Here is a 69,802-nt window from a genome sequence, read left to right as displayed (position 1 = left end):
CGCCCAGGGCGGTCCCTGGCGCTGGCCTCCAGCTGCTCTGGAAGGCTGACGGGGAACCTTCCAGAAGCCTCAAGATCCTTCAGACGCTGGGCAGCGCTTTACCTTCCATGCCCGCCGTCCAGTTCTTGGGCTCCACCCTCCATGGCCCCCTGTGCCCTGCCGAGGAGCAGGGCCAGGTGGGCTGCGGCCCAGGTGCAGGCGTCTCTCTGAGGCAGTTCTCCAGGCCCTGGAGCGGGGAGCTTCCCTCGGGGCTTCCTGTGAAAACCCAACGCTCGCGGTCTTGGCTGGTCAGAGCTCGGTCCTGTGAACCCCAGGAGCCTCGCCTGTGCCCTGTGTCCGGTGCAGCCGGAGCTACTGGAGGAGGCGCAGGGCCCAAGGCCGGTCACGCCGGCTCAGGGCACCCGGGGGTGGGGGCGGACCTGGCCCCAAACCCATCACTCCTGCCTCCCGGCCGCCCTGGGAGAGGCCTCCCCAGCTCGGCCACCTACACAGAAACTGGTCAGCGGGCTGTGGTGGGGGAGATGGGCCCTGAGGCTGGAACATCGTCAGGCTGCCTTCGCTACTCAAAGAGGGAAAGGCCAAGGATGGAGCAGGTCAAGAAGGGCAACGCGGGTTTCCCTGGTGGCACAGTGGTTGGGTGGCCGATGCAGGGGACACGGGTTCGTGCCCCGGTCCGGGAAGATCCCACAGGCCACGGAGCGGCTGGGCCCGTGAGCCATGGCTGCTGAGCCTGTGCTCCACAACGGGAGAGGCCACAACAGTGTGAGGCCCGCGTACCGCAAAAAAAAAAAAAAAAGGGCAACGCTAATGCCTTTCAACTTGGGAATAAACCAAATTGCCAAAATCGTATTTCTAGTGACAGAGCTGTGGATACAATAGGAACCAGATGAACTGAAATTCTTTTTCTTTTTTTTTTTTTGGCTGTGCCATGCGGCATGTGGGATCTTAGTTCCCTGACCACTGACTGAACCCGCGCCCCCGGCAATGGAAGCACGGAGTCCTAACCACTGGACCACCAGGGAAGTCCCCGGACGGAAATTCTAGAAAAGGCCCTTCCTGGGTCAGCTGTCACCTCAGCCATGCTCTTCCCTGAAGGCATTTGCTGATGCTGGGCCAGGCAGAGCAGGAGAAAAGAGACACTGCCAGAGCTTCAGGCCACTGTGAGGCTGGAATTGCAAAGTCACGAGAGGAACCCCACACACAGCTTTCCCCACGGACGCTGCTGAGTTCTGGGGCAACACGGGGAGCTGGGGAGCTGGGCTGGAAGCTTCTACAAGGCAGCGTGAGATCGCCCGCCGTTTGGGTGACTCAGAAAACCAGGTCTGTTGACAGAGGATGCTCGAGAAGGAATGTCCTGGTACCGACCGCAGCCCACCACGCAGCTGCGGGGAAGAGAGGAGGGGGCAGCACAGCGCTGAGGATGCTAAGACCAAACGTGGGAAGACGCCAAAGGGAAGCATGAAGACAGAAAGCACAGTGGAGAAGCTGCACGCAGGATGCCGAGCCACACGCAACGTCCCTGGAAGTCACAGCAGCGGGTGGCTCAGCAACACAAGGCAGCAGAGGGAGGCAGACGCCACCCTTCCTCCGCAACCTTCCGTAGCTTTTAAGCAAGACTGAACGATCTATTACCTACTAAGAACTAAAAATTAAAAAGAAAATTCGGCTGCATGTTGGGAGGTAAAAGCCCCCCCACCCCCACCCAAGGGGCTAACCCGTGGCAGGTGCAGGGACCCAGGCCCAGGGACACCGGAGGCCCCAGGCCGGCCCGATGGCCCCAGCTGGCCTGGCGCAGAGCCCTGGGTGCAGCTCCAGGCCTTTCCACTGACAGTGGGAGAGGCCAAATCACAGAGGAGAGCCCCGGGGACCGGGTGTCCATGGACAAAGCAGGCGGAGAGCACTGGGATTATTCAGGTGGAGAAAAAGGTCCAGTCCTGCAAGGTCCCAAAGAGGGGACAGCTCACATGGCGGCCTCCACGAGGAGGTACCCCGACGCGCAGGCACCAAACACACCCTCTAAGGTGGTTTCACACAAACCTCAAGACGTTTTTCCTTAAGTTGGAGAGTCAGTGAATATGACAGACACTGACTTCTTCGTGGCTGGGATAAGGAAGAATTTGATGTTAAAGGAGATCTTTTTACTTTTTAAGACATCTTAGATGTCGTCCTGCCCCTTCTGAGCCAAGTCACTAAAAGAGACCCCCGCCCCCCAAAACAGGTCCTGCGTCTGCTCCCGCCGTGGCATCCCCGCTCTGCTGTCGGCACCGGGCACGACAGCCTGACTTGCTTGGGCCGGACACATGGCGGTGGGCAGGGCGGGCGCCTCCCGTCCTTCCCCAGAATCCACTCCCAGCCTCAGGCCGGCCAGCTCACCTTTTCCAGGCCGATGCCCCTGGCTGCCCGCAGGGCTCTGGAAATCCAGGTCCCCGTCAATGCTGCTGGACGAAGAGAAGCTGGTGGAGGTGCCTTGGGAGCCTGCAGGGAGGGCAGGGGTCTCTCATGCAGCCCTGCAGGCCCAGAGCCAGAAGAGGCCCCAAGACCACCTCTGCGGGAAACAGCACAGCTGGCGTCATGGGAAAACCACAGGAGAAGAGGTCCCCTGGGCCCTGGGCTGTGGACGGGCGCCCAGACCGGCCCCAACGCCTCTCCCATTGGGATCTCCCCTTAGGTGAGGGCACTCGTGGCGCTGATTAAAATCCCGTAGCACGTTAACCCACATAAACCCAACCACTGGTCTTGTGGGCCTAGAGGGTAAGTGAACCTCTCAGTGGAGACAGTGGGCAGAAGAGTTTAACTGGCTTCCACCAAATGCAGAGGCTGTTTGGGGGTAGGCGTGAGAGGGGGCTGGGGGAGAAGGGCTGCACCCCTGAGGCCTGGGATGAGGAGGGTGGACCCGACGGTGTCCTTGGCATCGCCTGTTCTGTGCACAGGGACAAACGCCACCCCGAGCCCATGACGCAGTCTACCTCTGCTGTGTGATCCGAGGCGCTGCAGCTCGGGCCTCTGAGACCCAGGGTCTCCTGGCTGGGGGCTCCGGGACCAAGAGCTGGCCGGCGGCTGGGAAGGTAACGACCCACTCAGGGGGATGCCCCTCAGACAGGCCTCCAGGGCTTCCAGGGGTGAGCTCGAGGCGCTGCCGGCTGGGATAGGGGAGATGCCCCATCACCATCTCTGGCCCATCCCCCCGGCCCAGCCCCGGCTGGCTGCCTGGCCTGCCTTCCACAGGGGTGGCGAGTCCTGTACCAGGCGTGGGAGCCTGCCGGGCAGGACACCCTTCTGTGCGGGCTCTGATCTGCTTTCTGCTCCCCAATCTGGGGAAGCAACGCCAGCTGTACTCAGGCCCAGGGGCAGAGGTGGGAGAGCCACACGTAGGGGCCAGCTTCCCAGCTATCGGGAATTCTCTGCAAGACCACGGTCCTTACAGTGGAAGGCTTCCTGGCAAGGGCCTGGGTTAAGGAGGACGGGAATTAAGGGAAGGGATTAACTGCCTGAGAAGGATGGCCAGGTGGATGCCTCTCCACCCAGGAGACAGGCAGGTGCCCCGTCCCCTGTGGGCGCTGAGAACCCCACCCGGGAAGACTCGAGCAGACAAGCCCAGGCCTCACCTCGAGCTGCAGAGCCCCAGCTGGGCACTTGGACCCAGGCGGTGCCTCCATTGTCCCCAGGGCTGCCCGCGGCAGAAGGGCCGTGGGTCCGCTTGCTGAGCTGACAGGATGTGGGCTCTGGGGGCCCCTGGGCCCAGCCGTCCTCCACCTTCACTGCAGAGAGCACGCTGCCGGCTCCAGGACCAGGCCCGGGTGGAGGGGTCTGGAAGGGGCGGGGCCCTGTGGGAAGCCCCGCATGAGGCCTTCTCATAGGGTTAGGATGGGGCATCGAAGGCCCCCGGCCTCCACAGCCGCCTCAGCTCCAAGGTCATCGCTGCTCAATCATCAGCAGATGGACCCAGTCCCACCCCCGCCTCCAGAGATTTCTGCTGAGGGATGATGCCAAGCAGCCCACCCCCGGCAGCACCGAGCCAGGGTCCTGCCTTCAAGGGCAGCACGCCCATCTCAGATCCATCTCAAGGGCAGCACGCCCATCTCAAAGTTCTGGGACGCTGATGACCAGTGGTGAGCCCATGCGAATGTGACAAGAACCCCCTCGTCAAAATGATACCCGGCACGTCTACTGCCTGGAGCTACGTCTCCTATTTTCCGTCTCTCTCCCTCCCAACCATCCCCTGCTTCCTCTGGAACCCTCAGCTCCTACTGTAAGAGCCAATCTGGAATGTCACTGCACTGCTGCACCTCCTACTCGCCTACGCCCTTTTACAGCACGATCCCCGACGTCTGGCTACTCCAACCGACACACTGATGTGGACGCCCGAGTGTCTGGCTGTGGAGGGTCACCTACTGCCCTGCTTGGAGTGGAGAAAGGCAGTGGTTGACGTCCAGGGGCCTCCCTGCCCAGCCAGTGGCCTTTACCTCCAGAATTCCTTTTCCAGGCCCCTGGGTCCTCCTGCAGCCATGGGTCCCTTGCTCCTGAGGGGCTGGGTTGCTTCTCCCGGGCCTCTGGGATCTCCTTCAGACAGTTCAGCAGACTCTGGAGGGGACAAGCCCCTGAGGCTGTCTCTGTCTTCACTACAGAAAAAAGGAACACACGTTGCCCCTGAATCGGCGACTTCAGGCTCGGAGACAAACAGCCAAAAGGGGAATTCAGTTCAAAGGTCCAAGGCCAGAAATCTGGAGATGCAGGTCTTCTTACAACTCACTCAACCTTGCACAGGCCACCGTCTTCTTAGTGCTTGGTTTAAAAATGCCTGTCTACACACCTCCCAGAACTGGATGGATGAAAGGAGGATGTGAAAATGCACCCTACGGGTAGAGCATATGGTGCCACTCTGGGTACAAACGAAGGAAGTGGGCGGACTGGGTTGCTACTAGATGGTTCTCTGGGCCCTGAACAGAACTTAATTTGAGGAGGCCCAAGCTTTTTACACACACACACACACACACACACACACACACACACACACACACACACAGAGTGTACCTACGCCTCACAACAGCCCTCTAAGGTGGGAACAATTATCCCCTTTTACAGACTGGAAACCAAGGCTCAAAGCCTGGAGGAGCGTCTCACAGTCTGCCCGGCTAACAGGTGTCAGGGTCCAGGGCTGGGGCTCCTGCCCCCACCACGTCACCCTGCTCCCCCAAGCCCACCGCAAGCATCCCACTTCGTGTCAACATGAAGTGACATCACTCATCATCTCCTCCTCAGGTGTCCCATATCAGGACGAGTAAAGAACCCAAAGAACCCAGGGCAAAGTCTGAGTTTTCTTACACCAGCTGACCAATGCTGCTCCCCTAAGACAGCCATCTGGCTCCAGAAATGTGACACTGATGATACTGGAACGGCCAAGTTGGCGATGATCCTCAGGGAGGATGTTATATTTATAGACAAAGATCCATCAAAGGGCAATTCCACGGGCTCAGAAACCTTGGCATGAGGAGACAGGTCCGCAGGGACTCACCTGCCCAGGGCGGGCTCCCGGGCCGCAGCTCTGCTCCGGTCAGCTGGGACGCACCCAGGCTGCGGGCTGGCGGCAGTAAGCGCAGGGGCCGCTCGGGGTGCTGGGGCCCGGGCTCGAGGATTTCCTTCAGGCAGTTGATGAGGCCTTGCAGGGGGCTGTTCCCAGGAGAGGTTCCTGCAGCTCCTGCAAGGCCCGCACGCTCAGGGCAGCCCTGAATGCGGCAGCTGTGGGACCTTCAGGGTCAGATTTCCCACCCGTGAGAATGCGGGCGACGTCTGAGCGCCACGCCGGGCGGTCAGGAGGCTGAGCTGGGAGCCACACGACGCCTCCCTTTTCCCACCCCCTCAGCTCCGGCGCAGGCCCCGCCCTCGGGAAAGGCAGCCCCTCACCTGCCCCCGTGGCCCCTCTCTCCTGATTCCTGTGGCTCTTCCGCCTGCCGGGGCTACAGGTAGGAGGGCTAGGCTCCTGGCTGGGGGCTCCTGGGCTTTCCTCCTCCACAGGCCTTGGCACGTCAGTAGTTTCTGTTGCAGGAGAGACAGGAAGGCCTCTCTAGCCCCAGCTCCCGACCCTGAGAAGTCACCCAGGATCTGGTCCCCCGAGAGGACAGGCCTCTCCAGGCTCTAATCCCTGAGGGGCAGCCAAGTCCTGGGAACTTGGATTTGCGGCAGAGCCAGCTCCCGCAGGCTTGTTCCAGGAGTCCATCCTGGGGAAGGCAGGGTCTCTCCCTGTCTCCTTCTGGTGTAAATGTAAGCACAGGACTGTCCACTCCGGGACCCTCCCCCACCCCCAGCCTCTGACTCTGGCTCAGCAGGGCATAGGCCCATAGCCTCAACACGCAGGCCCAAGCCTTGTACATGTTTCTCAAAGCTGGGCATGTGGCAAAGGTGCCAGGTGACACCTGAAACTACAGGCTAAATGGGGTATGTTTTTCAGGAGTGCCAATTTTATGCCAGATTAATTTGAAATGTTTCAGATAAAAACAGATATTCAGACAAATGTATAATTTGCAAAAATTTTTAAATAAAATGAGGCCCAGAGAAATTCCAGTGGCCACCTTGCCCTCCCCGTCTATTAACGCTGCCCTGGCGAGAAGCTCTGAGAGTCAGGTCCGGTGCCGCAGGCACGCTGCACACAGCACCCCGCGAGTGGGGCCGAGCACCCCGCATCTTCGCTGGTCCATGGGTGGAGGCCAGCACTAGGCCTGCTCCCTGGGGCCCCCGTGCTGGGTCATACTCACTGATGGGGAGGGGGCTCCCCTGCCCCCTGGCTCTGGGCGGGCTGCGGGATGAGCTGCCGCTGGGCATGGCGGCCAGGCCAGGCCGGCCGACAGGTGTGTCCGGAAGGCAGCCGAGCAAGCCTCGGAGAGGGCAAGTATCCCCCATCACAGCTGCTGCTGGGGGCGGGACACTGGAATTAAGCCCTGCAGGAGGCAAAATGCCCCCACCATTGTCCCATCCTGGCCCTTCCCTGCCGTGTTCCACTAACAGCGGCCAGGACGTCAGTAGCCTCTGCCCTGTCACCTCCGGGCTCTGACACGTAGATTCACAGTCTAGGTCTCGTTCTGACAAGATCCTTCTCACCCGACCATCAGCTGAGCGGACTCAAAGGAACCCTACGGGCTGGGGCTGCTGGGGACAGACCCCTGAGGAGGTAAGAGTGCCAGCGAGCAGAGCTTGGGGAAGGAGGGAGAGTCTGGTGAGGCGGGAAGAGTGCAGGCTCGGGGGGCCTGGCCGCTCATCTACAGAACAGGGCTGGCCTCGCCCACCACGCAGGGCACGCCACGACGGGGGCCCCAAGGGCGTGGATGAGGCCAGGCAGAGCCAGTAGAGAAGAGTCAGAAGCTGCTGTCTCACCACGATCCACGCACTCAGAGGACAGGCACGCCGCCCGGGTTCATGCAATGGGGCGACTCCACCCAGGGCCTGGCAGGGGCCCGGCAGGCGCACAGCGCTGCCCACAGCTTGAACTTGTCTGTGGGATGCAGAGGGCCCGCCCGCTGTCGACTCACCCTCCGGGCTCGCCCCCTCCCCGTCCAGGCTGGCTCCCCCGCTCTCAGGGCTGACTTCCCCGAACAGGAACTCTGGGATCTCCTTCACCAGCTGCACCAGGGCGCTGAGGTGCAGGCTGTGCTGGGGGGCTCCTCCTGCCAAGAGGCCACAGGGGACCCCCCGCATTAGCTCGGCACTCATGCTGCTGCTTGTGGCGTCACGCTGGTCTCATGTAATCCTCCCACCACGTGAGGGGCAGCAAAGGAGAGACCCATGTCCGCAGACAAAGAGGACCTGGGCTCAGGGCACAGCCAGGAGCAGGACGCTGGGGACCACGGGTAACTGAGCTCCTGTTGCTCGTTCCCTGTTACTCCTCTGAGGGGACCACCAAGGAGGGCTGCCTCCCTGTGCCCTGCCACTATCCGGGCCCCTGCCTTTCCGGGCACCCTCTGGACTACATCCACCGCCCAAAGCCTCTGGACCTTCAGGGGCTGCAGGCTGGCTCTGCACGGGTGGTGGTGGAAAGGGGGCCTAAGGGGGGAAAGCTCTCCAAGGGTGACCCCAGCTTTCTTCTGAGCACTTCATGCGATGGGCAACAGTGTACCAGGCTCCCGGCCCAGAGGGATGAGGGGTGAAAGGTCACGGAGGGGTCGGTGTGGCGAGGCAGGGAGGGTTGCGGTCACAGCGTCCCGGAAGGAACGGAGCCAGGGGCTGAGGACACGTGGGGAGGACACGAGTGAGTCCACCTGGGCCTAGCCTACCCAGGAGGACCAGGACCCCAAAAGGGCCTGTCCTCGTCCGCCAAGATTACTCACCCAGGGGCCCTCCTCCCCGCGGAGGGTCCTGCCCATCAGCAGCACAGCCCCCGCCCCCCACGGCTCCTCCAGGCTCCGAGGGACACAGGAAGGCAGAGAGGGGCAGCAGCTCCACTGTCCCTGGGAAAGAAAAGAGGGACAGTCCCCCGAGAGTGGAAGCCGGCCTCCGCCCTCCCACACGCGATCGTGCCAGCAGCCCAGGCACCTGCAATCCATGCACCTGTGCACGTGTGTGTCCGTATGGCCACCCAAACCCCAGGGACAGTCAGAACCTCGGGGACCAGTGCTGCTTTGCCAGTCTGTTAGGGCCCCCACTGAATCACACCCAGCACCCTAGTACAGTCCACAGAAACGGCAGCATAAAAGACCCGCGAGGCCCCCAGCTCAGCGCAAGGCTCTCGACGCCACCTCATTGTGTAAACAAAGCCCAAGGCCCAGTGGGTCCCAGGGTCCAGAGCGACTCAGGACCCGGCCTCCCGTCCACCCGCCAGCCAGCTCCTGCCTGCCCCTCACCCAGGGAGGCCAGCGTCTCGTAGTTCTCCCGCATCACGTCCAGGTAGAGCGCCCTCTGCCCCTCCCCCAGCAGCCGCCACTCGTCCTCGGAGAACCGCACGGCCAGGTCCTGGAAGGCCATGGACACCTGTGGGCACAATCTCAGGGGAGTTGGCTGGTTCCCTCCCGGCAAGGCCCGCCTCGTCATCCTCAGCTTGCCTGTGTCTCCAGGTGGACACCAGAGCGGAGGGAGTAGTGACAGAGAGCGTGGGGCGGGCGCCTGACACATGGGAACGGGCAAAGGGGCAACGGGAGTCTGCTCAAGAGACAGTGACGGGGGTCAACTGTGTCCCCCAAAAGTTACGCCAAAGTCTTCACCCCAGTACCTGAGAACGTGGCCTTATTTGAAAATAGGGTTGCTGCAGATGTAATTAGTTAAGATGAGGTCATAATGGAATAAGGCAGGTCCTTAATCCAATATGACTGGTGTCCTTAAAAGAAGAGGAACAGAGACAGACCCACAGGCAGGAAAAGTCCATGTGACAATGGAGACGGAGGTTGGAGTGATGCAGCCACAAGCCAAGGAATGCCCGGGGCCACCAGAAGCTGGAAGAGGTGAGGCAGGATCCTCCTCCAGAGCCTTTGGAGCAGGCTTCGTAAGATTAAAGAAACATTTTGTCCTAATTTCTTTAAAAATAGTCATTAAGTGGGCTTTAAAATGGCCGTCAGTCCCTAGAAGATGACGAGCATCTCGAAGGCATGTATTTTAAATTACAGCAAAAATTAACTTCATGCGAATTAAGCACAAAGCTTATATTTATATTAAGCAGAATATAAATTACGGGAAGGGTCCTTCTGGCTTAGGAACAAATGCTAAACTATTTATCTGTAAGAAAAAAATTATTACATAAAATGAAGACACTCCTAATAAAGCAAAGATAATCTACTGCCTTGTTTCATCAACTCAAAGTGAGTGATTTTAAAAACCATCGCTGTGGGACTTCCCTGGTGGTGCAGTGGTTAAGAATCCACCTGCCAACGCAGGGGACACGAGTTCGAGCCCTGGTCCAGGTGGAGCAACTAAGCCTGTGCGCCACAACTACTGAGCTTGCGCTCTAGAGCCCGCGAGCCACAACTACTGAAGCCCACGCACCACAGCTACTGAAGCTCACGCGCCTAGAGCCCGTGCTCCACAACAAGAGAAGCCACCGCAATGAGAAGGCTGTACACTGCAGAGAAGAGTAGCCCCCGCTCGCCGCAACGAGGGAAAGCCTGTGCAGCAACGAAGACACAACACAGCCATAAATAAATAAATGTAAAAACCATCGCCGCTACCAACCATGGCCTTGTCACCAATGGCATCTGCTCCCCGCTCTGTCTCCCGCTGACCGCTGGCACCACGAGGACACACCCGGCTGGAGGCAGCCTCTCCACGGGCTACCTGCCTTTGGTCCAGAGTCCGAAGGCCCACAAGTGGTCAGACACCGCAGTCTCTTCCTCCTCGGCCCCCTGTGCATTCTGACCACCGGACAGCCGCTCAGCAGGCCAGCGGGCTCTCCTGAACTAACCTCTGACCCCTGGCTGGGTACGGGCACCTCCTCTCGGGAACACGCTCAGACGCTCTCCGAAACATCTCTCAAAGAGCCACCCTCATCTCTTCCTGGCCTTCTGGACAGAGAGATCGTAGCCAAAGTTCAGGTCCGTATGGAAGAGCAGGCCTGACACTGCTGCCCCGAGAAAGGCTTGCCTGCGAGGCTGGCCTGAGGCTGGTGCTGGGGAACTTGGATTTGGGGAGGTTCCCACGGTTTCCTGACTGATAAGGATGGTTTGCTGGGCCCAGACTGTTTGTACACACAGTGTGGTTGATGCTGAACACTGCTTTCCTTCTGGGACTCCGGGATTTCAGTACATGCCAGGAGGAGGGTGTCTACATGGCCTGCATCCAGTGAAAACCCTGAGTCTCTAGTGAGCTTCCCCGGGAGAGAACATTTCACACCGGTTGTCACAACTCACGGCTGGAAGAATTAAGCACGACCTGTGTGACGCCACCAGGAGAGGACGCGTCTCCTGCTCCGTCGGGACTCTGCCACCGTGCCTTTCCCCTCGGCTGATCGCGACTGTGTCCTCTGGCTGTAACGAATCACAGCCGTGAATACAACTGTACGACGGGTCCCAGGAGGCCTCCTAGCAAATCACTGACCCTGGGGTGGTCTCAGGGACCCCGACACAGGGCCCCATTACACTTCCCAACAGGACACGAGCACTGTGCGGGCCCAGAGGGTGTCCCACCTGGCACATCTGGCAGGGAGGCCTCACGACCCAGCCTGGCCCTAGCTTTGCAGCCTCGTCCCCCGCTGCTTCCACTCACGCCTCCCTCCTGGCATCCACAGCCCACCTGCCTCGCTCTGTCCTCTGTTCCTCTCTCCTCTTCTTCCGTCTCTCCCTCCCAGAGTCTGAATCCCAGCCAGGCTCGGGAACCCTGGAGCTGGTGGAGCAGGGAGACGCTTTGGTTAGGGAGTCCCTGTCTGCTCTGCGGACCGTGATGGAATAAAATTTGTTTTTACGGCAGAACAAGGAAACTGAAGCATAGCGTACTCCCGGCCTGTGCTGGGCCCCTAACGTGCAATGGGCATCTACATCATACATTAAGCAGACTTCCACAAAGGCAGGAATGTCTGCTCAACCATAAAGATCAATGCGTCTTTTCCTTCTTCATTCTTTTCCTAATTCTGTATGGGGTCATGGTGACCTGCTGTACGTGTAGATCTGGACTGTGTATCTTTGGTGAACTTTATGTAAAATGTCAGTGTGTCATTTTGACAAACGATCCTTTGTCTCTAGAATGTACATAACTGTGCCTTCGACCTCTAACGAGTGGAACAGTCCTCAGAGTTTTCTGAAAGACTGTCTCTCGGGTTATAATCCTCAGGTTGGCGTGAATAAAATTCTCTATTTCTCCTTTAGATCGACGACTGGTTAGCTTTTTGTCAAAGTTCGGGAGGCTCAGACTTGTCCCAACAGGCCCAGGGGCTGAATGGGGACAAACACTGCCAGCAGGCTGCATGCACACGTTTATAGATGCTGTTGTGATGAACACATGTGTGTCCTTTAAAGGTAATGCTGAATTTATTTTAAAATACATGGAAAGGCTAAATTCTAATGTACTAAGTTTTCAACGTTAAGAAAGAGGGTCACAGAATCAAAAAGGTTGGCACCCCCTATCAGTAGTCCCACTCTCTCACCACCACAACCAAGGAAAAGTGGGGAGGGGGCAGGAGAGGGTCAAGGAGTTACAATTACTTCACTCTCTTTTCCCTTAGATACTCAAATACGCGTTAAGTTCCCACTATGACCAATGCGCTAGAGAAAAGTAAGTGTCCCCAGAGCCTGGAAACAAGTCAAACCAAGCCCTGGAGGAAAGATCGGCCACCTGGAGGGGCCCTAGCAATGGCAGGGAGTTTGGAAGCCCTAGGTCCTGGCCTTTGGACCTGTCAGGGAGGCCGGAGGGCAGGCGGAGGGGCTGGAACCAGGTCACTGCTGCCCGAGGGGAGAAGGCACCAACACTGCGGCACTGTCACCATGGACCACGCCTAGAGAAGGGCACTGGGGGCTCCAGAATCTGTCTGGGCTTCCTGGCCTTGCCCAGGTGACAAGAGTCTCTGTCCTGCACCGCAGGGCTCTTCCTAAGGGAGACGGGTGCTTCAGGCCATGCTGGCTCCACGATGCCAGCTTATCCAGCAAACCTCTGTGCTCGGACTCTGTTAACCCTGGGCTTCCCATGCAGATTTCACGTTAGGTGGTCAAACACGTAATCGGCCACCAAATAGTTCCAGTTTGATTGTCAGCTCTATTTTTCACCGTAAGTTAAGGAACTGGCATATTCTGATTTATCTCTCTGTCCTTTGTGAGTCTGGTTAGTGTACGTTGATCCCCCTGAGAATTATAAGGGGGGGGGATGCACCGACCGACACCAGGCTCTGCACCTGCAAAACAAAAATGCCACCCAAAACACACGCCCATTTTATAGGAGGCCAGTAAGGAGAGCCAAGGTGGGCTTCGAGGCCACGTCTTCTCCACCTTCTGGCAGCTCCACACAGGGCTGGCTCTGCAGGTCCCTTAGCTCAAGGGAAGAACACGCAGATCCCAGCTACCGAGCTGCAGAGGGCCCGCCTGTCTAATGAGGCCCCGCCCCCGGCCCTCTCTAGGGAACACCAGCCACGCTGAGAACTGACATGGCCTCGACACCTCCCTCTCTGGAGATGAGAGCTGGGGTCGTGGTACCTTCTCTGCCTGTACACTTTCCCCAACACGCCACATTTTATATGTGGACCAGGTGCGTGAGACCCCAGCCAGCCTCTCAGCTCCATCCATCCCTGTCCCTCCCTCTAACCCACTCGGATGCTAAGTGAGATGTCACACACAGGGGGCCTAAACATCAGCAGAGGGGTGATTCCTACACACTTCCGAGCACTTCAGATCTCTTGTTTGATTGACAGGATGGCCCTACGCAGGCAGCTGCTCAAGTACTTTATCCTGGGCTTGGGGCGAAGGTTCCAAAGCAAGGAGGGGTGATGCGGCAGGAGCGGGCAGACAGCCAGGGGCCAAGTCTACGACCCTAGACTCTGCTTGACTGTGACTATAACCTATCAGATCAGTAAACCTTAACAAACCAAGCATCAAACAACCACTTTTATTTTTTTTTGGCCACGCCTTGCGGCACGCGAGATCTTAGTTTCCAGACCAGGGATCAAACCCACGTCCCCTGCATTGGAAGCACAGAGTCTTAACCACTGGACTGCCAGGGAAGTCCCAAACATCCACTTTTTAGAAAATCATTATTACCCAGTACAGTTTGTGGCGACAGATTGTGGGAGTATCTGTAACAAACAAATTCTCATTCTCAGTAACCTCTTAATAAGAGCTGAACTTTTAACAAGATTTTCAAGGTGGTGATGGAGGGGAGGGGTAGGGTCTTGGGTGGCTAATCCTATAGCCACTGATAATGGCAGAGTCCAAATGGCATGGCCCTTGCTGGAGCAGGAAGTGGGGAGAGTAAGGGTCCAGCAGAGCCAAGTGGCAGGTCTGTTGCAGAGCTAGTTCAAGTCAGCAGACAGCTTCTCTGTTTGTCAAACTGGGTGAAAAATACTCTGTCCTTATCTTCTCCCATCAGAAGCTATTTACTACCTAACATCTGAAAAAACAGAAAGGCTTTTAGGTTCAAAGGATTTACTTCAGAATTTCCTTTTAATTAAGACTGATTTTCTCACCTCATCTTAGATCTACTAAATCATGATTATGTTTAGTGCTTTCAGAGCCCAGAAATTGACATTTTCAAGCTTCCCAGATGATTCTGACACATTCTAAGTTTAGAATCACAGGGCCAGGGGAGAGCTGCCCTCCAGTCACGGCCAGAGACTGGGCAGAACCTGCCCCGCCTGCCAGAATGAAAACTACTCGGGTGAACGGGACCCTCTCCTCCCACCAGGGGCCAGCTGTCCACCATAGCATGTCTGTGAACTAGAAATCACCGACAACTGAACCTTTAAGGATCAGTGAACATTTAGTGCCAACTTCCACTCACAACAGGGGGGTTCTTCAATTTCTCCTTGAACACCTATAGCAACGGAGGGCTCACCACAGTCCCATCGTTGGCCTGATCTGTCAGTTAAGAAGTTCTGGAACACGAACGGGCAGAGTGTGGGGCTTTGGGCTTGACCTCAGGAGCCAGGCTGCTGGAATTCCAACCCCTGCTTTGCTTCATATTAGCTAAGGGCTCGGCAAACTCATCTATAAAATGGGGATCAAAACAACCTCTCTCGGGACTTCCCTGGTGATGCAGTGGATAGGACTCCATGCTCCCAATGCAGGGGGACCGGGTTCAATCCCTGGTTGGGGAACTAGATCCCACGTGCATGCCACAACTGGGAGTTCGCATGCCACAACGAAGGAGCCCATGTGCTGCAACTAAGGAGCCCGCGAGCTGCAACTAAGGAGCCCGCGAGCTGCAACTAAGGAGCCTGCCTGCTGCAACTAAGACCTGGTGCAACTAAATAAATAAATAAATATTTTTAAAAACCCCAAACCTCTCTCATAGGGATGTTGTGACAATTAAATGAATTAACATAGGAAAAGTGCCTGGAACAAATGCTGGGGCGCGATAAATGCTATTCTTACAGCCGAATCTGTCTGCCTAACGTCCACCTGTAGGTCACAGCCGGCCACCTCCAGCTGCAGAGTGGGCTCTTACACACACCATTCCTGACCTTGAGTGCCTCTTTATCTCCTGGCTAAATATACCAGCTCTTTTAGACATCTGGAAGAGATGGTTTCCAGGCCATTCATCACCTCAGCCAAAAGATAAAACTCTTGCATGACAAAGTTCTTATAAAACGGGAATGGGAATTGACTGCGGCCAGGGGAGGTGGTTCCATCAGTAGTCTCCCCCTACCCAGAAAAAGCAGAGGAAGAGTGAGGAGTGTGTGTGTGTGTGCGCGCACGCATGCGTCAGCACAAACCCGGTCTCCCAGCATGTTTCAGGCTCAGACTGTGGGCTTCCAGATCGGATCCCGAACCCTGCTGCCCCCACCTGCGGGCTGTGCTCCCACGCCCCTGACCAACTGGCAGTCCTGCTGGACAGGAAGACAGGAGGCCGTCCCTGTTCCTCTCCCTCTGACTGTGACCTACCACTCCTCAAGGCCACTGCTGGGCACCTTCTCCATGAAGCTACACAATGGGAGGACACACTCCAGAACATGAGATCTAAAAGATCCAACCCCTCATTGTACAGAAGAGGAAACTATGGTACGAGGAGGCCTGAGCATGGGGCCAGCGGGCATATCTGAGCTGGGGTGTCCATGGGCTCCCTAACTACACAACCAGATCTGCAGAGGGGACTGCCCCTGTTCCCACAGCATCCAAACTGCTTGGCTTCTCCCTTTCTCCCAGGAGCCTGTGGGGCATTAATGTCGCCAAGGTCCTGGCACAGTGCTGCTCTGCCTGGCCACAGACGGCCCCAGCCACTCTCCCAACACCACCATCCCTTCCCCTGCCCTCAAACCACGGAGCCCACAGTTGTCTGAGGCTGGCCCAAGCTCATGAGCCACCACAATTACAGAGCTGGCCCCAGGGACCCACCCAGCAGAACGAGGAGCAACTCCCCTTTGGTACCATCAGGTTTCCTAGCACCTTCACACAACTTGCCCCAACTGGTCCCAGGCTATGACAGATGGGGCTCTCCCTACACCTCTCGGACCTACACATCTCACCTAATGGATAAAACCCGGTACCTCGTTCTATGCCCTCCCCCCGCCCAGAGTCCAGGATCCTACCAAGAACGAAAGTGAACAGATTTACTCATTCTCCTTAGGCCTTCGTGCCCATCGTTCCCAGTATAATTTATCATTAAAAGCCAAGAAGAGAGGGTGATGCTTAACCCAAAAGAACGAGTTTCCAAAGGTGGAGAGAGACTCCAAGTATGCGTACACTGCGGGGCGGGGAGAAGGGAGGGGGCGCCGGGGACCTAGACTTCTCCGCACCAAATCCTGCGCACCAGCACTCTCCCCCGCGCCCGGCCAAAGCTGGCGGGTCTCAGGCTCGCCCCCGCCCTCCAGGCACGCACAGCGCCGCGTGGAGCAGACCCGCCGAGGCGTCCGTCTGTTCTTGCCGGCTGGCGGCGGGGTCCCGGCTCGCGGCGCCGTCCGCGCTAGCCTTACCTGGCGCGCCATCCCGAACTCAGCCTCCGTTCCTGACTTCCGGCACGGCCGGGGGCACCCGCTCCCCGCCCACAGGCTGCGTCGCGACCCTCGGCGGCGGCGGCGGCTGCGGCTGCGACCTAGGTCGGCGCAGGAGGAAACCAGGCCGGGCGCGCAGGCCGTTGAGGAGGGGCGGGCGTGGGGCGTCGCATCCCAGGAGAGGGGGACCAGCCTCCGCGGCCCTCCGGGCGCAGGCGCGAACTACACTTCCCAGAAGGCGCCGCGGCGCCGCCCGGAGGAGGGCGAGGTGAAGGCGGGGCGAGGTGAAGGCGGGGCGAGGTGAAGGCGGGGCGAGTCTGTTGGGCGCCCTCTGCCCACTGGTTCAGCCGAGACCCCGAGAAGCTGCCAGGGGGGCTTGGCGCCGGCATCTGCCGGGTGGTCAGCTTGCGGTGTGCTTGCACACGTAAACCCATCTATCCACACATCCATCCATCCATTATTTACAGAGCGCACCCTATGTGCCAGGTGGGATGCTCGGATTAAACGGGAACCGCCTCTCCCAGAGGACGCATCCCGTAAACCGACCTTGACTAGGGCCGCCGGGGAGGCGTGGGGGAAGCGGGTCCCGAGAGGTGCGGAGGGGGCTGCAGGCCAGACCGCTCGGCTGGGATACTGTGTGGGTCAGAGTGGCTGCCTGAGCCCAGCACATGCTCAGATCTGTCACCCCGCTCCCGCGCTCGCCATAGCATTGACCCGTGTGCCGCTATATCTGTGTGACTATTTGCTGGTCTGTCTTGTTGATTGTGGTAACCCCATAAGTTCCTGACACGTAGTAGGCCCTCAAGTAAATGTGATGAATGAACGAAGCGTGAGCCCACCATTCTCCAGGTCAGAAAGGGAGCAGCGGGGCTGGGGGAGGGTGGCGGACTCCGGGGAGAGGACCCCGGCTGAGCCCAACGAGCCTCATTCCTGGTCTGGAAGACCCCGGTTAGGACAGCTCGGAGAAGGTGGGCTTCTGGGGCAAACCTGCTCTGGTTGACAGAGGCTTACAGGAGCAGAGGAAGGCCGGGTCCAACGAGGAGGAGGGGCCTGCCGCCCAGAGACCCCTTCCCCAATCCCCCACCCTGACAGTTCTCTTCCTCTGGACTCTTTGGGGAAAGGGAATGTCTGGCCCAGCAATCCCAGAGTTGTTCCCTGTAGCCCCTCTAGTCTTCCATGGGCCTCCGCTGGCCTTGTTGCTGATCACCTCCCAGAACTTTGGGATACAGTGTTGACAATCTTGGCCTGGCCTCCAGGGAGAGGCCGCGGGAGACCACTCTCAGTCCCTGCCCAGCCCCATACCTGGGCAAAGCCCCCTCCTCCACACCCAAGGAATCACTGACACAGGACCCGTGTCTGTGTAGCCCACTGTCCTGAGGATCTGAAGATATCGCAAGGTTTCACGCCATGGAAAAGGACAGTTTAAAATTCAACATCTGATCTCAGGAGTCCTAAAGGCCACAGAGCCCCTTGCTAAGTGCCTTACCTGTGCTTTGGGCCTATGTCCTGTCATCTTGCTGAGGTCAGCTTCCTCCTTATAGGTGTCCCTTCTTCCAGCTCGTGCCAACGTGCCACCCTCAGTCTCAATCCCTAAACTTTAAAATCCCTTAAGGGATTAGCACACTCCTTTTGTCTAGCTATCCTTATCGTTCATTTGACCATTTATTTATTATTTATTTATGGCTGCGTTGGGTCTTCGTTGCTGGGCGGGGGCTTTCTCTAGTTGCGGGAGGGCTTGAACCAGTGTCCCCTGCATTGGCAGGCGGATTCCTAACCATTGCGCCACCAGGGAAGCCCCTGACCATTTCTTAATTTGACTCCTTTGCTCACCACAAACAGTTCTTGCTGAGCTCTGTCTTTCCCGTGTCTGGCATTGATTAGGACTCAAATATGTCTTAAGTAAGTGGATGATTCCATAACATCCACTGCTCTGATGTCTGTAAGCGTCGTGAGGATAGAGTGAGGGGGCAGGTCACAGAGCCCATGCCACTATAGAGAAGATGGATTAGGGACAGTGGTGTGTTCAAGCTGGCTTACACCAGAGAGTCACTTGTTAGCATGTCTTCCCAACTCCATGATCAGTGATCTTATGTTTGTGGCTTGACATTGGATACGGTGAGATTATTTACACCATGAAATTGGAAAACACTACAAATCAGTGCTTTGTAGCAACAACCCCAAGAGCTGGTTGTTAAACACTAACCAGCAAGCACTGATTTAGGGCAATGAAAACATGTAGAAACAAGCCTATGTAGAACAAGACCTGTGGTAAGTGAAATTAAAAAGTCAGGGTTGGAGGAACTTATCACTCTGGGGCTGTAGTGCTCAGTGACAGGGTTTTAAGTTACCCTGGACTTTTTCCCAGATTTGAGAAGGCTCGGTGTACTGCGGCCCAGGATTAGGGAAAGGAGCAGAGCCTTCAACACCAGCTCCAACTAGCAAAAGTGAAGGACAGCAGGGGGCACCTGGATTTGAACCAGGGACCTCTTGATCTGCAGTCAAATGCTCTACCCCTGAGCTACACCCCCTGACATACGTACAGGCCTTAGTACTACCTTATACCTGTGCAGCCATGCCCAACATTCCTATAAATTTTTGCCACAGATATTCATCACGCTGGGCCTGCTGAAAGCTGCCAAGCTGGCCTCACTTTAATTTTATTTCCTTGATGCAAAATAAGAAACAGTTTGCCCCTCCCTGTAGCCACCTCCCTGCTGTTTCTGGAAAAGCACTGACACAGATATTTATAGCAGGAAGAGACTTCAGGGTCGCTAGTCTGTGCCCTTCGCAATGGGATCTGAAAACAGAGATTCAGGATTACTGGTCCCCCCAAGCACACACAGATCCTTACAGATAGGCTCAGGTGGCGCAGAAGAGGCCGAGGTAGATCTGTGGCAGGTGTTCCTGAATCCATCCTGCTGACTTTGGGTTCAGGACCCTGTAATTAAACCAATGACTCTCTCATCTTCCTCTTGTCCCTATCTTCCATCCATCGGAAAATGTAAAGACTACATAACGGGAGCCTCTGAAGAAATTACTCGGGACCATCAAGGGGGCTAGAATGTGGGCTTAGCGGAGCAGAGTGCCATGCAGCTCAAGAACAACAGGGAAAAGCTAATGGGAACACTAGGATTTGATCTGGTGCGTGGACTGCGCCCTTTGGGCCAGTCCTCAGATTTCCTGTGCTTAGGAATCATCATGTCAAACATGCAGATGCGATCTGGGGTTAGGAACAAGCTCCTCATAGAGGGTCGGGAGACCCCACTTTGAGGAACACCTGCCACAGATCTACCTCGGCCTCTTCTGCGCCACCTGCAGGAAGACTTAGGTACTGAAACACCCAAGAAGGGGATGGGTTAGGAACTGTATCACTTGCCGCAGGGTCAGCCAGAGCTGGTGGGAAGAGGCAGGATGAAAACCAAGGACCACGATCAGACTGCTCATCCTCTGAAATCTGTTCTAGCCCCGTGGTTCTTAATTTTAGGGTGCATCAGAATCATCTGGAGGGCTTGTTAAAACAAAGATGACTGGGCTCCCCCTGAAAGTTTCTGATTAGCAAGTTCTCAGGTAATGCTGATGCTGCTGGTCTGGGGCCATGCTTTGAGAACCACTGCTCTAGATCCACACATCTGTGACCAGGCCCTTTCACACTCGCAGTCACACCCAGGGCACCTGTTCACCATTGCTTCTTCTGTGTGTTTACCGAGCACTGGTGCCTCTACTCCACCAAAGACGTGTGTCCTGAGACCCTCTCCCTTTCCTCCCAGTGCCTGCCGGGAGCCCCGAGGGTGGTCTTCTTTGTCCTGGGTTAGCCCTCTTCCCAGTTTACCATTTAGGAAGCGAAATCTTAAGAAGCTTCTGCCCCCCTCCCCAATATGGGGAAAACTCGTTCAAGCAAGTCAAGGAGCAGACCCACCTCTTCCATCCAGAGCAACACAATTCGAGCTGAAGATCCCAGTTTGTCTCAGAAAAATCCAGCCCCAGGGGGTTGTGTTATTACTCCCGTATCACAGATGAGGAAACAGAGGACGAGAGGGTATCTTCGGCCCCACAAAGGAGAGTATCCAGGTTGGAACATGGAAGCCTGGAGTTCTCTAGAGATGCAGCCACGTCCTTGACTTTGGAGGTTTCTTGGAGCTTTTATTCAACTTTCATCTCTTAGGGTCCTACTGTGTGCTGGGCACTGTGGTGCCCTCAGCAGAAGCTGAGATTTCAGTGCTCTTTGAGGAGAAGAAATGGGCACCCATGTGTGCAACAAATGTTTCTGAGCACTTGGCCATGAGCTGGAAACTGTGCTGGGCTCCGGGGATACTGGGTGAACGGTATCAGCTCCGGGAAAAGTGGACAGTTCCATTCTTACTGATAAAATCCACGCAGCAGTTGTCTCTGATTTTAGAGAAGAACGTTTCTCCAAGAGGCATTTTACAACTTGACATTTTACAACTGCAGTGCATCGGTGTTACCTGAGGTTTTTATTTTCTCCCTCTGAGCTCATGTTCACTTTCTCAGACGTCTTTGTGAGGAACAGTAGGGAATAAATAAGGTGGATGTGAATTTGAACCAGTGTCCTCTTGATCTGTAGCCAGAAAGTTGTGCCTCTGAGCTACAAGCACTTGCGTGTCAACAACCCCTAGTGGGTACCTTTTACTCTTGACGCCACTTTCAGACTCCAGGAACTCACTGCTGCTTCTGTGTGTCTAAGGAGCGGGCAAGCCTTTTGTATGGGTTGAATTGTGCCCCCCCAAAGGTATGTGGAAGTGCTAACCCCGGTACTTGGGAAAGTGACCCATTTAGAAATAGGGCCTTTGCAGATATTATTAGTAATTAGTTAAAATGAGGTTATAGTGGATTAAGGTGGGTCCTAATCCAATGACTCGTGTCCTTATAAAAGGAGAAGAGAAAGACACACAAACAGGAAGAGGGCCGTGTGAGGACAGAGGCAGAGGTTGGAGTAACGCAGCTACAGGACAAGGAACACAGGATTGCCGACTACCTCCAGGAGCTATCATTTTAGCATCCTGGCCACAGAAATGAGAGAAATGGGAGTGAATACACGATTCTGCATTTCCACACGGACAAATCTTGGCTGCTAAGAGCGCTTGCATGAGTTTTTGAAATGAGAGAGGAGATTAAAACATTTCTTCAAAATGCTGAGAAGACCCATTTCTGTGGCCTTGAGGCACAAGTGGAATATCTCAGGTGCACAAATATTTTGACTACCCAGAATCTATCACTCCAGAGCTTTAATACCATGCTTTTTTGTTGTCTGGTTAAGAAGACCTGTTTGTGGAACAATAATTCAATAGTTGTGTTTAGCTGATACCCTGTGCATGGTGATCTTGTTCATTCACAATAGAGATAGGAACTCATGGTGTGTTACTAGGCATATGTGAAAACCACATCCAAATGCTACAGAAGAATCCAAGGAAATACCTCCCAAAGCCAGAGTGGACTAGAAACACGTTCACTGCTCTCTCCCACGTCGGTGTCCTCAACTCCCAGGTTTAAGGACCATGTGCTTGTCAACCTCATATCTGAGTGAGTGCGGAAAGCAGTCTTTAGTGAGAAATTTGAGTAACCATAGTTATCTGCCAGGATCACCAAACACTTGCCACTATACCTTATGACCTTTAAGTTATCATGACTTAACAGAAATAAGGAATATGAAATGAAATCACCAGATTTGGAAATCTGACCTATGGTTCAAGCTAGCTGTCACTTAAGCCAGATAAAGATAATTTGGTGAAAGACTGCAAATGGTATCACGCCTCTCTCCATGGAAACAACTGTTACTCATCTTATTATATTTTACTTTTTCTTTTGATGAAAACAAATCAATCTATCTTTTTTTAAGAAACAGTATGTGTCTTTTGTGTTAAGAAATCCTTCCCTTCCATGAGAATATAAAGATAGTCTCCTTTTTTTTTTTTAATGAAAGAAGTGGAAAATTTTATTTGAGCCAAATTTGAGGAATATAACCCGGGAACAGCATCTCAGAAAGTTCCAAGAACTGTTCCTGAAAGTCTCCTATTTTTTTTTTTTTTTTGCAGTACGCGGGCTTCTCACTGCCGTGGCCTCTCCCGTCGCGGAGCACAGGCTCTGGACGCACAGGCTCAGTGGCCATGGCTCACGGGCCCATGTGGGATCCTCCTGGACCGGGGCACGAACCCGTGTCCCCTGCATCGGCAGGCGGACTCTCAACCACTGCGCCACCAGGGAAGCCCAAGTCTCCTATTTTTAATTCAAATAATTAAAAAAAATTTTTTTTTCACATTTAGGTCTTTAATTCATCTGGAATCTACCTTTCTGTGTGGTGAGGGTTTTTAAGTAGTAGTAGTAGTTGTTGTTTTTAATATGGAAAACCAGTTATTTCAGTACCATTTGTTGAACAATTTGGCCCTTTCCCTGCTAGTTTGTAACACTTTCATCATGTGTTGGAGAACCATCTATCTATCATCCAACCAGGAAACCTTTGCGAGAGAAAAGGGATGCTATTCATATTCATGCTGGGACCACACGCATCAACTGGGACTGTCCCAAGCAAATTAGGACATAGAGTCACCATATTGGTCAGGGTTGTCCATAGAAACAGAACCACTAGGATGCATATAGTTATATATAGAAATAGAAAGTGATTTGTTATGAGGAATTGGCTCAGTGATTATGGAGTCTGAGAGGTTTCACCATCTGTCTTCTGCAAGCTGGAGGTCCAGGAAAGCAGGTGGTGTAGCTCCATCCAAGCTTGGAGGCCTGAGAACCAAGATAGCCAATAGTGTAAGGTCTGGTCTGAGTCCAGAGGCTGCAGAATCAGGAGCGCTGAGGTCTGAAGGCAGGAGAAAGTGACGTCCCAGCTCAAGCAGAGAGCAGATTCACCCTTCCCCCACCTTTGTGTTCTGTCCAGCCCCTCGGTGGATTGCATGCTGCCTGCCCTATAGGTGAGGGTGAACTTCTTCGTCTGTGTGTTGATCCGTTTCTTTGTTTAACGTTTATTCATCCATTTATACAACAAATAGTTTTGAGAGCTCAGTAAGCGCCAGACACACAGAAGAAAACAGATGAAGGGTCCGCCTTCCCGGAGCTTCCATCACGGTGAGGGTGACAGATAATTAATAAAAATCTATATTACTGTAACGCAGGTCATAATAGGGACTGTGAGAAAAACAAAAACAGAGCAAAGGGCTGAGAAATGATGGGGTGCAACTTAAACAAAGTGGCCAGAGGAAGCCTTGCCGCTGAGCAGACGCTGGACGGAGCAGTGAGTGATGGGAAGGGGCCCCGGCCTGTGTCCAGGGAAAGGTGCCAGGCTTCAAGGTGGAGCGTGTTTGATGCTTTGGCGGAACGGCAAAGACCAGTATGGCTGGGGGCAAGCGCTGGGAACAAGAAAGGAAGGGGCTGGGGGGAGAAGCAGCCAGGGCCAGCTCCTGTGGGTTCCAAGGAGGATGGACTTGGGATTTCATTCCGAGCAGAGCAGGGATCTGCTGAACCAAGCGGGACACAGAATCTGACTCACGTTTGAAAAGATCACGTTGGTGCCCAGTGGAAGTAGATGGACGGGGAGAAGGGAGACCTGTCAGGAGAGTGTGACAGTGGGTTTGGTGGGGGACAGACAATAGGGCCTTGACCGCAAGTCCTGATGGTGTGCGGCCAGGTGGGCTCAGGTGCTGATACATCCCACCGAAGAGCCGCCATGACTTGCCGTGGGCTTTGGATGCAAAAGGGATGAATTGACAGTGGCTGGCAGGTGTCTGGCAGAGTCGCTGGGAGAATCGTGCCTTTACTTAGCTGGGCAACACAGTTGAGGGGTGGGGAGCAGGTTAAGGGTGAGAACTAATAATTTCCTCTTGCCCATGTTCGGTTTGAGAAGCGTACAGGATCTCTAAATGAAGATATCAAGTAGCAGACCCTAGCTCAGGAGAGAAGGTACCACAGGGGAGTCATCCTTCAACTTTGCATTCTCCTGTTTCTCCCCAGGTTCATCTCCCTTTTTTCTCCTTCTGTGAGGCTCTGCTCCAATAAATGTTCTTGGTTCTGCACATCTGAAATGTCTTTATTTTGTCCTCTTGCTTGAATGTTAGTTTACCTGGGTTCAGAATTCTAGATTGGAAGTTATTTTTCTTCATACCTAAAAAATATTTATTTTATAATGTTATAAAATGTCAGTAAAGGGGGCTTCCCTGGTGGCGCAGTGGTTGAGAGTCCGCCTGCCGATGCAGGGGACAGGGTTCGTGCCCCGGTCCGGGAAGATACCATATGCCGCGGAGTGGCTGGGCCTGTGAGCCATGGCAGCTGAGCCTGCGCGTCTGGAGCCTGTGCTCTGCAGCGGGAGAGGCCACAGCAGTGAGAGGCCCGCGTACAGCCAAAAAAAAAAAAAAATGTCAGTAAAGACAACTTTATTATTCAATTGCACTTCTCACCAAAACATCAAATTTTTAAAAAATTTTGAAATACATGGTTCATGTGTATAAAAGGATATGTTTATCAGTGCTTAATACTTTGGATTATAATTCTTAGCTACAACACATTTTTTTTTTTTTTTTTTTTGCAGTATGCGGGCCTCTCACTGTTGTGGCGTCTCCCGTTGTGGAGCACAGGCTCCAGACACGCAGGCTCCACGGCCATGGCTCATGGGCCCAGCCGCTCCACGGCATGTGGGATCTTCCCGGACCGGGGCACGAACCCGTGTCCCCTGCATCGGCAGGTGGACTCTCAACCACTGCGCCACCAGGGAAGCCCTACAACACATTTTTTAAGTAACACACAAATAGTAAGGGAAGAAAGTACATAATTTAGAAACAATGAGAAAATATACATTTTGAACAATCCTTAGTAACTATGAATATCCTGGGTTTAATTCAGAATATTTATGTTTTTTAAAACCCTGTACAGCTGTATGCCTGAAACTAACACATTGTAAATCAAGTCTACTCCAATATAATTTTTTTTTAAAAAAAACCTACATTTAACAGTGCAAACAGTACATTTGAGGCTGCAGAGATTGGAGATATGGTTTGAGTTTTTTACTTCCTTGGGGGAAAAAATGTGTTTTTTCCCTGCTAAAATATTGGGTTGTCCAAAACATTAGTTTGTAACATCTTATGGAGAAACCTGAACGAACGTTTTGGCCGACCCAATACATATCTGTCAGAGCTATTTAATTTTACTTTATTTATGTCTATATTTTCACTTATACAGTTTTTAGAAATAACATTTTCCTAATTATAATAAAGCAATAAAAATGTATAAATCCACAGGACAAAAAGCAGATGGATGAGGGATAATTCATTTCACACAGAAGAAAAAAGGAAACAAACAAACAGCTGACATTCAGTCTGTAGAGGAATCATCCAACAAGAAGTAAGCACTTTTGTGGGAAATGAAGGGGGGGTTGGTGACCAGAGGGCGTCGCTGAGGGATGCAGTTCTGCAGGTTCTCACCAGCTCGCCGAGAATGGCTGATAATTGCAGTGTACAGCATACCTGGATATTGAGACATACTGAAATGATGCAAGTTAAGAACCTGGAACATGTGGTGGGGGTATAGCTCAGGGGTAGAGCATTTGACTGCAGATCAAGAGGTCCCCGGTTCAAATCCGGGTGCCCCCTGTCAGTTTTCTTTCCATCCTGAATCCACACAGGTGGTCACTGTAGACCTCCTCAGTACCAACACCCGCCCCTTGTTAGGTAGCTCTCTAAATTTGGCTACTTTCCTCTAGAGGGGCTTAGCAGACTGGACAGGAGAGGGAGAAAAGGTAGGAAAGGTCATCTTCTGACTCAGGAAATGGTTGGAAGTTTTCCTCATCCAGAATTAGAGGTTTTGTCTTGATCCGAGGAGAAACGTGTGTGCTAGGTCAGTTCTCCCATTTACTATTTCTCTTTTCAAGTGAGTTAATAGGCAGGAAGGTCCAGGGAGCCGACTGAATTAGCAGTTGTGCCCCAGAGACCCTAAGGAGGGATCTGGATACCCTTTATTTTAAAAACAACACATACTCTACTCTTCCTCCCACCTCTTCCTACCCTGCAAACACTAGCCAATCGGACAGACACGTTTGGGGGAAGACGATACTGGATGATTCTAAAGGGCATTTTGCCTAAACGTGTATGATTATCAAAGCCGATGCCCTTTGCAGGGGCCTGAGAAGCTGCCAGGTGGGCAAGGAGGGAGAGGGTGGGAAGGAGACCTGGTGGGAAAGGTGTTCATCTGCCATGGGGCAGACCCCCGGCTTCGTGGAAGGCCACGAATACCCAGGTGGCTGGCTGAATTACAGATCCAGATAGCATTATGGGTGGAAAGATGCTTTTTAGATAATAACAGCTCATAGGTAGATCATTTAAACATGGATCATGGGGCCTCTGATCCATAATCCAGGTAGTCCTACCTGCTATCACTTTAAAAAAATTAATAGACATTGTTTTTTAGAGCAGTTTTAGGTTTACAGAAAAATGGAGCAGAAAGTATAGACAGTTCTCCTCTACCCCTCACCTCAGCTGCCACCTCCCGGTTGCCCCATCATTAACATTTTACAATAGTGTGACATTTGATAAAAATGGTGAATGAATATTGATACATTATTATTAACCGAAGTCCATGGTTTACATTAAGGTTCATGCTTTGTGTTGTACAGTTTTGTAGAGTTTTGTGGGGTTTTGGCAAATGCATAACCTCATGTACCCACAATTGAAATACCACACAGAATAGTTTCACTGCCCTAAAAATTCCCCCTGCTATACTTATGAGGAATAACCCCCTCTGTGTACCTGCCTGCCAGCCTCTCTCCCTCCGCAACAAATCCCTGGCAACCACTGATCCTGGACCGTGCAGTGTCTGCGCCTGGAGGACATAGGAACCAGACCTCTGGGCAGAGGCAAGCCGAGGCTGGCAGGCAGGTACACAGAGGGGTTTGGGGGCCTGGGAGTGGGGTTGGGGGTCGGGTATGGAGGTGGTCACCAGCCCAGCGAGGTCACCGAGGGACTTCATTCTCTGGGCGTGTGCCCGGGGCAGAGCACACCAGGTGTCCTTACACACCTGCACCACCGCCCAACCTGCCACAGGAGCCAGAGCGAGAGGACCCCTTTCTCCTGCAGTGTCCCTCCTGCGCCCTCTACTGACAACTGTTAACATTGCGCTCCCTTAAAGGAGAAATGCTTAAAGAATCCAGCCCGTTATCCCACGGCAGGTACAGAAGGGTGAATTTGGAGCTACCAGTCAATAAATTGATAACTGGCACGCCATGTGATGTGTTTTGGCCAACAGGATGTTGGTAGATATGATACAAGCAGGGCCTTGAGATCTACTTGCAAGGTTGGGCTTACCCTCTGGGACTTCCACTCTTACCCTGAGATGTGCTGGCCCAGTAAGGTTCTCTCCTTCAGCCTGGGCCCCAACATGAACACACAAGGCCCAGCCCTGAGCCCAATTCACTGAGAGGAGCTAAGGCCAACTAGACCCACAGCTTGAGGCCCACCCACCCGGCCAAGCCCAGCCTAGACCAGCGGATTCAAATTCAACCTGCAAACCCATGGACGTGACGATAAATGCTTATCATTGTGTGTTAGTGGTCGGGGGTGGCTTGTTATGCAACATTATTGTGAATAAGACTGGCAAATACTGAAATCGGTATCTAGGAGGAGGCTCTGGCTGTACCCAAATGTAGAAGGGAGCATGGTAGCTTCTTTTGCATACCCAGTTTCTGTGACTGTGTGTGCTTCCTATTTTGTTCAGTCTTTGAATGTAGATGTTTATTGAGGTAAGTCTGTTCCTGTACTGTCACTGGATTTGGCCTATGTGAGGGGTTGATAACTTATCTTTTAAGTTCATGTTTCCAGATCAAGGGATCTTATGTAGATCCTGGACTTTGACTGCCTGAGGCTCTGGGGACTTGGGATAAAGCTGAGTATATTTTGCACGTGGGAGAGATGTAAATAATTATGACCGAGAGAGCAGACCGTGATAGATTAAACAGTTAGCCCCCGTTCTTCACTTATTCTATCCGTGCCCTTTGCCACAAGACTTTTCAGATCCTCCCATTAGAAGTGGGATATATTTCCCTGCCTTTGATATACGGCTTGGTCCTGTGACTGGCTTTGACTGATGGGATGTTAGCTCACGTGATACAAGCAGGGGCTTGCAACCTGCTTGCATTGTTGGGCTCGCCTTTTTGAGTTTCTGCCATTGCCCATAAATCTCTCTCATTCCCACTTCATCACTTTTCCATGCATTGCATCCTTTCTTTAGGTTGCTTTTTGCATCTGACACTGGAAGGATGCAGCAAATGGAGAGGGAAGAGGAAGAAAAGAAGAGATAAAGGAGGCAGTTCTTCTCCTGCCCAATATGTTTAGCGCAAAGAGGCCCTAAAGCATAGCTGTGGATTCTAGCTGTGACTTGGTCATTAATCTGTTGTGTTTTGTTTGGGCGTGATTTTAATTACTGCTGTCATTTTTGTCAGATCTGTACCATGAAGATTAAATCAATAGCTCCAAAGCTATCTGTGAGTCAGAATCATGAGGAGCTTGTTAGAGGCACACACTGTCCCCTCGTCCCCTTCCCAGAGAGTCTGGTTTAGGGATTCTCAGGTGGGGCCCAAGAGCATTTACCTTTGCCCAGCCCTGCCCTTTCCACTGTAACCTCAAAGAGTCTGTTGAGTAGCCAATGCTTCGAGTCCTGTTCTTCTAGGTGGGTCGGAAGGATGTTCCAGCTGCAAACCTCAGTGAGTTCAACGCCAGTGCCTTCAGCCAGGGGAAGGGGGTGGGCACGGTGAGAAGAGCATCCCTTTGCAGGGGTGTGGGATGGAAGAGCGCTAGCAAGTACACAACTGAAAACGTGACACCCAGGGTGTGGCTCTGCAGGTTTAGGGTTCTTATTAAATATAGGTGAGTAGGTGGAGGTATAGCTCAGGGGTAGAGCATTTGACTGCAGATCAAGAGGTCCCTGGTTCAAGTCCAGGTGCCCCCTGCCCAAACTTGCTTTTACTCACTGAACACAAGGTTCTACCTCCAGCTTTTTCCACCACACTGATTCAGCCTGCAAAGGGAAGAAGCAGTGCAAGTCTTCACCAGAACCCCTCCCCTGACACCTGCAGCTCTAGATGAACCCGATTTCTTCAAGCAGGAGTCTGTTCTCATAGGTCCTGTAGTGAACGTTTATTCACTTTTCTTTTTACATTTTTTGCCCAGCATGTGAATCCTTTTAACTCCTTTTCTGGGGAATTCACAATTGTCTCAGTCTTGGAGGAAGACAGGAACCTGTCTGTGGCTGAGGTAGACAAAAATGGCAGGAGAAAGAGAGAGAGATTGATTTTCTTTTAATTTAATTTAATTTATTTTTTTATATGGCAGGTTCTTATTAGTTATCTCTTTTATACATATTAGTGTATATATGTCAATCCCAATCTCCCAATCCATCCCCCCACCCCACCACTTTCCCCCCTTGGTGTCCATATGTTTGTTGAGAGAGACTGGTTTGAAGGAATCGGCTCACATGACATTGAGGGCTCTGGCAAGTCTTAATCTTGCAGGTCAGCAGGCTGGAGACCCAGGGAAGAGTTGACATTGCAGTTTGAGTCCGAAGGCTGTCTGGAGGCAGAACTCCCTATTTCTCAGGGGACTTCAGTCTTTTTCTCTTAAGGCTTTCAACTGATTGCATGGGGCCCATCCACATTATAGAGGGTCATCTGCTTTACTCAGAGTCTACTGATGTAAATGTAACTCACATCTAAAAAATATCTTCATAGCAACGTCTAGATTAGGATTTGACCAAATATCTGGGTACCAGAGCCTAAACAAGTTGACACATGAAATTAACCAGCACAGTTGGTAATGCCTTAAGCTTGGCCAACTATATGCCCATAAATAAGACTATGAATGTAGAATAAATCACACCTAGAAGTAGGAGAACTTGGAATTCATTCTGGAGGTGGCAGAGGCGTGGCAAGGACAGTGAGGCCATTGGCTGCGGCCATTATCCATTGTGGTGGCAACAATGGCTCCCTTACCAGGACCTGCTGAAATCCTGCCCACTTTATGAGCATTTTATAAGGGAAGATCTTCTGGCCTCCTTTCAGTGCTCTGAGCTCCTTGCCATCCTGGCAAGACTGCCTTCTGTGTTTCCCTTAGCCTGGGGTGGCCTCTTCTTTAATCAAAGTGTCGTGATTGGTACCAGGAATGAGTAATAGGAAAAAGACACTCAGAGAAAAGATGGGAATGTGGTTTGATCCTGGCCTTATTGGACCTGAAGATAATGAAAATCTAGGTAGCTGAGGGGATGCTAATCTAGGAGTCTATATGATATAGTAGAAAAAACTGAGTGAATATTTGCCTCCTGTTTCCAAGGGATCAAGTCGAGTTCCCATGGAATACTAGAAGTGGCTTCAGGCCTGGATGGCTGATCCTAGCAGTTTAGTAACTAGTTTTTGTTCGTTTGTTTGCGGGTACGTGGCCTCACAGTTGTGGCCTCTCCCGTTGCGGAGCACAGGCTCCGGACGCGCAGGCTCCAGACGCGCAGGCCCAGCGGCCATGGCTCACAGGCCCAGCCGCCTCACGGCATGTGGGATCTTCCCGGACCGGGGCACGAACCCGTGTCCTCTACATCAGCAGGCGGACTCTCAACCACTGCGCCACCAGGGAAGCCCATCCTAGCAGTTTAAAAGAAAGTTAATCATAAACTCAAGTGTCACTCTGTATGGACTGAAACCCGGGACTTTCTCTGACTGTATTGGGATCATCTCTTACCTCCGGTCACACAACCTGAAATAGCTGAAAACGGAAGCTGATCCTGAGGGTTGCCAAACGTTAATGTCAGTGGAATCTACAGCTTTCAGCAGTCTCCTTGCTGAAAATAGGTCTGTGGTTAAGAAAGGGTGGGACTTCAGGAATTACAGTATGGATGTAGATATAGATCAGATACAGAGTAGGTACAGAGTGGGAAGGAGGGAGCCTCAGTACCAACTACAAGCCATGGCTTTACGAGCAGTGCCTTCAGCCTGGAATCCGAGAAGGCTGCAAGATAGTGGGGAAAAGAGGTGGTGGGGCACCCAAGGGAGCAGCCTGTGGGAAGGAGAGGTGAGTTATTGGACACAAGAGGGTTCGTTAGCAGTGAGATCAGTCAGCCAGATCTACAGAGATGAGACCACGCAGTGTTTATCAAACCTGACTATACATTCAAAATATTTGAGAACTTGTTAAAAATTCCGATTCCCTGGGGATCCTGATATACTACATCTGACAGGCACAGCCTCCTGTTAATCCCTCCTAAACTCCAAAGACTGAGAGACAGCTAAAGTTTATGGGAACCACTCTTCACGATGATTCTAAAGACACTTCCAGCTGAAGATACCAAAGCTGGTGCCCTCAGCCAGGGAGCAACGTTAAACCATTGGCAGCTTGATGTTGGCCATGGTGGGAATATTTGCAACTTGGCAAATACTACAAATCAAACACTACTGATTGTCTTTTCTTTCTCCTTGAGCTGATTTACCACTGTTTCACTCTGTAAGGCTACAGGCATAGATAGCTGCCAGGTCCGGGGGCTGCAGGAAACGGAGCAGGGAGACAGGAGGGGCCAATTCACCAGGGCACGGGCTGCCAAGTGGCACACCCGACAAGCAAGCAGAGGTCTTAGTGTTGAAGTTCAGGACTTGGTCCAGGAGATGAAGTGCGCTCATCAGATGAGATTCGTTCTTTTTACTCAGGAAAGCAGGTCATGCCATCCCAGGTTCAAATCCGGGCTCCGAGTGTTGCGATTCCAGTTTCCTTTCACAGGCTGATCTACAGGAAGATCAGATCAGATCTACAGGAAGGCTCCTCTGCTCTCCTGCAGCCCCAGGTGACATCCATAATCCATATCCCCACTCACGTGGGCTGTGGGGAACGTTTTCTTTTATTGACGGCACAGCATCTGAACCCTATCACGTTTGGGGAATATGCAATTACGTGAATTTTACTGAAAGGCATACCCTCATTTCTTACTCCATAAGTCAAAAATACTAGACACTTGGTCCCCCACTGTCTGGTAGTGAGGACTCGGGCGAGTGCCCTCAGCATAGCCACCGCAGACTTTGGACATTGAGTGAAACACAGAAGCAGGAGGAGTTGAGATTTCCGTCTGGTGACATGGATGTGGCATCGGCTCCGGCCTTACCCTTCTTCACAGACTGGGCGTCCGTGCAATCTTGGTTCCCCTCGGAGCCCATCGAGTGTCTACACCTCTTTCCCTTCGGTGTCATGAACTACCTGACAAGTGCTGCCTCACCTGTTTCAAAATTAGTTTCTGGTTTTGCACCCAAATTTCCTACCTGGTACATAAATTGGTGTTAGGAGTGGGTTTCAGGCAACACAGCCTCGTGAAAATGGTATTAATTACCCAGACTAGTTAAAACTACAGTTAGGGGAAATTCAATTAGTTCTTCAGGCCTGGGAAGTTGTCATAACTTATATTCCACACTGGCACGATGGGAAAGTAAATTATCGCTAGTGGCCATCAGGAATGCAGTGCCTATGGGGTAAGGCTTCCAGATAACCCTTGTGCTTCTTGTCATTGAACTGGAAGCTGACTGATGCTAAAGGCACCAAAGTAGTCTAGAAAAACACTGAAAATCCCAATGAGAAGAACCAAAATCTCTTCTCTCTAGCAGCCATATGATTTAGCAGAAAACCAAAGGCAGTGTTTGATTCTGCAAGACTACTGAGTGACAACGTCAGTTTAATTCACAGCTTCCCCGGTGTGAAAGCTCAGGGCTCTGATGTGGAAAGAGTGAGATCCCAGAGTTGTCACGAGGCTTCACGAGAGGATTTGTAGAACCCCGAATATACCTCACCACAACCACTTCGGAACCTCCTTTGCCAGCTGAAGAAGCCCCTCCTTCTCTCCTGTGGATATGGTTCCTGCTTTACCTCCTCTCTCACCTCACCCCCCGCCCCGCCTCCTCTTTTTCTTTTGAGCTATAACTTGAGAAAATCCCACCATACCCTGGAGAGCCAATTAAAAAGTCCCCCTTGCAGGTGAAGGCTTAGACGCAAAAATAATCACAAGACTCGGCTGATTTATAACAACAAAAGTCTAGGGAATGTGTGTGGAAATGAATTCTTGACGGCTTTTGGACGAGAAGGAAAAATCTAGTGCTAAACTCTGCCGAACTCTGGATCCAGTGTCCTACTTCGAAGCGTTGTCATAATTTCGATTGTTTGCTCAACTTGTTCATCAAAACCAGGAATCAAAGTTGTTCGAGGATAGATGAAATGGAGATGCCAGAAAATTCTTGAAGACAAATCTAAAGACTTTAAGGGATTGGAAAGGTGGCATGTACTGACGAGGCGTGACATGCCCCCACTCCCACCACAAAGCTTCAACCAACACAAGGGTTAGAAGACAGCCCCAACCACACAACCTTAAAAATGCATTATTTACTAGAGTTTCCGCATCTTTGAAAACCATTTGCATCACGTGTCTTTGTAGACTGGGAATGTTGGTGAGAGATGCTGTCATTGAGATACGTTCTCTAATTTGAATTAAGGATGGAGGTTCTTAGTGGAAAGGGCTAAAGTGTGCCCTTGATCACCACACCACACGCTGGCGAGAAGTGACTGCCTTGACAGCCTGTAGGTCCACAGCCTTGACCCAAAGGGTCCCTGTGGAGTTCTTAGGACCTACCCAGAATGCACATCTCTGCAGCTCATTTTTCCATTTTCACAAACAACACTGCAATGCCCAACCATGTACATGCACCTTTGCACACCCATGTGAATAAAACAAAGGCATGAATTTGTCTTTTGATTACCCAATAGCCTTCCAGCAAAGATACATCTATTACGTTCTCACCAGCCCTGTTTGGAAAGTACCCACCAGCTTTTTAAGAATTACAGTAATTTTGGCATGAAAGAAAGACCCATGCAGGCATGTGCGTGCTGTTACATCCCCAGTTCTTATCTTTACAGAACAGGACGGAGAACATTGTTAAGGGAGAAATGCAGCCTGAATAGGATGACAGCTGAAAGTAGCTGGAAATTGACTCAACCACCATAGCCGCAAAAGTTGGATCCCCCAGCCTAGGGAAGAAGCCTAGGGCTATATATTATTAAGTTTGGAAGAATAGAAACCAGACTGTTACCAGCAGTTAGTTTACTCGTGAGATTAATTTTTATTTTCTTCCTGATGCTTAATTGTGTTTTTAAATTTTTCTATATGTTTTTTAGTCAACAAATGTTTGTTGAAAATCTGTAATGTACTCAACAACAGGCAAGGCACTGACGCGAGGTATTCTTAAAAGAAGCAAATGTTTTCTTTCTTCCCGCCCCCCTCCTCCTCTCCTTCTTCCTCCTTCTTCTTCTTTTTACCATACAGAACTTATCCGTGTTATAAGAATAATCGAGTCCCTTTCCTAACAGGACTTTTCCAGGGTCCTCCATGGCCCCCTGGGTGGCAGCCATCCGATGTTTTAGCTGCTAAGAAGGGTCAGGTAGTGACATCACCGCCACGTATCTGACGGAGGAAAGGAGCCCATCCTTCAGTGGGGGGTGGTCTGTCCTGCTGTGGGGCAAGGCTTGGCAAGGAGGGTCCCAGAGGACCAGGCTTGGCACCGCTGCAGCTGTGCCCACCTGCTGGTCTGGGGCCTCCTGCGGGAACCGGGGCTGCATTTGGGCCCCGCGTGGAGGCTGCAGCCTTTGTGGCCAAATACCTGCCCTGGTGTCCACCAAGTCTCTGGAGACTCTGCCAAGGTCATGGGCTTGAGGGGAAAAGACCACAGAGGATGAGCCTGTAGAGGGACCCAAAGTCCCTGCCGTGTTTCTAGAGGGGACGGTGAGGTGGCCCCAGGTGGGCGCTGAGGGAGGGAAACCTCAGAGAAGGCTTCTGGGTTCCCACAAGGCACAGGGGAGCATGAGGTCATAGCCAGAAAAGGGTGAGTTTGCAGTGAGACCTGTCTGCCAGGTGCCCAGGGGCAGACTAGGGGTGACTAGGAATGCCAGTGTGCTCTTGCTGGGGGCGCGGGTGGCACGCACTGGTGAACAGTACTAGACCTCACTCCCCCCAGGAGGGGCTACAGCTCTGGGGGAGAGCATTTGACTGCAGATCAGGAGGTCCCCGGTTCAAATCCCGGTGGCCCCTAATGAGCCTCCTTTAATCCCCTGAAACAGCTGCTGTCCCCCACACTGAAATCTCTAGGAGGACAGAAGAGAGAAGAGGTGGGCTCAGGACCCCTTGGTCACAGCCCTTCCTTTGTCACAAACCCAGATGGTTTGGTCCGTCACCCAACCCCACTGTACTGGCCAGTCCCTTTCTCGTGGCTTCAGGTGGACTTTTGAATTATTCCTTGTCAGCCCAGCACTGGAACGTCCTTCTTCTGTTTTAGCAGAAGAAGCTTCTAGGCACTCAAATGAGGGCCCAGTAGGAAAAGGAGCTTATGGTCAGGAGAGGGTGGGTCAGACAGGCCATGGGGCCAACCAGGGAGAAACGGAAATGACTGGGGTGCTGGAGGACCCCTCCCTGGAGAGGCCACAACCATGAGATGGTGTCACTTAGGAAAGGGTTTGAAGTGGGCTCCTGGAGCAGGGGAGGACTGACTGCAGGCGAACAGGTGTGTGTGGTTCAGATTTTCAGGCCCCTGCAAGCTTATCTCATTTAGTACCAGACATCGGGTAGAAACCTTTCAGGTCGTCTCTTGGGAAGGCCTATCTCCCTCCACCCAGTCAGGGCTTGGCCATGGGAGTGGGAAGCAGATGAAGCCAGCCAGGTCGTGCCTTGCCCCAGGGCTGGGGGAACAGGAAGAACCTGAGACTAGCCCTGTGGATCTGGCCCCAACCCTATTATTAATCAGGTGTGTGTGCTTGGACGTGTCTCTTAATTAAAAAGGCCATAATTTTCAACCCTATAATATGGGGCCCAAAACTAAATTGGTGGTTCCTAATTTTCACTTTCCTTTGGGATCTTCTCAGGAGTTTGTTAAAAATAGAGTCCTTTGGTCTCACTCCCAACCCTTCTAATTCAGGAGGTCCAACCTGGAGCCTTGAACTTCCTTTCCACGAAAGCCCATCCTGCTCTCACCACCTCACCTGCCTGTGTGTGATGCGCAGCCCTGTTGGGGGACTGTGACCTTAGTTTAGTTCAGAGACCCTCCACCGATACAGCCATGGCTTTTACACTGATGTCCTTGGCCCTGAATGGCTGGGCGTGGTCAGAGGCTTGTGCAGAAGGGGGAGGCGAGCAGGGATGCCTTCTGTCTGCGGTAGAGCAGGTCTCGTGGACTCGTTAGACAGAGGGGCTGCACAGTGTCTGAAGGAGTTCTGAATATAATTACAGAGGTCAGAGGTCTTCATTAGCCAGGAACAATAAGATGAGCTTTTAAGGACAGATGCGTCTTACCTGTTTCTTATTTTTACGTTTTCACTGATTTGGGAATATAATTCCAGCTTCCTTTCCCTGGCCGGAGCCAATGATTCTGCACGGAGGAGAAAGAACCAAGAGGCAGGGAGGGTCAGGCCGGCCCTTCCCCCACCCCTCGCTCCTTGGCATTAGTCCCACAGAGCCAAGCAGAATCCTGTTCTTCCCCAGACCCTGGTCTGGGCCTGTGAGTCTGGAGTAGACCCAGTGGGAGCGTTAGGACCTGGGGACATGGAGCCTAAGTCCAGGGCCTCTGACCTGCAGCCCAGCATGAGGGGCTCAGGAAGCTAAGCAACTACCCCACTGCAGGAGTACAAGGGCTCCTCTAGGTTCATCTACTTCAGGTTATAACCCGTGGGGGTGCAATGAAGACACGCCAGCCCCCTCCGTGGAGAAGGTGTGGATCTGTGAAAGGTGAAATCTCTGGCTGGAGCTGAGGAAAACCCAGAGGGGTTGGAGGAGGCAGGGGTCTGTGCCTTGTAAACTTTAATTTTCCTGTAAGTCACCTGAAGGTGTATCTTTGAATTTCAGATTGGGTCTGCACTTTCTGAGGAGTTGTGAGTCAAAGAGTTTTAGTCTTTCTCTTTCTTCTCCAGGTGCCCTGGCCTAGGGAGGGGGAAACAGGTAATGCCAGACCCACTCTGGGATTAAAAGTGAGACAAGGGCTTCCCTGGTGGCGCAGTGGTTGAGAGTCCGCCTGCCGATGCAGGAGACACGGGTTCGTGCCCCGGTCCGGGAAGATCCCACATGCCGCGGAGTGGCTGCGCCTGTGAGCCATGGCTGCTGAGCCTGCGCGTCCAGAGCCTGTGCTCCGCAACGGGAGAGGCCACAACAGTGAGAAGCCTGCGTACCACACACACACACACAAAAAAGTGAGACAAAGCAGGGGGCGCCCGGATTTGAACCGGGGACCTCTTGATCTGCAGTCAAATGCTCTACCCCTGAGCTACACCCCCTGACCTGGCAGAGTGGTGTAATTATCGCCTTTTACCTGTGTTGACACACCCAGACTCAGTCTTGCTGGTTGGGATGTCCTGGTCAGCTCTGCTTCTTTGGACCCTGGCCTCCCACCTTCCAGGGACCAGCCCTTCTTCCCTCATCACTTCTATGTGCATCTGGCTGAGGACCCCCTGGTAGCCTGGTTGACCTTTAAAGGTGGGGAGACCTTTCAAATCACCCAGATAATCCTCTTTGGTAATGAGTCATTGAGCATCTACTGTGTGTCAGGCACACTGGGATGGTGACATAACTGTGACTAGGCGACAGTGCCTTCTCCTGCCTGAAAGAAGGTTCAGAGCCCATGTCCAAGGGTTATTTAATGACATAGAATAATGTTCATGAGAGTTCGTCAAGTGAAAAGGCAGTTACAGAACAGTCTGTAAGGAGTTATAGATGATTTCAGCTTTTTATGTGTTATTTCCCTTTTCAACTTTTCTATATTGAGCATGTTGCCTTTGTAAAAGCAAAAACAAAGTTACGTAGGAAAAATGATACTCTAGGGAGTTCCACTTCTAGGAACTTCTAGGTATCCTTCAGAAATATTCATGAATGCACAGTGAGGGCGGAGACTCCCTGCAGCCTTTTTCTGGATTAGCGCTAAACTGGAAACCACCTAAATATCCATCGACAGGGAACTGGTTACAAACACTGTGGTACAGTCATAGAAATATGATGCAACAGTAAAAGATAAAATTGGTCCAGAGTTCTGTCACGGAAAGATGCTTAAACAATACCATTAAGTGAAAAAAGCAAATTGGATGACATATACATGTATGATATGAGCTCTTTTGGGCTTTTGAAAAGATACTGTGTATATGTATTATTATGTAATAAAAAGATTATACACACAGACAAAGAAACTTACGTATAAACATAGGTGTCTACATGTCCATACATATACATATACACCTATGGAAGGAAATAGACCAGATAGTTAATAATGGCAACCCCCAGAGAGTAGGGAGGGGGTTCTTTTATTTTCCAATGTTTGCATGTCCAATAATAACCCAAATGTCTACACGGTTCCAGCCTTCCAGGTCCTGAGTGGGAAAAAAATAAATGAGAGAAAGCACTGCAGATGTTGTCCAGGAAGTCTTTGCCGCCTCCAGTGGCGGCCACCCCTGCCCTCCCTCTCCCTCAGACCCCAGTCACTTCCCAATCCAAACCCTTCCTGGTCTCTCCCTAGTCCGTCACCTCTGCCACATTCATTTCAGGCCTTTCTCTTTCCGCGCTGCCGTCACTCTTGTTTCACACACCGGTTTTCCAGCATCCACCCAACTAGAAAGGCAGGTTGTCCTGTGATGTCGGACTGAGGGCAAATGGCACCCCTGCAGTGGGCCAGGTCAATCCCCTGTCAGAGACCTACACCCAGCAGGTCCCAGACCCCTCGGCCACACCTGCCCCCTCCGCCCTGCCCTCCTGTAGCCTCCCCAGAGGCCTGTCAGACTTAAAGGAACTGGCACCCAGGTAGACTGAGGGACACCCAAGGAGCAGACAAACTGCGTAGACGTCTGAGAATAATGAGAGGATCGCTCACGTCCCAGGTCAGCTGAGTCTCGTCATAGATCAATAGGAGGGGGCAGCGCTTTTAAAGGCAGAGAAAGGTTTTTATATTCATACCTGGAGCAAGGTATTCAAGGAAGGGACAGGCCCCAGCTCAGCGATGAGATCATATACACAACTGACAAGGCCTCCTCCCGGTCAGAGGGAGATGGCTGGACTGGGGAGGAGGGGGCATATTAGGGAGCCTCCTGAAGGCAAGAAAGAGGGGAATGCAGCTTCTTCCCATGCGGAGAAGGAAGCTAAGGCCGCTGTGCCTGAAATGGATACTGACTGCGAGCGCCAGGGGGTGCCCGTCCCCTCCATCTGGGCTTGGACTGTACCGGCCCTAAAAGCGCCAGTGCCTGTCCTTGGCAGACGGCTTCGCTTACTGAGTCCACCGATGCAAGCAGCCAGCCGGCCTGCAGCTCTTGTTGGAGGGAATGTCACAAGGTATCAACTGGAGCGCCGACGGCCACCCTGGCCCAGCATTGGGACCCACCCTCCTTTTCACCTCCTGCATTATAATTCCCTTATGAAACTGCCCTAACCTTCCGGCAAGGAAAACTGCATAAACCACTCAGCCTAGCGGGCTCTTTGTAGGGAGACTAAAGGGTCGAGGCGGCAGTAGTTGACCTAGGTTCCGGCTGAAAGGCACATGAGTATCGAGGGCTGCAAGTGGGGACCCCAGACATGGCCACACCAGGGGTGGCTCTCACAAAACCAGAGGCGGTGACAAAGACACAGAGGCCAGGGAAGTGACAGGATAGCTCACTATCAAGCAGATTTGCTGCTCCCCCTGCCTCAGCTCCAGAGGCTGGAATACTGCCTTCTGCAAGGGAGGAGAGGGGACCAGCGCACGTCTTTTGTAATGGCAAACTCTACTTTATAAAGGACAACTTGCCTCCTAGGAGCTAGGCGTGCAGTGAAGACTGGCGCCTGGTGTCCCAACTCGGCAGTGTAGAACATGCCAAGAACCACATAGAACTATCTAGATACTATCTAGACATAGAATATCTGGAACTATCTAGAAAAGGGGTTGGGAGAATTAGACACACACGGGGCACATGTAGAGGCAGCTCTGGAAGAGCCACAGTGATGGGTGAGGGTTTCCACAGAAGTAGAAGAGTTTGTGAGGAAGGTAGACAGACCACAGGCAAAGACCACAAAGGGCTGAAGAATCGTGACTGTGAGGCCAATAGTGGGGACCATAATGGGTGGGCGGACAGGTGAGCCAGAAGGTAGCTCTGCAATCACGGAAACACAAAAATATGAAAGAGATTGAGGTCAAAAGGAGAACAATGCAGTCTCAGTAACAGCAACGACAGGAAGAAGTAAAAACTAGAAGAGGCATCAGAAAGGACTTTTCAGATCAAAGATCTTGAAAGGGAATATTTCATTTTTTAAAACATTTGAGGGGGCTTCCCTGGTGGCGCAGTGGTTGAGAGTCCGCCTGCCGATGCAGGGGACACGGGTTCGTGCCCCGGTCCGAGAGGATCCCACGTGCCGCGGGGCGGCTGGGCCCGTGAGCCATGGCCGCTGAGCCTGCGCGTCCGGAGCCTGTGCTCCGCAGAGGGAGAGGCCGACAACAGTGAGAGGCCCGCGTACCGCAAAAAAACCAGAAAATTCAAGTCTCTTGTTAACAAAATGAATGAGCTTCAATGAAAGGGAAACTGAAGTGTAGCCCTGAAGCTAAAAGGAGTTTTGTTTTTACAGGCACTTATGTCCTGTGCTGATAAGAGAACTCGGAGGAGACAGAATATTTATAACATGGGGAGTTAGACAAAGAGCTACTCGTCAGCTTATCAAGTTAGACAGAGTCTCAAGGAAGACTGGACTTGACCGTGTTCTGTCTTAAATTGCTTTTTGTCTGTATTGTGTTTTCCTGCCATTCAATGGAAAGACATAAAGACTTTCTTGCTGTCAAATAGTTTTATTACAGAGAAGCTGTTTTTAGGCCATCTGAAGTATAGATTTCTGTGTTTATATAAACCCGGAGCATCATGAAATATATTTTAGGTAGTTGTGAGAAAGGTCTTATAAGATGGTTGGTGCCGGGGATAATAAAATTCACGAAGTGTACTTCTGAATTACCCGCTAGAGCTCTGAACCCACGATGAATTCTTAGATCATCTACCAAAATGCTCAGCTGTTTGTTCTCCAAACCATAGAAAGCCATGGCGTTCTTTAGTTTTGAGATAGCTGATATAATTCACTGGTCCCTTCTGCAGAAGTTTACTTTTAAAGCTTGAAAGAGACGTAAAATTGTCTTTAATAATTACACAACCTAAACTGACACTTTCGCGTGTGGATATTTCATCCTCCACGAACTCTCTCAGCCCCGTGAGGGCTCATTCCCTGAGAGGCACAGATCCTGGTGGTTTGGCTTGCAAATAGAAGACCAATTCCACCCTGTCCCATGGAGAATGACTGGACTGAGAAAGGGAAAAATTAAGGAAACTATGAAATGCTGAAACAGCAGATTTTCCTGGAAGATGCCATTAAGGTCAAGTTATAAATCATGTCCACATAAGGATGCAGAAGAGGGGAGTCCGAATATAAGATGCTGGGCAGACAGAGCTGGCATGAGGGAACCTGGGTCTGAGAAGGCTTCTGGAAGCTCTACTAAAGCTGGTTTCAACTTAGCTGCAGGCTAGGAGCGCTGGGGGTTGTTTACGATACCTGGGCTCCACCTCAAATACACTGATTTAATTGGTCTGGGGTGAGGCCTGGGAAATGGCATGTTTATAGACTTTTCATGTGATTCTAATTTATATTTAGCGTTAAGAACTGCCAACTACCATAGTAAAGCTTCACCACTTGCTGGTTCTAGAAAAAAAGTCTTTATGTTGATGTCTAATGGGGAAGAAGAAGTTGAAATGCAGCACCAAAGGTAAAAGTTAAGAATAAGTAGGGGGCACCCAGATTTGAACTGGGGACCTCTTGATCTGCAGTCAAATGCTCTACCCCTGAGCTACACCCCCTTCTGCTATGGTGTGACTTAATTAATATTTTTCATCTGTCTAGCCACACCCAGACTCCCCGTAAACCTATGAGTTACCACTTCAGGACGGCCCTCTCTTGGGAACTGCCAGGCCTACTGCAGTAAAAACTCATCAGCCTGCCACAGGAAAAGCGACAGGCTCTCTCCTCAAAAGCCCAACAGCCTATGTCCCCCCTCCCACCCACTCCCGCCCCAGCTCACAGCCCCAGTGTGTGGGCAGCAGCCCGGAGAAGCATTGACATTGGCTACAGGATGGCCTTCAGAGTCGGATGCCTGCGCCCATCATGGTGGGCACCTAAAAAACAGAAACTCAGGGTGATTGAGGTGTCTGTCCAAACCCACCTAATGAAGGCCTGACCCTCCTAGGCTAACAGTCAGTTCAGAGTGCTTTCTACTAAACTATAGTCTAGGACACAAATGACCCTCCCAACCGCCACGTCTTCAGTTAGTATAGATGGAGAATCATGGAGAATGATCCACTCCTAGAAACAGTCAGAATTAGGTGGCTGAGTAGACTTAGGAATCCCCCAAATCATTAATGGACCTAAGCTAACATAATTCAAGGACCAAAAATGCTGCTGGAGAAGAACCACATTCTACCCAGAGGCTCTCTGATCTGTGGACAAAGCCCTATCGCACCTGGACAATGAGCTTACTTTGATTGGCACCTTCCATCTCCACAGCCACGCCAAGGCCCTGCTTCTGCTGTTGTCACGGGAGCTGGTAAGCTTTCTCTCCTGCAAACTCTCTCTGCCACCTACTGGAATCTCTCCCTCTTACCCCCCAGCTTCCCCCTTGGGGCCTTAGCCGCCCAGCAGCCACTTCCCCTCCTCTCCTGGCCAAGAAGCTGGGGAAACACTGATTTCTACACTGATTCCTACCATGATGCTAAAGTCCTCTGGATTTCTCTTGTCAACAGTATACAGCCGAGAAGCCTCCACATATATCAGCTTATTATACATCAAACCTTGGGGACGAGGATCTCATTATCTCCATTTCACAGATGAGGGGACTGAGGCCCAGAGAAGCTAAACTTCTTGCCCAAGATCCCCTGCATATATATATGCATGTATAATATAATAACAGTAATATAATATTATTATTAATATATATTATTCTATATGTATTAGAAACTCTACATTGAATTTTACTGATATTCAGGAAAGAGAAATAGCGACACCCCATGACCCCTTAGCCTCAGGCAGAGAAGCCAGAGTGTGTGACTTAAAGGAAATTCCAAAAACTCTCTGAGCCTCAGTTTCTTATCTGTAAATTAGGGGAAATATCAATTGATATGAGGATTAAATAAGATAATATCCTTAGGACAGTCTCTGATGTGTAGTAAGCACTCGAATATGACTAGCCGTTATTACTACAGTTCTGGATAATTCTCACCTTCCCAATCCGGTCAGATCCCTGGCTTTCACTGCTTTACTGAGCTCTGGCATGAGATCCTTTCTTGTTTGAAAGCCAGATGTATCCTTACTTGGAATCTGATTGCAATCACCAGAGTAGTACTAATGCAACCATCTCTGTTGATACTGGAATAGCTAGTGTACTCTTGGGTTCTGTTGCAGGAAGCTAGTTCCTTCCACTCTCTCTTTTTTTTTTTTTTTTTTTTTTTTGTGGTACGTGGGCCTCTCACTGTTGTGGCCTCTCCCGTTGCGGAGCACAGGCTCCGGACGTGCAGGCTCCGGACGCGCAGGCTCGGCGGCCATGGCTCACGGGCCCAGCTGCTCCGCGGCATGTGGGATCTTCCCGGACCGGGGCACGAACCCGTGTCCCCTGCATCGGCAGGCGGACTCTCAACCACTGCGCCACCAGGGAAGCCCCCACTCTCTCTTTTTAAAAATGAATTTAAAAAAATATATATATATATATTTATTTATTTATTTATTTGGCTACACCAGGTCTTTAGTTGCTGTGTGCGGGATCTTCGTTGTGGCACGTGGGATCTTTAGTTGCAGGATGTGAACTCTTAGTTGTGGCACGTGGGATCTAGTTCCCTGACCAGGGATTGGACCCAGGCCCCCTGCATTGGGAGCGTGGCGTCTTAGCCACTGGACCATCAGGGAAGTCCCAAAAATGGATTTTTTTTCATGAAAAAAATTTTTAACCTTTTGACCCCTTTCACCCATTTCTCCCACCCCTCACCTCCCCCCACCTTTGGCAACCGCCAATCCGTAGGTTTATCCATATGTCTATATCCTTATGTTTTTTATTTACCTCCTGTGATAACATATAGTTGTTTCTTTAATTCAGTGGCATTCTTTGTCTTTTTACTGTGGTATTTCATACATTTATTTTTAATGTTAATACTGATAATATCTTGGTTTAAATTTTCTATCTCTTGTCCTGCAAGTCCTAGTTTCTTTTTCTCTCCTTTGTCTTCTTTTGTAGACTACAGGAAAAGACCCTCAGAGGTTACAGATGAGATCCCTGAACCCTGGAATGCAACTGGTGAAAAATCCACAAGTGTCCATTGAGCTAATGGACCCCTCTGCTGAGGGGATCACCCAAAAGATGGTTAGTGTGTGGCTGACAGAAACTGGGACTGGGATGTACACGAGGGAACCAGTATCCTTGTCTGCTGTTGACAGTAACCTAAGCTCCTTAGGTTGGAATTTGCATAGAATAAAAAATAGAGAGCTAGAGAATAAAATCATTGGCACTTGCCCTGTGCTGACCTGGGTGGGGACAAATGTATCTGGGTAAAGCGATGCTCTCAGTGCCCACGAAAGTTGGCCCTCAGAGAGGTGCAGAATCAGCTCACCCCTCCCCACCGCAGACCCTCCGACTGCTTTTGTGTGCACTGCAGGCTCACCAATGACATGCTTTCTTCCCCCCCAACCCCCGCGTCTGTGCTCTCGCTCCAGCACAAGAGGTTACCTCTGCTCGACAGACAGAACAGATTCAGCTAAACCTGAACTCCTTGATTTCCCTTCGTATCTCAGAGACATCTCTCCTCAGCTGTCCTTAGCCCTTTCCCTTCCATCTCAGAGAAGAACATTCCCCTCCCCTCCCCCTTCCAAAGTAAATGGCTCCATCTGTACTCTTGTCCTCAGGACTGAATTGATTCAATTTTCTCCGTCCTGTTCCCTCCACAGCCAAAAGTATGCTCAAGCCTCTAGCCTAAGTTAAATTATGTTTCCCACCTTCCCCTGTACCTGCTGCTGTATTTCTCTCTGGATAACAGTAATTTTCATTTTCCACCTCTGCCCCCACACACTATTCTTCATCCTGCATATCTTATATAAGTCATCATGTCCCACATATTATAACCTGAAAATTTCTCTGGAATTCCTTTTCTCCTCTGTATTTGCTTCCTTACTCTGTATGTGTCACTGGGCAAGTTCTTTAACTCTGTAAGCTTCCATTTCTTTGTCTTAAATAGGGATAAGTTTCTCGTGACGTATAAATATGGCAACTTCAGATAAATTGCCCAGCATGGTACTAACACATAGTAGGTGCTCAAAAAATAATATCAGTTAAGGAACTGTCTTTAGGCAAACTCCCAGCCGCTCTCTGCGATGTCTCCTAAGTGACCTCCTGAAATAAAGGAAATGAATTCACTTTGCAGCCACAACCCTCCCTATCGCCCACAGAACAATGTCCGAACTCTGGAACATATTTTACACACAAATTCTCTTCAGTCTAATCATCCACCTCCAACAGTAGGTCACAGTCACACTCTCTCCCCCCTCCCCCCTGCAAAGTCACGGCACACACGCACTTACAACCTACCCCAGGTACACACATACACACTCACACCAACATGCATGGTCACACCCACAGCCACACACACATACACACAGACATGCACACATATACCTTTTCCACCCAGAAAGCACTCCCCAAACATTGCATCTTTGTTTCTTTACACTGTCTGTCTGGCACGCCCTTTCCCCACACTGCCTGGACATGCACCTTCCAGACTCAGCTGACCCCCCCATCTCTGCAAAGCTGTCACGAAGTCAGCCCTCAGAGCAGCCCAGCTGCGCTCTAAGCTCCTTTCTATCACATCTAACATATCTTCATGTTGCAAATCACTCTTCCCTGCGAGAAAGAGTGAAGGATGAACCGTCATGTCTAGATTTCACTCATCCCTGGGTCCTCTCAAGGCCTGGCCTCTTGCCCGGCAAAGTAAGCATTTGAGGAACTTAACTGAGGGACTGATCGCTCTCTGGGTTTTGTTCTCGGCCACAGAAAGAGAGATGGGGGAGAGGAGGATTCAGGGCTGCGGACAGAGGGCTCCCCGTGGACCCGCTTGGCCGGGGGACAAGGGGAAGAGACCCCTGCCTGATGCCTGCGGGCCAACCCCACTGATTCAGGACCGCAAAGCCGGGGGTATGGCTCCAGCACTGCAGAGGTACCAGCTGTTCATTCATCTGCTGGGTGACAGGACGCATAGTAGCTTAGACCTAGTCTGCAGACAAAGAAACTCTGGTTGACATCTCCATGCCCACTACTTACGCATCATTTTATTCATTTAACTGTTGTTGTTGTTGTTTCTTGGCATTTAAAAAAATTTTTATTTTATATTGGACTGTAGTTGATTTACAATGTTGTGTTAGTTTCAGGTGTATGGCAAAGTGATTCCGTACTAGGAGTACACTGGACTAATGCCTTCCGGCCCTTTACTGATTATAATGGGGTCAAGGGGATGAGCCCGATGGCATCCAGGGACATCCCATGGCCTCCTACTATGCCACCATAAGAGGGAGGTTCTAGGGTTGTTCCTACAAACCCCAACGAGTGGGGATCTCCTAAATCTTCAATGGGGTCCCAGGTAACATGCATGTAACTTAGTTTAGCTACCAAAATTGCGCATAACTAGGGGGCACCTGGATTTGAACCAGGGACCTCTGTTTTTATTGAAGTGTAGCTAATTTACAATGTTGTGTTACTTTCAAGTGTACAGCGTGATTCAGTTTTATATATATGTGTGTATATGTACATACACACACACATATTCTTTTTCAGATTCTTTTCCATTATAGGTTATTACAAGGTATTGAGTATAGTTTTCTGTGCTATGCAATAGGTCCTTGTTGTTTACGTATTTTATATTATTTTATTTTTTTAATAAATTTATTCATTTATTTTTGGTTACGTTGGGTCTTCGTTGCTGTGCGGGGGCTTTCTCTAGTTGCAGCGAGCAGGGGCTCGTCTTTGTTGCGGTGCCCAGGCTTCTCACTGCGGTGGCTTCTCTTGTTGCGGAGCTGTAGGCGCACAGGCTTCAGTAGCTGTGGCTCGCAGGCTCTAGAGCGCAGGCTCAGTAGTTGTGGCGCACGGGCTTAGTTGCTCTGTGGCATGTGGGATCTTCCCGGACCAGGGCTCGAACCCGTGTCCCCTGCATTGGCAGGCACATTCTTAACCACTGCACCACCAGGGAAACCCCTATGTATTTTATATACAGTATGTTAATCCCAAACTCCTAATTTATCCCTTTCCCCCCTTTCCCCTCTGGTAATTGTTAGTTTGTTTTCTGTGTCTGTGAGTCTGTATCTGTTCTGTAAATAAGTTCATTTGTATCATTTCTTTAAGATTCGACATATAAGTGATATCATGTGATATTTGTCTTTCTCTGTCTTGTTTACCTCACTTAGTATGATAATCTCTAGGTCCATCCATGTTGCTGCAAATGGCATTATTTCATTCTTTTTATGGCTGAGTAATATTCCATGGTGTGTGTGTGTGTGTGTGTGTGTGTGTGTGTGTGTGTCTGTATGTGTGTGTGTATATATATATATATATATGTGTGTGTGTGTATATATATCACATCTTCTTTATCCATTCATCTGTTGATGGACATTTAGGTTGTTACCATGTCTTGGCTATTGTAAATAGTGCTGCTATGAGCATAGGGGTGCATGTATCTTTTTGAATTAGAGATTTCTCTAGATATATGCTCAGGAGTGGGATTGCAGGATCATATGGTAATTCTATTTTTAGGTTTTTGAGGACCCTCCATACTGTTCTCCATAGTGGCTGCACCAATTTACATTCCCACCAACAGTGTAGGAGGGTTCCTTTTTCTCCACACCCTCTCCAGCATTTATTATTTGTAGACTTTTTAATGATGGCCATTTTGACTGGTGTGAGGTAATACCTCACTGTAGTTTTGATTTGCATTTCTCTAATACTTGAAGATATTGAGCATCTTTTCCTGTGCCTTTTGGCCATCTGTATGTCTTCTTTGGAGAAATGTCTATTTAGGTCTTCTGCCCATTTTTTGATTGGGTTGTTTGTTTGTTTTTTATATTAAGCTGTACGAGCTGTTTGTATATTTTGGAAATTAATCCCTTGTCAGTAGCATTGTTTGCAAATATTTTCTCTCAGACCATAGGTTGTCTTTTCGTTTTGTTTATGGCTTCCTTTGCTGTGCGAAAGCTTTTAAGTTTAATTAGGTCCCATCTGTTTATTTTTGTTTTTATTTCCATTACTCTAGGAGACGGATCCAAAAAAATATTGCTGTACTTTATGTCAAAGAGTGTTCTGCCTATGTTTTCCTCTAGGAGTTTTATAGTATCCAGTCTTACATCTAGATCTTTAATCCATTTTGAGTTTATTTTTGTACGTGGTGTTAGAGAATGTTCTAATTTCATCCTTTTACATGTAGCTGTCCAATTTTCCCAGCACCGCTTATTGAAAAGACTATCTTTTCTCCATTGTCTATTCTTGCCTCCATTGTTGCAGATTGACAAGTGCATGGGTTTATCTCTGGGCTTTCTGTCTTGTTCCATTGATCTATGTTTCTGTTTTTGTGCCGGTACCAGAACCAGGGACCTGTTAATATGCAGTCAAATGCTCTACCCCTGAGCTATACCCCCAAGAACACTAGTATGGTCTAATTAACATCTTTCATTTGTGTGGTAACACTCAACTCTGCAAAATTAAGTTATAGATCTCCTCCAGGACTGGCTTTTTGGAAGCTGCCAGACCGGGCTTCGAGTAAGACATCTTCCCTCAGGCCTGCAGCTTTCCAGTCCTCAGTCCCTGGGTGGGGTCATCAATAAGGAGGAAAGGAGAGAAGCTGCCTGATGAGCCCCCAACCCATTTCCCATTGCCTTGGTTTAGCCCAAGAGCTGGACGAAGGTCTCCAAAACTACCCACCTACCCTACCTGGGTTCCCAGCCGTTTGTTTCCATAGGTCTGACCACCTTCCCCACTCCACTGTGCCAACCTGTTTTGGAGGGAAGGAGGGGTGAGAGTGATAATTTAGGGTTACCATTTTTTAAAAATTTTATTTATTTTGGGCTGCGTTAGGTCTTCCTTGCTGCGTGTGGGCTTTTCTCTAGTTGCCGTGAGCAGGGGCTACTCTTTGTCGCAGTGTGCGGGCTTCTCATTGCGGTGGCTTCTCTTGTTGCAGAGCACAGGCTCTAGGCGCATGGTCTTCAGTAGTTGTGGCATGCGGGCTCAGTAGTTGTGGCTCGCAGGCTCTAGAGTGCAGGCTTAGTAGTTGTGGTGCACGGGCTTAGTTGCTCCACGGCATGTGTAATCTTCCTGGAGCAGGGCTCGAACCCGTGTCCCCTGCATTGGCAGGCAGATTCTTTTTGTTGTTGTTGTTTTGCAGTACGCGGGCCTCTCACTGCTGTCGCCTCTCCCGTTGCGGAGCACAGGCTCCGGACGCGCAGGCTCAGCGGCCATGGCCCACGGGTCCAGCCGCTCCGCAGCATGTGGGATCTTCCTAGACCAGGGCACGAACCCGTGTCCCCTGCATCGGCAGGTGGACTCTCAACCACTGCGCCACCAGGGAGGCCCTGGCAGGCAGATTCTTAACCACTGCACCACCAGGGACCTAGGGTTACCATTTATTGCCTGCTCCTGGGAAGTCATCTGTATCTACAGCTCTCTGGTCTGCCCTAAAAAAGTCTGCATCAGGGGCCTTGCCTTCTCTTTGAGGATCCAATAGAGTTGGAGAAATGAGAAACATACAGAAGAAAAAAGTCCTGATGCCATGAGGAGGATAGATACCTCGAGTATTAGTGCAGGAAGACATGAGAAGAGGCTCCACCCAGATTGCTGTTGTACAGGGGCTGACCTGTAGCTTCCAGTTTCAGGTAGGATCCTGATTGATGGATGAAGGAAAATGGGATGAGTAACAGCTTCCATGAATAGAAAATCCAATATGGCAGGGGGTACCCGGATTTGAACCAGGGACTTCTTGATCTGCAGTCAAACGCTCTACCCCTGAGCTACACACCCACTACTTATTATAGATGTCTCATAAACACCTTTCACCTTCATGGTCACACCCAGAACTCCTGCAACATACTGGAAGTTTCTACTTATTTCTAGAGAGCTGGTAAGACCAGAAACTTATTCCTCCACAAACTCAGGCCCCAGAGTCCCACAACCCTACGCCTTCACATGCCTGCATCTCCCCCTTTTCCTCAGTGTATGGTGACAGCAGCAGCCTGGAGGAGCATTGACATTCACTACTGGAAGGGCCTTTAGAATTTATTTGTCTGTTTTCCTCTTGTTCTGCACTACAAAACAGCAAATTGAAGAGATCCTGCCCAACCTCTTTGGAAACACATGCAGTACGTACACCAGAGCGTGTCTCTTCAGCTTTGTATCTGTGCATTAAGCCCCAGGGTGCTGGTGGGGACAGCTGGGGAGGTTGGTGAGCTTCCGAGTCCCTAACCTGGATCTTTTTAATTTTCCTGAAGTTGGTGATAACCTCATGTCTCTTAGGCTAATATTTTATCTAAGTAAGCGGATTGCAACTATTATTGCAACTATGACTATATTATTATTGGCTATTATTATTCCCTTGCTTTGGAGGAGAAAACCTGCCAGGGATGATGCAGGATTGACTTCAGCTCTTTGCTTTTAACTATTGTTTTTGAGGGTATGAAGAGGTTGAGTGGAGTGAGAAGTCCCCTGACATTCAGAATAAGAATTTCAAGTGGAATAAAACAGTGCAGTAAACTCATACCCTGAAGTCTGTGGACTGCAGGAGTGAACTAGCCAGAAGCGCCCCCATATGGTCACGATGTGGGTTTATTGACCTGAAATAGGAGCTCCTGCAAGAGACAACTGGTCCACCATCTAGATGCTGCCACAAAGAATAACTGAGCACCAATGAGAACAGAACGGAGACCACTGCCTTTGCCAGCCTTCCTCCAATATTCCATGGTCAGCACTGAAAGACTCTCTAAAGCAGGTCACCTGGTTCATCTTCCTGAGGAAACATGCTACAGCTCACTCATCCCCATGGGCTCTGTGAGTCTCTGCTGCTCAGACCGGAAGCAGACGTCCACGGTGCATTTTCCGGGTCCCTGTTCAAGGCTGGTGACTGAGGTCCTTGCGTGAATGCAGGGGACAGGGAAGTAGCCCCTAGACGTGGCACACGGCCTCACGATTGAAAGTGGCTTGAAGCCCCTAGTATGTAGCGGCCAGTCGCCGGCAGTCAGCAAGCTCCGCAAACAGCCCCCTCACTGCCTTTTCTTTAGATCCTTTGCTCTGTGCTGACCCTGCTGAAGCAGCCCAGGACGGAGAGACTGGAGCCCTGGGGGCCTCCTGCAAGCACTGCCCTGTGCTCCGTAATGGGCGGAGCATACAAGAGGCATCAAAGCTCCCATTGCCCCCAACGGTGGTGCCTGTGCATGGTGAGGTGGGACGTGCCCATGGGAAAGGTGACATCTGCAAGGCTCTAAAGGTAAGTGTTAATGGGGATCGGGGTTGGGTCAGCCCTGGAGAAGTTCACCTGGGGCTGCAAGAAGCTAGAGAGGCTTTCTGGCAAAGATCTAAACTGTCCAACCTCTCTTCTGTCCTACGAAGACTCAATCCACAGGGCCCAGAGGTAAAAAGGCATTTCTTCAATCGTAGAAACCTGAAAGGGTGTTGTTGGAAGGTGGAGATGTTGAATAATATCCTTCTAACCAAGAAGGAACTTTAAGACTGAAACACGAAGCAGGCGACTCCATAAAGTACAAACACAAAGTTTATTGTGGATAACTTACGTAGGGTAGGATCTGGCGGACGGCAATCCTGAAGCATTGGCAGCTGCGCTCTGCACCGCCCGCAGGGGTACAGGGGGATTTAAAGGGCCCAAAGCTGAAACCCCACTACTGAGGCAGAAGAATGTCCACACTGACGGGAACCAGGGTTTGTTCCTCCCCCTGGGGATCTCATGACCATTGACCACCTGGGTTAACAAAAGGCACTCTTCCAGTGTTCACCTCAGATGAAGGCTAAGGGTAAAAGGCGATAAGGAACTCACCTGTCTTGGGTGCATTCCTTGTCGAGTAGGCTGAAGTTCAGTCATGCAGAAGGGGAGGGGGTAGGACTGCCGGCCTGAGATGAAGCTGCCGAGATGGGGTCAGTGTGGTTCAACCGCGCAGGCTTGCTCTAACTGTCTAATAAGCACCGGTGTAGCCTCACCAGCACTTCTGTGTATTTTCCATCCGCCCATGAGGACAGCTCCACTGCAGGCTAAACCCGTTCCCTCTCACCTTCTCCTTCCCCCAAGCCTGGACCCCCTCCCACCTGGCAGCCCTGCAGCTTCTCCTCCCCCCGATTCATGGCAAGGCATCTAAAGCCACTGATGTTCTCCTAGAAGGGCTTTTAGAATGACCCAGATCGGCAGATGCCTAATGTGGCAGCGGGAAAATCATCTAATGCTTCTGTGATATGAGTGGACGAAAAGAAGGAGGCGTGCTGTTGAAAAGCAAAACTTTGCAGGCCTAACAAAACCTGAATCTCTGGAGAGGGGGCCCAGGGAAAGTGTATGTTTACATTCCCACAATCCCAGGTAGTTCTAGTGCTTGGGTGAGCCTTGAGTCCACATGATCTTGGCTGGACACACATTTCTGGTTCTAGGACTTTCCATTGCCCCCGCCCAGGAGATGAGCTAGACAAGCTTCCTTCTTACCCGCCCCCCCCCCCACCTCCTTTACCAATTATTGCACCCCTCAATCTGCCGAGTAAGAGCCCACCTGAAGGTGCCATTTGGTGTAGGTACTGAAACAAAGCTTATTTCAGGGGACACCTGGATTTGAACCAGGGACCTCTTGATCTGCAGTCAAATGCTCTACCACTGAGCTATATCCCCCTGCTTGTTAAGAGTATCTAATAAATACCCTTTCACCTGTGTTGAGATGCCCACACCCACTGTGCACGGAAATTTCTATTGATTCTCAGAAAGTTCTGGAGATAGGGGAATTTTGCCTTACAGAAAGCTAGCTTCTTCTTCCCCATAGATCCCCCTCCCAATTTTGGCCCCCAGAAACCTTCTCTGCTCACAATCTTGCAGTCTCATTTTTCTTGGTACCACTTGGCAGGCACCTGCTGGTTGCTAAGAGCTGGACCACCCCTGCTTCCTTCCTCCCTCAGCAAGCTCCATCTGCTTTCAACTTGCCTGTGGCTCTCTCTTCTCCACCCTCACTGCTATCCTGCAGGATGGACTGGGGGCTCCATTACCCGAATCATCCTCTCTGCTCTTCTTTCCTCTCATCACAGCTACTTCTTGGCTTTTGGCAGGGTCTTGACTGAATCCAGACAAATTACTTGAATTTTTTGCCGAAGAGGCCACAACCCTCATCCTGGGGCCCAGGAAGCTGTCCCAGCTGTCCCAAGGGGCCTCAATCCAGAAGGTCAGCACAGCTGGAGCAGCAGGGACTTCCCTGAGAATCAGGACCTGGGATGCCTCTGCTGGATGAACCCCTGGCCTGAGGCATAGCACTGCGCTTCTAAGGAGTGAACCTAGCCCCTGGCCAACACCACCCGGAGATCTAAAGGCCATGTAGACCTCAAAAGTGTAGAGTAAAGACAACTGCCCAAAGGTGGTGAAAGTGCCTGTTATATCCGTGTCCAGGAGACCAACGTTGGGAATGTACAGGGGCTTGCAAAGGAAACCCTGGACAAGGGAAATATCCCCCCATCATCCATCCATTTAATTTAGTGACGTTATTTACATTGTTGCAAAGTAAAAAGGTAATCTCTCTATTTTTCTACAGTGACTAACACAACATTGAGCATGAAAGTAGGTCTGCAATAAATATTTGTTGGATGGAAGTAAAGATAGCAAAATTAGCAAAGATACCTAAGTATGGAATAAATGCAAAATATCTCAGATACCACCAGCCAAATGAACACTTCTGGTATTTTCACATCTGTTTCTCCAAACTTGTGCAAATACATGCCCCTGCGTTTGGGTTCGACTCCTTCTTGCCAGAGATGAGCCAGTTCACACTTCATGAAACTTGTTCACCAGCTATTCTCCCTCATCAGTCTTCTGGCTCCCTTAGAATGTTCCCCTCTCTTACTGAAAAGTTTAAAATCATGGAAAGACTTAGAAGAATACCCATATAAAAACTTCTCTTGTTAAAAAAAGGACTCATGGGCTTCCCTGGTTGAGAGTCCGCCTGCCAATGCAGGGGACACAGGTTCGTGCCCCGATCCGGGAAGATCCCACATGCTACGGAGCGCCTGGGCCCGTGAGCCATGGCCGCTGAGCCTGTGCGTCCAGAGCCTGTGCTCCGCAACGGGAGAGGCCACAACAGTGAGAGGTCCGCACGCAAAAAAAAAAAAAAAAAGGACTCAGGAAATACTTGGCTGCCCAGTGGTTAGGACTCAGCGCTTTTACTGCCTGGGCCTGGGTTCAATCCCCAGTCGGGGAACTAAGATCCTGCAAGAAGTGTGGCAGGGCCAATAAATAAATTAATTAATTAATTACATCTTTAGAAAAAAACAAACAAACAGGACTCAAAAAATATCCAGCAGCGCGTCTCTAAAACAAATAAACACACCTCCACCAATCGTCACACCCAGTGGTCAACATCATAAGGCTTCTCTTGAGAACTGGAAACAAGGTAAGCATGTCTGTTAGCGTTGTTTCCATTTAACATTGTACCTAAAACCAGAGGCAATGTATTAAGATTTAAAAAAGTGGAACAGGAGGAACAAAACACCTATTGTTCATAGATAGTATGATTACCTCAATAGAAAACACAAAATCACCTACAAATCATTTGAACTATCAAGTTTAATACATTGCAAGATAAAGTTATTAAAAATCAATTCCTATACACAATAATGAAGTGTTAGAAATAAAATCTTTTAAAGTATGTCACTAAAAGTAGTATCAAAAATGCAAGATCCCTAGGAATAAATATAAGCTGTACAGAACCTTTATTTAAAATATTTTAAAAGCTTCACTGAAAGACACTGAAGGGGACCTAAATGAAGAGATAGGCTCTGTTTTGGGGTAGGACAAAATAACAATTTTGTAAAGATGTTAATGCTTCCCAAATTAGCCTATAGGTTTAATGTAATTGCAGTCAAAATCCCGGTTGTGATTTTTATAGTCTTTGACACACTGATGTTAAAAGTTATGTGGGAAAAGAAAGAGCTGGGAATAGCTAGTGTTTTCCTGAAGAATGAGAGCTGGACAAGGAAATTAGTCCTATCAGATATGAAGTTTTTACAGTTTAAGGCTGTAAGACAGTGTAGTGTTGGCACAAGGATAGACAAATAACCATAAGGCAGAATAGAGATCCCAGAAATGGACCTATCTATAGAAAGAAACTGATATATGAGAGAGGTGGCATCGTAGGGCAGAGGGGAAGGGGGTGGACTTGCTGATAAATGGTGCTAAGACAATTGGATATCCATACACAAAATAAATTCCAGGAGGATTCAAGACTTAAATATAACAGACAAATCTTCAAACTTTTAAAATATAAGAGAGAACCTTTATGACTTTGGAGTAGGAGAAGGATTTCTTAATCATGACACATATAAACACCATAAAGAAAAGGATTGATATATTCTAGTTCATTGAAATTAAGAACTTTTGTGTACTAAAAGTCTCCAGACAGAAAGTGGAAAGATGAGTCATAGATCAGAAAAAGAGATTTGTCAATCATGTGTCAGTCAAGATATTGTCAGAAAATAGAAAGTACACTAGGCAGTTCAACAGAGAGAATTTAATACAGGGAATTGGTTAAATAGGTGCGGAGGAAATAAAACAGCAAAGAGAGAACTGCAAGGTAATGCAGAGATAATAACTCCAGGAAGCACCTCTCACTCCCTGTGCTGACAGAAGAAGGAAAGAGGTTGCAGTTATCAGAATGCAGAAGCTGGAGGGAGGGGCTCTGAAGAGTTGGGACTCAGACTTGTGAGGATGTGGTGCTGCCCAGCTGGTGCTGGTACCTCGGGAACTCAGAAGGCTGGTCTCCCAGAGACAGAGCACTGACGGTAAGGCTGGTCCTAGGAGTGCCAAACGAAAGCTGGGAATGAAAACCAATGCTGCCAGTGTGGAGGGACATGGCTAGGGCTACACTGACAGGAGCAAGCAGAACAAAGCAAGTTCTGATCTGCTTTCCATTATTATAGATTACTTTGCATTTTCTAGTAGGTTATAAAAGTGGAATTATACAATATGCACTCTTTCTCTCTTGCTTCTTTCACTCGATATAACTGTTTTCGGATTTGCCCATGTTGTTGCATGTATCAATAGTTCACTCCTTTTTACTACTCAGTAGTATTCTACGGTATGGATATATATATATATTAAGTTTTGTTTACCCACTCACCGCTCACCCGTTAATGGTCATTTGTGTTACTTCCAGTATTTGGCTATGACAAATCAAGCTGCTATGACATTCACATACAAATCTTTGGATACATGCTTTCACTTCTCTTGGGTAAATATCTGCAAGTAGAACAGCTGGATCAAAGTGATTGTAACATTTTACGTTCAACCAAGAGTGTATTCCCACCGGCAGTTGCTCCATGTCCTTGTCAACACTTGGTAGGGTCAGTCTTTTTAGTTTTAGATCTTCGAAGGGGTGTGCAATTGTAGGAGGGGGTTTTAATCTCATTGTGGTTTTAATTTGCATTTCTGTGAGGACTAATGATATTGAACGCCTTCACCTATGCTTGGAATAGCTGGAACTACTTCCCCAGAATCATTTCCTCGTAGAGGTTAGAGTTAGAGTTGGCCCAAATGAGAATTCGCATGATATTTGGGAGGTGGAAGTGAAGCAGCAGACACTGCTCTCTGAAAGTTGTTGCAGTTGGGTGTGTGACAGCCAGACACTGACACCAACAGATCCCAGCCTATCTGCAACCACCCCCATCATGTCCAGCTTCTCTTCCCAACTGCGTGTCCATCAACAGGAGCCCCAGTGCCACCACCAGATATTTGGCTGAGGACCTAGAGAAGTAGTAACTAAGCAGAAGTGTTGATTTCCTATCAACTTTTTCACCAGCCCCTTCATGATTCCCCTCCAGGGGTGGGATATGCTTGGCTTCCCAGATCCCTCTTCACCTCCGACTTTTCCACCTTGCCTTGCTTTAGGGAGGCTCATAAGTGACTGTTCTTTGATCCTCCAACTCCCCCTTCTGGACTGTTACTTCTCCCAGCTCATGATATAATTGTGTAAGGTCTTATTTCCATAATAATTGTTATTGTTCAGTAATACTTATAGTGATTCTGCTTCTCTGATGAATACTGACTGGCTCATCTCACTGCGTTTATTTTTTTTCACTTTTTCATGCGTGTATGAAACTGCATGAATCATTCAGCCTTATGAATAATAAAAAATAATATACCTGTGTAATCTCACACCCAGATCAAGAAATAGAACATTATTCAGAGGTGGATGGAAATGAGATATAAGGGTTGGAGTAGAGAATCGGTCTTCCCTGAGTGTACAATTTTATATAGCCTTGACTTTTGAATTGTTTTACATTTCAAAAAAATAACTCAAGTATGAAGAGGTGAAGCTGAAAATAAATATAAACAAAACCCCAAAACCTAATGTTATATCACATCGGTAACATGACCACAAAGAAGAAAACACCCTTAGTGGTATATATTCTAAGGGGAGAAATAGATACTGAACTTTACCTAGGAAGCTGTTTTGGTGTAACTTACAAAACGTATGGTTTTGTTTTTAATATTTATTTATTTATTTTGGCTGTCTCGGGTTTTAGTTACAGCACATGGGGTCTTCGTTGCAGCATGCAGGATCTTTAGTTGCGGCATGCGGGCTCATAGTTGCAGCACGTGAACTCTTAGTTGCGGCACGCATGCGGGATCTAGTTCCCTGACCAGGGATGGAACCCAGTCCCCCTGCATTGGGAGTGTGGAGCCTTATGCACTGGACCACCAGGGAAGTCCCCCACAAAACTTACGTTTTTGAGAACTTGAGTAAATATACTGATATTTGGGGGAACCAGAGTTCTAATTGTGGGAGACAGGAGGTATAAATATGGAATGAAGATAGGCAAGGAAGAATTGTGGAGTTGGACTGGAATCATAAGTAGCTGTGTGAATACACAATCACACAGCACACATACACACACACACACACACACACACACAAGTACACACGTACATTTTCTGACTCTGCCCTCTGAAAAGGTTCTAGAAACAACATCTCAGTTGCAATGAGCACTCCTAATGCCCATATCGTGGTTATTAAATACCATTTAAAAGAACCAGAGGGACTTCCAGGTGGTGCAGTGGTTAAGAATCCTCCTGCCAATGCAAGGGACACGGGTTCGAGCCCTGGTCCGGGAAGATCCCACATGCTGTGGAGCAACAAAGCCTGAGTGCCACAACTCCTGAGCCTGCGCTCTAGAGTCCATGAGCCACAACTCCTGAGCCCGTGTGCCACAACTACTGATACCCGCGTGCCTAGAGCCCATGCTCGGCAATAAGAGAAGCCACCGCAGTGAGAAGCGTGTGCACCGCAATGAAGAGTAGCCCCCGCTCGCGGCAACTAGAGAAAGCCTGCATGCAGCAACGAAGACCCAACGCAGCCACAAATAAATTAATTAATTAAGAAAAAAAAAAAGAACCAGAAACTTGGAGATTTGGCTGATTCCACAGCTGGGTAAGAAACCTAAAATGTGAACCATGGAACATTTTGTGCCAGACAGTAGGAACGTGCTCAAAAACTGATGGGAACGTGTCAACAGAACACAGGGCCAGCTTGAAGAGGCTCACCGCTAGCTAAATTTGGGACAATCTGAGCATCAAAACAAATGGAGGAATGTGTTATAGCTCATTAAATTAGAGAATCCATGAATCCATGTTAGTAGGTTTTTTTAAAAAAAATTTTTAGGTAGAGAAAGGAAAGCTTTACAAAATCTTTACCAACAAATCAACCAATAAATGTAAAAAGGGTAGAAATATAAAAATCTTCATTTTATGACCATCATTGTAAAAACTGACTTAGATAAGAGTTTCAGAGACCATCCCTTGTACCAGCTCTGTACCGAATTTTTTAAAATTGTAATTTTGTGAAGGTTTTTTTCTCAATATTCCCCAAATTGTACAAGCTTCAGGCCCACAAAACAGGGGTCCACCCTTGGTAGAGGAGATGTGTTATTTGGGAAGGAGAGATCACGTGGAAGAAGAGCTGGCGGGGGGGGGGGGGGGGGGGGGAGGTAAAGGACCTCGGGGCAGATTCCAGAACATTCTCCTGTAGTGGAAGGGTCGACTTTGCGTGCTCAGGAGTTTCCTCCAAAAGGCAAAAGGGTGCAGGGGCTCCAATCGGGAAATCCCTATCCCCTACCCTCAACCCCACATTTGAGAGGCAATCCCGGAGAGCTGGGTGTGGGGCGGAGGGGACATGAGAAAACAGCTGGGCTAGCATCCGTGAGAAAAAGAAAATCAGGCAGTCGGAACAGACCTCTCGCAACCGTGTGAGTACAGCGTCGCCCCACCACCATGCCTGGGGAGAGTCCACTTTCATACCCAAAGAACGCATCCGGGATGACGCCCTTGCTGTACGTTCAGCCCAGGCTGATGAAGCGAAAACAAAGGGCACCTTAAGACCCCGGCGGCCAGACCCGAAGCCCAGCAGAGTACAGAGCACGTGGTGCGCAGGTCCCTCTTCAGCAGAGTCCCACTTAGAGGAAATTCTCAAAGGAAATGCATCCTCACGGCCACATGGGGGCGCCATTCAAAGGCTCCGTCCATTCGCCGGCCCCGGTTCGCCTCTTAAGTTTTCCGACTAATAAATTTATTTTTCTCTCCTTGTTTTAAAAATACTATTCTTGTTATTACCAAATATTATAAAATATTACTGTTATTACGAAATTTTTAAAAATTAAATTAGAAAATGTATAAAAATGGCTTGTGTTCTCACTGTTAAAGAAAACTACTTGACTATATGCTTCCAAACCTTCCAATGATAATATATGTAATCATTTTATAATCATTTTATATATATTATATATACTATATATATATAATATATATATAATATAATCATTCTGGACAGACTTCTCTTAAAATATCATGAACATCTTCCCATACAAAGTTCTTCACCAAAATAATTTTAGGTGATGGTATTGTGTTCCGTTGTCCATCCCATTAAAAATATTTTTTATAGCTAACCCACACTTTATAGAAAGTTCTAAGTGGCTGCCTACAGGGATTTAGTGAGCTATATTCCTATTGTTGGAAGAATTTTTTCCATTTCAAATCAAAGGTAGACATGAGGTACAGCTGTCCAAGTAAGGAAACACACAAGAAGCCCAGATCGCCCCGCAGGACCTCAAGCAGCAGAGGCGACGTGGCGGGCGCCCCAGGGATGAAGGCGCTGGTCTCCTGGGGTTCGCATGGGGGGGGGCGGCCGCCGTCGCCGTGGTCACCGGGGGCGGCCCGGCTCCCCCACTGGAGCGGGGAGATCGTTTTTCGTCACCGAGTCCCTCGGGGCGCGGGGGACCAAAGTCCGAGGCTCTCGCGGCCGGCGGCAGGTCTGGCGCTGAGTCCTGTCGGCGACTCAGCGCGCACCCGGCCGTGTTCGTTGGGCCTAGGGGTCGGGGACTCGGGGGATCGGGGTGTCGGCGGAGTGGCAGGCCAGTGGGTCGGTAAGATCAAGGGGCCAGGGGGATCGGCGGGCCGGTGGATCAGGGGCCGGGGGTTGGCGGGTCAGCGGCAGGGTGGGTCGGCGCGTCGGTGGGTCGGGGGTCCGGTGGGTCGGGAGGCCGGCGGGCCGGGCAGTGTCCGGGACTCGGCTGGCAGGCGGGTGGCACAGCGGCAACGGGCCGCCGGGCGGGGCTGGGCGGGGCGGGGCGGGCGCCGCGCCTGCCGTTCGCCTCTCCGGGCTGCAGGTGGGGCTGTGCGGCCGCGCTGCCTCCAGGAAGCCTCACGGGCCTGCGCCGGCTCCCAGGATGCAGTGTGGACCGGCCGGGCGCTGACGGCGGCGGCGCGTCTGCGGGCGGAGCGGCGCGGGCCGGCCAGCGAGGAGCGCGGCGACGCGGGTGGGGACAGCAGGGCCGGGCAGGCGCCGCCTGCGGAGAGGCCAGGGGCCGGCTAGCGTGGGGCCGCGCGGCGGCGGCGGCGGCGACTTCCTCCGGGCCGAGCCGGACAGCGCAGGGCCATGGCCGAGGCGGCCGCGGCTCCGGTAAGGGCGGCCCGCGCGCACGGACGTGCGGACTCGGGGCCCGGGCGGCCCGGGCCCAGCATACGGCGCCGCAGGCCCTAGGGAGGGACTCCGGGGGTCGGGCCGGGCCGCCGGGCCTGGGGCTCCAGCGAGCGGGACGCGGGGTCCGCCGGGGCCTAGGCACCCGCCGGCCAGGCCCCCCGTTCCGGGCCGAGCCTGAGCAGGGCGGGACCGGCCGTCCGCGCACCAGAGGCCGCCCCACGCCGAGTTCCTGCTGCCCTCCGGGGCTTCCTGCCCCCGCCCCATCCGCTGGCCCCCTCGTCTCCGCGCCCCCCACCCCGCGCCGTCTCCTTTCTCTGCCCACCGCTCAGCCTTGCGTTCCCTTCCCCCCAGCTCCCCCCAGCGGCCTGGTGGCACCTGGGAGGCGTCCCGAGCGGCGGCGATTCCGCTGGCACCGAGGCCCCTCTGCGTGCCCGGCCCGCTCGGGGTCGGGGCGGAAGACAGCTGCTCTGGTTCGTAGAGGGACGCAGGCACGGCACCAGCCCTGTTAGGCGTGATTTTGTCCTCACAGGAAACCTAGGGGGTAGGCTCTGATTCTCTGTCATAAAAAAGAAAAACCCGAGGCCTAGAGAAGTTAACTTGCCCAGGATCTCACGGCTAGAAAAGGTGTGGAAAGACAGGTTCGCTCTGTGTGCTGGGACACTGGCGCTTTGGGGGAAACAGGTACACTGGTGATGGTAAAGCAAAGCCGAAGGAGGTGCGTGCACCTTCCTGGCCTGTGCTGCTGTGATTTGAGCTGGGCTTTTAGGGAAGGCTAGGATTTCATCAGGCTGAGCTGGACCCGTGGAGCTTTTCAGGTAGGGAGGAGGCTTGGACACAGACTGGCAGGCAGTGCCGGGCATGGTCAAGGAGGAGACAGAAGTCGTTTGCCTGGAAAAGATGGTTTTGGTAGGGAGGCACGGGGAGAGGAGGCTGCAGGGAGAGTTGGAAGGGGTTTGAAGGCCTGCCTGGACTTCATCCTCTGGGTGGGGAGCCATTGAAGGATTTGGAGTTCTCTTCCCATCAGCTGTTCTCAGGCAAAGAGTTTCCGCTTCCCTGGCAGGAGTCTGAGGCCAGCCCCATCTTGTCCACCCGCTATTCAGCGAGGAGCTGGCCTTGAGTAGAAACAGTCGCCACCTCTCACCAAATAGTGTGAAGGCCTCACACGAGGCTCCCCGGCCCCGTTAAAATGTAAGAAAACTGCATGTGCCGTATTTATAAGGTCGGAGTTAATGCAGATGCCCTTTTCCTGGAACACAAAGATTATAATAATGGCAGTCAGATGCTCTTGGAGGCTGAGTGGGATTTCTGGGGTTGGGGAGCTGGGCGATAAAGTGAAAGGACACTTCTGAAGCAAACGTTGAGAGGCTGGGGTCGTATGTCTGGGATTGGTCAAGAGAGGAGGAGTGAGGGGAAGGGAAGAAACGTGGCCTCGCACCCAGGGGCAGGGCTGCGCCAGCCCAAGGTGCCAGCCCAGTACAGTCTTTGCAGCCTCAGAGCAGAGCCACCTACCTCCTAAGCAGGAATCCCACATCCAGTTGTTTCTCTGCCAGTCCAGCTCCTCTCCGTCCTTTGAGGCCCAGCTAAAGCCCTACTTTCTTCAGGTCAGAGGTCATCTGGTCCAGCTGCCTTCCAAACAACCACAAAATCCCTGATGCTCCATCCTTGCCAGTTTTTTCAGCCTCTGCTCGGACTCTCCTGTTGCTATTTTCTGAGGCACCCTCCCATGTTCTAGTTCGCAGTGACTTCCTCTGAATGGACCCACACTGGTTCCTACCAGTCACTTTTCAATTTTGCAGAGAGTCACCAAACATTTGTTTAGGAATAGTTTTCAGAATGCTGTAAGGTACCATTGATCCTCAGGTGCTGCCAGAAGGTATAAATATCAGGGCTTCCTCTCTGACCCATGGGTCCTACCTTCAGATGTGGGTTGGGGGAGGCGTCTAGTGGTTGAGCCCCACCCAAAGCAAAATGTGTCCTTGCCTCGGTGTCCCCAGCTGCCGGTCATCTAAGCCACGATTGAACTGTCCAGCGACAGGCAAGTCGGGAATGACGGTTTATGATGGTTGCAGCACATATAAAAGTCTCACCTTATGGCATATGTCTCACCTTCCTCACCAGTCTGTAAGGTGTGTCACTGATCCTGGGGCAGCGACAACAATGTCCAGAGACCGTAATTCGCCCCTTGGGAAGGGTGGGAACAGTGAGAGAAAAAAGGCAGTCTCACAAGGGCAGGGGCTCGTGTTTTGTCAAAAAGTCTTAACTCTTGGCTGGGGGAGATTTGCAGTAATGGTGGTTTTTAGTTTGAGGTGGGTGGTAATTGGACAAAATTAGATTGTCCTGCGGTGGAAAGGAATTAGTCACCAGACTTCCATGTTTATTAAAGAGACACGAGTTGCTTTTTAATAAAGCGGTTGAGCAGCGCTTGGGTTTGTGTTGTTTCAGTGAACCAGCTGTTTTTTTTGCTAGGTCATCATCAGTAGACAGATCCTGTGCCATTATGATGGGAAGTGCTGGCGGGGCTCTAGTAAATCTGCAGTTTACTATTTCTCCATTAAGACGCCCCAGCAGTGCGAAGTCACTGTTGATTTAGCAAAATTGCACCGAGTGCCTGGCACGGGCCCCTCACTGTGCTGTGAAAAGATGCAGTACTGCCTTCAGAGAGCTTGTAGAGGTGGATGCGGGAGGTTACTGTATAGGGCGGCAAGTGCCCTGATGGGGGTCTGCACGGAGTGCCGCGGAGGCCTGGAGGCAGGGCACCCGCCCAGAGGAGCTGACTGCCAGGCCGAGATCTGGCGTGTGGCACAGGACATCCCCACTTCCCACACGTGCGCTGCCCCACTCAGCTCCCTGATGCCTCAGAGAGAGGGGCTCAAGGAACACGGCGGGCGGAATGATTGATGCTGGTCTCCTCTCTGTTTCTGCAAGATTTCTCCGTGGACAATGGCAGCTACAATTCAGGCCATGGAGAGGAAGATCGAATCACAGGCTGCCCGCTTGCTTTCCCTAGAAGGTCGAACCGGGATGGCCGAGAAGAAGCTGGCCGACTGCGAGAAGACGGCCGTGGAGTTGGGGAACCAGCTGGAGGGCAAGTGGGCAGTGCTGGGGACCCTGCTGCAGGAGTACGGGCTGCTGCAGAGGCGGCTGGAGAACGTGGAGAACCTGCTGAGGAACAGGAACTTCTGGATCCTGCGGCTGCCCCCGGGCAGCAAGGGCGAGGCCCCCAAGGTAAGCCCTGGGTGCCGGGGGTGGGACAGCCCGTGCCCGTCAGCGTGCGGGTAAGCATGCATGACACTGTGGTTCCGGGTGCCCGTGACCTTTGATGATATGGCTGTGTATTTCTCTGAGCAGGAGTGGGGGAACCTGTCCGAGTGGCAGAAGGAGCTGTACAAGCACGTGATGCGGGGCAACTACGAGACGCTGGTCTCCCTGGGTAAGGCGTGAGACTCATTTCTTGGTTACGTGTGATTTGGGGAGACCTCAGCTTCTCTCTTCCTTCTGGTGGCTTTTGTCCTGAGGATATGTAAATCGCTGGGAACCTTGACCAGGCACGGTTATCGCCTCTTTTTCCTAAAGATGAGCCCTGGGTGACTGAGTCAAAGGCTGCCTTCTACTTGGTGAAGTTCACGGGGTGCCAGACCGGGAGGCATGGTGGCCCCTCTCCTAACCAGGCTCAGAGCACAGCCGTTTCTGTTCTCCTGCTGAGACCTGGAGTGGAGAAGGCTCCCACTGCTCTCAGATCCAGTACGATCAACCCAGGTTTGAGAAGGACTTTTTCTCTCGCCTTCTCTCACTGAGACATGAGGCCTGACCGAGTGGCTCCTCTGGGTCGGCGGAGAATGTGGGCAGACCATGCTTCTCAGAGCCAGCGCTGCCTTCACACCTGGAGGCTCCCCAGACCCTGGGCCTGCCGCCGCTCCCTCCAGGCAGTACCCCCAAGAAGGCCTGGACTGTTTCTTCTGGGCTTATTACCTCTTGGGATGGTATCTGTGTGACCCCAGGTCTGAAGGCAAAAAGGCATGGTTATGAGGCTGGGAGCAGGTGCGGGTATGAGGTTCTATTTCAGTTTGCAGGAATGTACGGCTTCTTAACCTCGAGACCCTATACCAGAGTGTCTTCAGCTCAGCACTGCATCTTGGGCCAGATGAGGCTTTGTTTTGGGGGCCATCCTGTGCCTCACAGGATGTTCGGCAGTGTCCCTCTTCCCAGCAGATGCCAGTGGCACCTCTCCCCCAGCCCCCAGTCGTGACAACCAAAAATGTCTCAGACTTTGACAAATGTCCCCTAGGAGGCAAAATTGCCTATGGTTGGGAACCACTGCCCTTTACCAATCAAGAAATGTAGTTTCTAGGCCATCTTGGTTTCCCAGGCTGCCTGTCCCCAGCTCTGAACGGAACATGGCAAAAGCTAACCCTTCTGTCTTTCCCCAGACTATGCCATCTCCAAGCCCGAGGTCCTCTCCCAGATTGAACAGGGGAAGGAGCCGTGCAGCTGGCGTCGTGCTGGCCCCAAGGTTCCAGATGTTCCTGTGGACCCGAGTCCAGGTGAGGGGTTGGGGGAAGGCTAGGGAGATAGCAGGCAATCAGATGGAAACAAAAGTAAAGGGCCAGGGAAGGTGTGACCTTCTTTCCAGGGAGAGCCAAGGAAAAACATCAATGTTTTTTTTTTGTTTGTTTTGTTTTTTTTTGCGGTACGCGGGCCTCTCACTGCTGTGGCCTCTCCCGCTTCGGAGCACAGGCTCCGGACGCGCAAGCTCAGAGGCCATGGCTCACGGGCCCAGCCGCTCTGCGGCATGTGGGATCCTCCTGGACCGGGGCATGAACCCATGTCCCCTGCATCGGCAGGAGGACTCTCAACCACTGCGCCACCAGGGAAGCCCAACATCAATGTTTTAAACCTGAGTTTTCTTATAGTTGAATTATGACCTATAGCCTGTTCAGCTAACACTCCAGGAATACTTCCCAGCATGAAAACAGGCAACAAACCTAGTCTTTTAGGAAAGAGATGGTGCCAGTGGCTCAGCATTAGAGGAAGAAGGAGGGGGACACAGACAGGAAGGTAGAAGATAATAAAGACAAAATTTAATTCTTTCATAGCTTTACAAAGAGTCAGCCTTGCCTCCACCCAAGAACCAAATTTCACTTAAAACCATTAGTAATCACAGAACATTAACCCCTTAGCCATGTCTCAACATGGTTAGAGTCACTGATTTATTTAAAGGTGAATCTGGATACCTGATACTACGGTCTCAGATTTTCCTGGGCCAGTCAGCACGTTTGAAAGTTAAGGAAAGGACAGGTAGACACATGAGAAAAGCCAAATGGCTCACGGGAAGACCTTGCTGGGTTGGGCGTCAGCAAGGGTCTGTCACTTACCAGGGAGACCCTGCCCCTGCAGGCTCAAGCCCACCTCCTCCTAAGACTCCTTGTCTGCACCACCTGCCTTGGGGCTTCCCTTTTGTCTGAACACCTAGGTTACTAAAAAGTCTTATATGTTTAACTTGTGATTCACAAAATGTGTCTTCCGTGTTTGCTGTGTCACTGCAGTTAGATTTTCCCTTTCCCCGGGGCAGGCCGTGTTCAGAAATCATTCACCAGTTTAGGTCAACAGGGACAGTGCTGAAAGCTAGAAATTGACTAAGAGCAGAGTGCTGTCTGGATGGAAAAGATAGTTATGACACGTGGGGCTGCCAGCGGCTTACCTTGGGTGGGAGGTTCCCCGTAGGTTTGTTTTATTGTATGTGGAGGCCTCCCTGGATGTAATAAATATACACGATAATGAGAGAGAATAGGGGCCTGGAAATGTGGTGGCTTCTGGCGAGTCTCTGCCCAGCCCTCCCCTCCGGCACTCAGAGCTCCCCTCTCGGGCCTTGAGCCCATCAGCGGGATCCCTGGGTGGCCCTCATCCCCGCCCACCTCGGTCCAAGAAGCCGGGACCCCCGGTCCACCCTCCCCAGCTCTGTGCTTTGTGCAGCCGCTCGTCAGACCTCCTCTCCCACTTCTCTTCAACCCCTAAATCCTCCCAACTGTGCTTGGGGAAGTGGGTGCTCAGCAAGGCCGCCAATCCTCAGGCTCCTCCCCAGCTGTCCACCCATTCTTGCCCGGCAGAGACCTGCTTCCTGCCCTTTCCTCACCCTCTTTCCCTGCCTGGAGGGCGCTGCTGTCACTGGGGTCGTTGCTCCTCAGTATAGCCTCTCCTGGTTTTCCTCCCACCTTTCCTTTGCTATTTCCTGCCGCCCTTTCTGATCTTTAAGCCTTGGGGTGCCCTCAGCCCTCCTCCGCCTCTCTCTGCGCCCACACTCCGTCCTCCCGGTGGGCACTCCTACTGGGGCCTCTCCCCTGAATCCTGCACGCCCGCCGCCCGGTCTGTCTGCATGTGGACAGCTGCCGGACAGCCCGCTTGGAGCACGTGCCTCCCCGAGCTCCTCGTCTGCCCGTCAGAACCTGCTCTTCCCACAGGCTTCCCCACTGCAGTAGGAGCCCTCCGTCCTCCAGCTGCTGGCCCAGAACACAGGGGCCATCCCTGACCCTCTTTCACGCCCAGTCCCCCACGTCGGGAAACCCTGCCAGCACTCCTCCAGACTCTCCTGCCTGTCCCCCTGCCCCCAGGCCTGTGGTTTCCTGCTTAGAGTATCGCGGGCACCTCCCGCCAGTCTCCCTGCTCCTGCCCTAATCCTCCAGAGTCTGCTCCCCACCCAGCAGCCAGAGTGACCCCTTTACAGCACAAGTCCTGCGTCCTTTGGCTCCCAACCCCTGCTGGCTTTCCATCGACTCACACAGCCAGGCTTCTCTCCCTCTGCTTGTCCCCCACTCGCTCAGTTCCAGCCACACCGGCCTCCTTGCTGTTCCCGCAACACTCCAGGCTGGCCCAGTCTCCGAGCCTTTGCACCTGGCAGTGCCCTCTGCCAGGAGTGCTCTTCAGATATTTCCTGGGCTCAGCCCATTACCTCCTTCAGGTCTCTGCTGAAATATGACTTTCCCTAATCACCCTATTTAAAATGGCAGCCCCTCTCCCCACCCAGAGTTTCCAGTCTCCCTTTCCTACTTTGGTTTGTTCCATATCCGATATCATCTATTATGTATATTTCATATTTTAGATTATTTTATATTTATAGACTTTATATAGACATAGATGTTACATATGTATAACTATAATATATTTCATATTTATAGATTATATATGTTTCCTATTGATAGATGTGTATGTGTCTGGTCACCACCCTCACCTTCATTAGGATGTAAATTTCAAGAGGATGACAACTTTTGTTTTGTTCATATAATCATTCTGGCCTCCTAGAACACTGCCTAGCACAGAGTAGGAATTTAATAAATATTTTTGAATGTATCCTGTGTTTCATAATTTAAATCGTGTGTTTGTATATATTTCTGATACAATTTAAATTCCTTTTTAGATCTCCCAGTCTCACTCCTCCCCAGGGTAGCCAGTTGTCCAGAAGTTGATGTTTGTCCTTTCATCCACATTTTAAAACTTCTATTGTATACATATGTAGGCATAAACAATATATAATAATGGTTTTGTGTGTTTTGAAAAATCACGTGTCATCATCTCTGTCACTCGGTATTCTGTGTTTCATACTTATCTCTGTTGATGCATATAAGTCAAGTTCGTTCATTTTAATGGATGCTCAGCATTCCAGAAGCAACTATATTACAATTTTGTATCCATCCCTCCATTGAGTTGCACTTAAGCTGTTTCTAACTTTTCACTGTCACAGGTGGTACTGGAGTGAACATTCTTAAAGGTGTCTTTTTGTGTCCATGTGCTGATGTCTCTCTAGGGAATAGACCTGGAGGAGGAATCCCAGTGTGGAGGGCATGCCCGTCTGCACCTCTGCCGTTGCCAGATCACCCTCCCCATGGTCACACTGGCTTACATACTCCCCAGCAGTTAAGAGGACCTGCTTTCTTACTTCCTTGCCCACTTTTCAGAATTAGATGTTTG

At 51.0% G+C, this 69,802-nt stretch overlaps 2 protein-coding genes and 7 non-coding genes across 12 annotated transcripts in view; 3 read left to right on the top strand and 6 right to left on the bottom strand.

Moving 5' to 3' along the window:
• Positions 1 to 8,961, bottom strand: part of KRBA1 (KRAB-A domain containing 1) — a 14,956-nt gene extending 5,995 nt beyond the window's left edge. The window contains 12 exon segments of the mRNA XM_065883613.1: positions 103 to 255; positions 2,374 to 2,492; positions 2,494 to 2,545; positions 2,967 to 3,140; positions 3,606 to 3,824; positions 4,464 to 4,619; positions 5,513 to 5,686; positions 5,902 to 6,033; positions 6,750 to 6,902; positions 7,521 to 7,655; positions 8,316 to 8,435; positions 8,829 to 8,961. Coding sequence (XP_065739685.1) covers positions 103 to 255; positions 2,374 to 2,492; positions 2,494 to 2,545; positions 2,967 to 3,140; positions 3,606 to 3,824; positions 4,464 to 4,619; positions 5,513 to 5,686; positions 5,902 to 6,033; positions 6,750 to 6,902; positions 7,521 to 7,655; positions 8,316 to 8,435; positions 8,829 to 8,949 — 1,708 coding nt within the window. The 5' untranslated portion in view covers positions 8,950 to 8,961.
• A 10,032-nt stretch (positions 8,962 to 18,993) lies between these two features.
• Positions 18,994 to 19,065, bottom strand: TRNAC-GCA (transfer RNA cysteine (anticodon GCA)). Its single transcript has one exon. It is a non-coding gene; the product is annotated as a tRNA-Cys (tRNA).
• Positions 19,066 to 26,067: 7,002 nt separating this feature from the next.
• Positions 26,068 to 26,139, top strand: TRNAC-GCA (transfer RNA cysteine (anticodon GCA)). The gene has a single exon. It is a non-coding gene; the product is annotated as a tRNA-Cys (tRNA).
• Positions 26,140 to 29,413: 3,274 nt separating this feature from the next.
• TRNAC-GCA (transfer RNA cysteine (anticodon GCA)) lies at positions 29,414 to 29,485 on the top strand. Its single transcript has one exon. It is a non-coding gene; the product is annotated as a tRNA-Cys (tRNA).
• Positions 29,486 to 37,785: 8,300 nt separating this feature from the next.
• On the bottom strand, positions 37,786 to 37,857 carry TRNAC-GCA (transfer RNA cysteine (anticodon GCA)). Its single transcript has one exon. It is a non-coding gene; the product is annotated as a tRNA-Cys (tRNA).
• Positions 37,858 to 42,351: 4,494 nt separating this feature from the next.
• Positions 42,352 to 42,423, bottom strand: TRNAC-GCA (transfer RNA cysteine (anticodon GCA)). Its single transcript has one exon. It is a non-coding gene; the product is annotated as a tRNA-Cys (tRNA).
• Positions 42,424 to 50,579: 8,156 nt separating this feature from the next.
• Positions 50,580 to 50,651, bottom strand: TRNAC-GCA (transfer RNA cysteine (anticodon GCA)). The gene has a single exon. It is a non-coding gene; the product is annotated as a tRNA-Cys (tRNA).
• Positions 50,652 to 53,433: 2,782 nt separating this feature from the next.
• On the bottom strand, positions 53,434 to 53,505 carry TRNAC-GCA (transfer RNA cysteine (anticodon GCA)). Its single transcript has one exon. It is a non-coding gene; the product is annotated as a tRNA-Cys (tRNA).
• An 8,293-nt stretch (positions 53,506 to 61,798) lies between these two features.
• ZNF746 (zinc finger protein 746) overlaps positions 61,799 to 69,802 on the top strand; it is a 20,122-nt gene continuing 12,118 nt past the window's right edge. For 2 of the 4 annotated variants that reach the window (XM_065884082.1, XM_065884081.1), the window contains exons 1-4: positions 61,799 to 61,822; positions 64,769 to 65,067; positions 65,146 to 65,273; positions 66,271 to 66,384. In XM_065884082.1, the coding sequence (XP_065740154.1) occupies positions 61,799 to 61,822; positions 64,769 to 65,067; positions 65,146 to 65,273; positions 66,271 to 66,384 (565 nt within the window). Of the gene's footprint in view, positions 61,823 to 64,768; positions 65,069 to 65,145; positions 65,274 to 66,270; positions 66,385 to 69,802 lie in introns of all 4 variants that reach the window. The other 2 variants (XM_065884084.1, XM_065884083.1) reach the window with 1 other exon arrangement.

Source organism: Phocoena phocoena, chromosome 9 (genome assembly GCF_963924675.1).
Source record: "Phocoena phocoena chromosome 9, mPhoPho1.1, whole genome shotgun sequence".
Lineage (NCBI taxonomy): Eukaryota > Metazoa > Chordata > Mammalia > Artiodactyla > Phocoenidae > Phocoena > Phocoena phocoena.
Note: the sequence above shows the minus strand (reverse complement) of the source record. Positions and strands in the feature narration are given on the sequence as shown.